This window comes from Elephas maximus, chromosome 3 (assembly GCF_024166365.1).
Source record: "Elephas maximus indicus isolate mEleMax1 chromosome 3, mEleMax1 primary haplotype, whole genome shotgun sequence".
In the NCBI taxonomy this organism is placed as follows: Eukaryota; Metazoa; Chordata; class Mammalia; order Proboscidea; family Elephantidae; genus Elephas; species Elephas maximus.
In genome coordinates this window covers 139,477,587-139,531,422 of record NC_064821.1, presented here as the reverse complement: position 1 = coordinate 139,531,422, position 53,836 = coordinate 139,477,587, and the positions used below count along the sequence as shown (strand labels likewise).

Below are 53,836 nucleotides of genomic sequence, written 5' to 3'. Positions count from 1 at the left end.
CACATTTGATTCTGTGAATTTATTTATTCTGTCCTTAGTTTCTTCTATTACCCAGTCATTTTTGAGCAAGGTGTTGTTCAGTTTCCATGTGTTTGATTTTTTTTCCTTGCTTTTTCTGTAATTGATCTCTACTTTTATGGCTTTATGGTCAGAGAAGATGCTTTGTAATGGTTCAGTGATTTGAATTCTGTTAAGCCTGGCTTTATGGCCTAATATGTGGTCTATTCTGGAGAATGTTCCATGTTCTTTGGAAAAGAAAGTATACTTGGCTGCTGTTGGGTTGAGTGTTCTGTATATGTCTTTGAGGTCAAGTTGGTTGATTGTGGCATTTAGATCTTCCGTGTCTTTATTGAGCTTCTTTTGGACGTTCTGTCCTTCACCGACATGGTGTCTATTATTGTAGAGATGTCTATCTCTCTTTTCAGTGTTGTTAAAGTTTGTTTCATGCATTTGGAAGCCCTGTCATTGGGTGCATAAATATTTATTATGGTTATGGCTTCCTGGTGTATTGACCTTTCAATCATTATATAGTGTCTTTCCTTATCCTTTGTGGTGGATTTTACTGTAAAGTCTATTTTATCAGAAATTAATATTACCACTCCTGTCCTTTTTTGATTGTTGTTTGCTTGATACATTTTTTTCCATCCTTTGAGTTTTAGTTTCTTTGTGGCTATTTCAGGAGAATAGGCCCTTGCTGGTAGACTGCTATTGTTTAAGCTGTGCAGTGCAGAGGTAGGTGTTTGATATCTGACATGGCTTTGCATATTAAACAGCACCTCACCTACGAACATCAGGGGCCCAAGGACTGGTGGCTCCACTCAGGTCACTCAGCCACCCATGACAGGGATCCAAGGATAACTGGTACCTTCCAGTCCTTACAACCAAAAGCATTGGGTGCCCATGGTCCAACTGCAGAACCCACACACCTGTACGCTCCAGGGAAGAGGGATGTGCTTTCCTCAGAGACACTCAGGGAACGGTTCTCAACCCCCTGCCTTTTTCAGAACGTGACCCCCTGCTGCAACCAGATACTGGTACCTATATCAAACATCTCAACCCCTCTAAGACTGTAGGACAGAGTCTGTACCACACTACCTGGACAGCTGAGCTGAATCCACACAGGAAAAGAGAATGGACTCATAAGCTCATATACCTGATAACAGCTCTAGTCTTCTGGTGACAGGACATCAGAGCCCAAAAGGTGAAAATAATCAAGCTAGCTCACTCAAGCAACCCATCTGGGAATATCAAAACAAAACAAAGCAAGAAACTAGGATACAGTAAGCAAACAGAAAATAAACTAATACAATAACTTATAGATGTCTCAGAGACAATAGTCAATATCAAACCACATAAAGAAATAGATTATGATCGCTTCAACAATCTCTTAAAACAGAGAATCAAAGGATCTTCTGGATGAAGGTGCCTTCCTGGAACTACCAGGTGCAGAATTCAGAAGATTAATATACAGAATTCTTCAAGACATAAGGAAGGAGATCAGGCAATACGTAGAACAAGCCAAGGAACACACAGATAAAACAATTGAAGAAATTAAAAAGGTTCTTCAAGAACATAATAAAAAATTTAATAAGCTGCAAGAATACCTAGAGAGACAGCAATCAGAAATTCAGAAGATTAGTAATAAAATTACAGAAGTAGACAACTCAATAGAAAGTAAGAGGAGCAGAATTGAGCAAGTGGAAGGCAGAATTGGTGATACTGAGGATAAAGCACATGGCACTAATATATTTGAAGAAAAATCAGCTAAAAGAATTTAAAAAAATGAAGAAACCCTAAGAACGATGTGGGACTCTATCAAGAGAAACAACCTACAAGTGATTGAACAGGGAGGGGTAACAGAAAACACAGAGAGAATTGTTGAAGACTTGTTGGCAGAAAAATTCTCTGATATCATGAAAGATGAGAAGATATCAATCCAAGATGCTCATCGAACTCCACGTAAGGTAGATCTTAAAAGAAAATCACCAAGACATATTATAATCAAACTTTCCAAAACCAAAGATAAACAGAGAATTTTAAGAGCTGCTAGGGATAAAAGAAAAGTCACCTACAAAGGAGAGTGAATAAGAACAAGCTCGGACTACTTTGCTGAAACCATGCAGGCAAGAAGACAATGGGATGACTTATATAAAGCAATGAAGAAAAAAATTGCCAACCGAGAATCATATATCCAGCAAAACTGTCTCTCAAATTTGAAGGTGAAATTAGGACATTTCAAGACAAACAGAGTTTAGGAAATTTGTAAAAATCAAACTAAAACTACAAGAAATACTAAAGGGAGTTCTTTGGTTAGAAAATTAATACCAGATATCAACCCAAGACTAGACTCCTGGACAGAACAATCAGATGTCAACCCAGTTAGCAAAATCACAACAATAAATCAAGATAAAAGTGCTCAAAACAGGGAAACAGCAATGTCATTATGTAAAAGAAGACAACATTAAAACACTAAAGAGGGATTCAGAAATGTAGTTCACAGATCTTTCATATGGAGAGGAAGATAAGGCAATACAAAGAAATAAAAAGTTTAAATTTAGAAAAATAGGGTAAATATTAAGGTAACCACAAAGGAGACTAACAATTCTACTCATCAAAATAAAATACAAGAAAGAAATAGAGACTCAGCAGAAACAAAATCAATGACAATGTGTAAGAGGAAAAGACAACATATGAAGATAAACTACTCAGTGCAAAAAATTAAGTGGAATAAAGAAACTACCAATAACACACAAAAAAGACATCCAAATGACAGCACTATCTATCCATAATTACGCTGAATGTAAATGGACTAAATGCACCAATAAAGAGGCAGAAAGTGGCAGAGTGGATAAGAAAACATGATCCATCTATATGCTGCATAAAAGAGACACATCTTAGACTTAGAGACACAAACAAACTAAAACTCAAAGGATGGAAAAAAATATATCAAGCAAACAACAATCAAAAAAGAGCAGGAGTGGCAATATTAATTTCTGACAAAATAGATTTTAAAGCTAAATCCACCACAAAGGATAAGGAAGGACACTATATAATGATTAAAGGGACAATATATCAGGAGGCTATCACTGTATTAAATATTTATGCACCCAATGGCAGGGCTGCAAGATACATAAAACAAACTCTAACAGCATTGAAAAGTGAGACAGACAGCTCCACAATTACAGTAGGAGACTTCACACCACTTTCGGTGAAGGAAAGAACATCCAAAAAGAAGCTCAATAAGGACACGGAAGATCTAAACGCCACAATCAACCAACTTGACCTCATATATATATACAGAATACGCCCCCCAACAGCAGCCAAGTATACTTCCTTTTCCAGTGCACATGAAACATTCTCTAGAATAGACCACATATTAGGTCATAAAGCAAGCATTAGCAGAATCCAAAACATCGAAATATTACAAAACATATTCGCTGACGATAAGTCCACAAAGGTAGATAGCAATAGCGGAAAAAGCAGGGAAAAGAAACCAACACTTGGAAATGGAACAATACCCTGTTCAAAAACAACTGGGTTACAGAAAACATGAAGGATGGAATAAAGAAATCCATAGAATCCGATGAGAATGAAAACACTACCTATCAGAACCTTTGGGACACAGCGAATGCAGTGCTCAGAGGTCAATTTATATTAATAAACGCACACATTCAAAAAAAAGAAAGGGCCAAATCAAAAAATTATCCCTACAACTTGAACAAATAGAGCAACTAAAGAAACCCTCAGACACCAGAAGAAAGCAAATAATAAAAATTAAAGCAGAATTAAATGAAATAGAAGACAGAAAAACAACTCAAAGAATTAAGAAGACCAAAACCTGGTTCTTTGAAAAAATCAAAAAAATTGATAAACCATTGGCCAAACTGACAAAATAAAAACAGGAAAGGAAGGAAATAACCCAAATAAGAAATGAGATGGGTGATATTACAACAGACCCAACTGAAATTAAAAGAATCATTTCAGATTACTACAAAAAATTGTACTCTAACAAATTTGAAAACCTAGAAGAAATGGCTGAATTCCTAGAAACACACTACCTACCTAAACTAACACAAACAGAGGTAGAACAACTAAACAAACCCATAAGAAAAGAAGACATTGAAAAGGTAACCAAAAAACTCTCAACAAAAAAAAGCCCTGGCCTGGATGGCTTCACTGCAGAGTTGTACCAGACTTTCACAGGCGAGTTAATGCCACTACTACTAAAGGTATTTCAGAGCATAGAAAAGGACGGAATACTCTCAAACTCATTCTATGAATCCAGCATATCCCTGATACCAAAACCAGATAAAGACACCACAAAAAAAGAAAATCATAGACATATATCCCCCATGAACTTAGATGCAAAAATCCTCAACAAAATTCTAGCCAATAGAATTCAAGAACATAACAAAAAGAAAAAAAAAAACTCACCATGATCAAGTGGAATTCATACCAGGTATGCAGGGATGGTTCAACATTAGGAAAACAATTAATACATAATCCATCATATAAATAAAACAAAAGAGAAGAACCAGATGAGTTGTGGAATGACATCAAGGACATCATCCATGAAGAAAGCAAGAGGTCACTGAAAAGACAGAAAAGAAAAAAAGACCAAGATGGATGTCAGAGGAGACTCTAAAACTTGCTCTTGAGTGTCGAGCAGCTAAAGCAAAAGGAAGAATTGATGAAGTAAAAGAACTGAACAGAAGATTTCAAAGGGCCTCTTGAGAAGACAAAGTAAAGTATTATAATGACATGTGCAAAGAGCTGGAGATGGAAAACCAAAAGGGAAGAACACACCTGGCATTTCTCAAGCTGAGAAAACTAAAGAAAAAATTCAAGCCTCGAGTTGCAATAGTGAAGGATTCCATGGGGAAAATATTAAATGATGCAGAGAGCATCAAAAGAAGATGGAAGGAATACACAGAGTCATTATACCAAAAAGAATTAGTCGATGTTCAACCATTTCGAGAGGCGGCATATGATCACGAACCGATGGTACTGAAGGAAGAAATCCAAGTTGCTCTGAAGGCACTGGCGAAAAACAAGGCTCCAGGAATTGATGGAATCTCAACTGAGATGTTTCAACAAACAGATCCACCGCTGGAGGTGCTCACTTGTCTATGCCAAGAAATATGGGAGACAGCTTCCTGGCCAACTGACTGGAAGAGATCCATATTTATGCCTATTCCCAAGAAAGGTGATGCAACTGAATGTGGAAATTATAGAACAATATCATTAATATCATATGCAACCAAAATTTTGCTGAAGATCATTCAAAAACAGCTACAGCAGTATAACGACAGGGAACTGCCAGAAATTCAGGCTGGATTCAGAAGAGGACGTGGAACCAGGGATATCATTGCTGACGTCAGATGGATCCTGGCTGAAAGCAGAGAATACCAGAAAGATGTTTACCTGTGTTTTACTGACTATGCAAAGGCATTCGACTGTGTGGATCATAACAAACTATGGATAACAATGCGAAGAATGGGAATTCCCGAACACTTAATTGTGCTGATGAGGAACCTTTACATAGATCAAGAGGCAGTTGCTTGGACAGAACAAGGGGATACTGATTGGTTTAGAGTCGGAAAAGGTGTGTGCCAGGGTTGTATTCTTTCACCATACCTATTCAATCTATCTGCTGAGCAAATAATCCGAGAAGCTGGACTATATGAAGAAGAACAGGGCATCAGGATTGGAGGAAGACTCATTAACAACCTGCATTATGCAGGAGACGCAACCTTGTTTGCTGAAAGTGAAGAGGACCTGAAGCACTTACTAATGAAGATCAAAGACCACAGCCTTCAGTATGGACTGCACCTCAACATAAAGAAAACAAAAATCCTCACAACTGGACCAATGAGCAACATCGTGATAAACGGAGAAAAGATTGAAGTTGTCAAGGAGTTCATTTTACTTGGATCCACAATCAACAGCCATGGAATCAGCAGTCAAGAAATCAAAAGACGCATTGCATTGGGTAAATCTGTTGCAAAGGACCTCTTTAAAGTGTTGAAGAGCAAAGATGTCACCCTGAAGACTAAGGTGCATCTGACCCAAGCCATGGTATTTTCGATCACATCATATGCATGTGAAAGCTGGACAATGAATAAGGAAGACCAAAGAAGAGTTGACGCCTTTGAATTGTGGTGTTAGCAAAGAATATTGAATATACCATGGACTGCCAAAAGAAAGAACAAATCTGTCTTGGAAGAAGTGTGGCCAGAATGCTCCTTAGAGGCAAAGATGGCGAGATAGCGTCTTACATACTTTGGACATGTTGTCAGGAGGGATGAGTCCCTGGAGAAGGACATCCTGCTTGGCAGAGTACAGGGTCAGTGGAAAAGAGGAAGACCCTCAACGAGGTGGATTGACACAGTGGCTGCAACAATGAGCTCAAGCATAACAATGATTGTAAGGATGACACAGGACTGGGCAGTGTTAAGTTCTATTGTGCATAGGGTCGCTAGGAGTCGGAACTGACTCGATGGCACCTAACAACGCGAACAACAGCATTGTCTCTAATTTTTGTTCCATGATCTTTATCGTTTTAGACTTTATATTTAGGTCTTTGACCCATTTTGAGTTAGTTTTAGTGCAAGGTGTGAGGTATGGGTCTTGTTTCATTTTTTTGCAGATGGATATCTAGTTATGCCAGCACCATTTCTTAAAAAGACTATCTTTTCCCCATTTAACTGAGATTGGGCCTTTGTAAAATACCAGCTTCCTGTATGTGCAGGATTCATGTCTGGATTCTCAATTCCGTTCCATTGTTCTATGTATCTGTTGTTGTACCAGTACCAGGTTGTTCTGACTAGTGTGGCTGTATAATAGCTTCTAAAATCAGGTAGAGTGAGGCCTCCCACTTTGTTCTTCTTTTTGAGTAATGCTTTTCTTCTCCGAGGCCTCTTTCCCTTCCATATGAAGTTGGTGATTTTTTTCTCCAATTCATTAAAAAATGTAGTTGGAATTTGAATTGGAATTGCATTGTGTGTATATATGGCTTTTGGTAGAATAGACACTTTTATAACGTTATGTCTTCCTATCCATGAGCAAGGCATGTTTTTCCACTTATCTAGGTCTCTTTTGGTGTCTTGCAGTAGTGCCTTGTGGTTTACTTTGTATGGGTCTTTTACATCTCTGGTTAGATTTATTCCTAAGTATTTTATCTTCTTGGGGGCTCCTGTAAATGGTATTGATTTGGTGATTTCCTCTTCGATGTTCTTTTTGTTGGTATAGAGGAATCCAACTGATTTTTGTATGTTTATCTTATATCAATACTCTGCTGAATATTCGTTTCAGTAGTTTTCTTGAGGATTCTTTAGGGTTTTCTGTGTATAAGATCATGTCATCTGCAAATAGAGATACTTTTACTTCTTCCTTACCTATCTGGATGCCCTTTATTTCTTTATCTCGCCTAATTGCTCTGGCTAGAACTTCCAGCACAATGTTGAATAAGAGTGGTGATAAGGGGCATCCTTGTCTGGGTCCCATTCTCAAGAGGAATGCTTTCAGAATGTCCCCATTTAGGATGATGTTGGCTGTTGGTTTGTATAAATGCCCTGTATTATGTTCAGGAATTTTCCTTCTATTCATATTTTGCGGAGAATTTTTACCATGAATGGGTGTTGTACTTTGTCAAATGCCTTTTCAGCATCAATTGATAATATCATGTGGCTCTTGTCTTTTGTTTTATTTATATGGTGGATTACATTAATTGTTTTTCTAATGTTGAACCATCCCTGCATTCCTGGTATAAATCCCACTTGGTCTTGGTGAATTGTTTTTTTGATATGTTGTTGAATTCTATTGGCTAGAATTTTGTTGAGGATTTTTGCATCTAAGTTCATGAGGACATAGGTCTGTAATTTTCTTTTTTTTGTGGTGTCTTTACCTGTTTTTGGTATCAGGGATATGCTGCCTTCATAGAATGAGTTTGGGAGTATTCCATCTTTTTCTATGCTTTGAAATACCTTTTAGTAGTGGTGTTTAACTCTTCTCTGAAAGTTTGGTAGAACTCTGCAGTGAAGCCATCAGGGCCTGGGCTTTTTTTTTTTGCTGGAAGTTTTTTGATTACCTTTTCAATCTCTATTTTTGTTATGTGCCTATTTAGTTTTTCTACTTCTATTTGTGTTAGTTTAGGTAGGTAGTGTGTTTCTAGGAATTCATCCATTTCTTCCAGGTTTTGAAATCTGTTAGAGTACAGTTTTTCGCAGTAATCTGAAATGATTCTTTTAATTTCTTTTGGGTCTGTTGTGATATGGGCCATCTCATTTCTTATTTGGGTTGTTTCCTGTATTTCTTTAGTCAGTCTGGCAAATGGTTTATCAATTTTGTTATTTTTTTCAAAGTACCAGCTTTTGGCCTTGTTAATTCTTTCAATTGTTTTTCTGTTCTCTAATTCATTTAGTTCAGCTCTAATTTTTTTTTTTCTTCTGGTGCCTGACAGTTTCTTTTGTTGCTCTTTGTTTGTTCAAGTTGAAAGGACAGTTCTTTGATTTTGGCCCTTTCTTCTTTTAGAATGTGTGCATTTTTTTTACATAAATTGACCTCTGAGCACTGCTTTCGCTGTGTCCCAAAGGTTCTGATAGGAAGTGTTTTCATTCTCACTGGATTCTCTGAATTTCTTTAATCCCTCCTTAATGTCTTCTATAACCCAGTCTTTTTTGAGGAGGGTATTGTTCAGTTTCCAAGTATTTGATTTCTTTTCCACGGTTTTTCTGTTATTGATTTGCACTTTTATGGCCTTATGGCCTGAGAAGATACCTTGTAATAGTTCGATGTTCTGGATTCTGCAAAGGCTTGCTTTATGACCTAATATGTGGTCTATTCTAGTGAATGTTCCATGTGCACTAGAAAAGAAAGCATACTTTGCAGCTGTTGGGTGGAGTGTTCTGTATATGTCTATGAGGTCAAGTTCATTGATTGTGACAATTAGATCTTCCATGACTTTATTGAGCTTCTTACTGCATGTCCTGTCCTTCACCGAGAGTGGTGTGTTGAAGTCTCCTACTATAATTGTGGAGGTGTCTATCTGACTTTTCAATGCTGTTAGACTTTGTTTTTTGTATCTTGCAGCCCTGTCATTGGGTGCATAAATATTTAATATGGTTATATCTTCCTGGTAAATTGTCTCTTTAATAATTATATACTGTCCTTCCTTATCCTTTGTAGTGGAATTGACTTTAAAGTCTATTTTGTTGGAAATTAACATTGCCACTCCTCCTCTTTTTTGATTGTTGTTTGTTTGATGTATTTTTTCATTCCTTTGAATTTTAATTTGTTTATATCTCTAATTCTATGGTGTGTTTCTTGTAGGCAGCATATAGCTGTATTACATTTTTTTATCCAATCTGCCATTCTGTGTCTCTTTATTGGTGCATTTGGTCCATTTATAGTCAGTGTAATTATAGATAGGTATGAGTTTAGTGCCATCATTTTGATGTCTTTTTTTGTGTGTTGTTGACAATTTCATTTTTCCAATTACTTTTTTGTGCTGAGGTTTTTTTTTTTTTTTGTAATTTGTGTGTTCCGCTTTTTCATTGCAGTTGAATTTATTTTTGTTGAGTCCTTGTGTTTATCTTGGTTTTTATTTTGAAGTATGGAGTTGCTTTTCCTCATTGTGGTTACCTTAGTATTTACCCCTAATTTTCTAATTAAAATCTTCACTTGTATCTCCCTATATTGCCTTGATTTCCTCTCCATATGGAAGATCTATGCCTCCTTTAGTTAGTCCCTCTTTATTGATTATCGTCATCTTTTACATAATGATGTCAATGATTCCTTGTCCTGAGCTCTTTTTTTTTTTTTATTTCGTTTTTGTGATTTCCCTATTTGAGTTGATATCAGGATGTTCTGTTCTGTTTCCTTGTGCTGTGTTGATATCTGATATTGTTGATTTTCTGACCAAATAATTTCCTTTAGTAATTCTTGTAGCTTTGGTTTGGTTTTTGCAAATTCTCTAAGCTTGCGTTTATCTGTAAATGACTTAATTTCACCTTCATATTTGAGAGTTTTGCTGGATATATGAGTCTTGGCTGGCAATTTTTCTTCTTCAGTGCTATATATGTCATCCCACTGCCTTCTTGCCTGCATGGTTTCTTCCGAGTAGTCCTAATTATTCGTATTGATTCTCCCTTGTAGGTGACATTTTGTTTATCCCTGGCTGCTTTTAAAATTTTCTCCTTATCTTTGGCTTTGGCAAGTTTGACGATAATATGTCTTGGTGATTTTCTTTTTGGATCTGCCTTGTATGGGGTTCAATGAGCATCTTGGATAGATATCCTTTCATCTTTCATGATGTCAGGGAAGTTTTCTGCCCACAGATGTTCAACAATTCTCTGTGTATTTTCTGCTATCCCTCCCTGCTCTGGAATTCCAATCACATGCAAGTTCTTCTTCTTGATATAGTCCCACATGATTCTTAGGTTTTCTTCATTTTTTTTAATTCTTTTATCTGATTTTTCTTCAAATATATTGGTGCGAATTGCCTTATCCTCCATCTCCCCAATTCTGCATTCCAATTCCTCAATTCTGCTCCCCCGACTTCCTATTGAGTTGTCTAATTCTGCAATTTTATTGTTAAATCTTTTGAATTTCTGAATGCTGTCTTTCTATGGATTCTTGCAGCTTATTAAATTTTTCACTATGTTCTTGAATAATCTTTTTGGTTTCTTCAACTGTTTTATCTGTGTGTTCCTTGGCTTTTTCTGTATATTTCCTTATTTCATTTCTGATGTCATCCCTGATGTCTTGAAGTGTTCTGAATCTTAGTGTTTCATATTCTACATCTGGCAATTCCAGGAATCTATCTTCATCTTGGGAAAGGTCTTCATCCTCTGATTTGGGGATTTGTAGAAGTAATCATGGTCTGCTTCTTTATGTGATTTGATATCGACTGCTGTCCCTGAGCCATCTATAAGTTATTATAATGATTTATTTTATATTTGCTCAATATGCCTTATCTTCTTGTTTTGTTTTGTTTCAGTACACCAGGATGGACTACTAGAATGCTCTAACTTGATTGTTGGAGCCTTTGAATCACTTATGTCCTGTTATCAGATGTTTAGAGGTGTTAGCAGGTATATGAACCTAAGAGTCCACTCAGTATTATTGAATAGAATCAGCTCAGGAGTCCTGATAGTGGGTCACCTAGAGTGTTGTCTAGGCTCTCATCTACTATCTTAGAGGAGTAGTGGTGATGTTTGTATGCGCCAGTTTCTAGTAGCCTCAGGGGGTCACACTCTGAGGAGGGCAGAGTGCTGACAGCCTTCCCCCAAGTGCCAGTGAGGAAGTAGCATCTCTGTTCTCTAGAGCACTCTGGTGGGTGGGCTCTGCAGCTGAACCTTAGGCACCTAATGCTTGTATCTCTGAAGACTGGTAGACATCACTATCCTCGGACCCCTTTAGGAGGTGGCTGGGTGGTGTGGATGGAGCCTCAGCCCTCAGTTCCTGCTGTGGGTCAGTGGGGGCTCTATTTAATAGGCAGAGAAGTATCAGACCTCCAAAACCTGCCTCTCCAATGCTCTGCTGAAACAAATACAGTCAGACCTCTAACAGAATTGCCTTTGCATTATAATAGCCACCTGGTTCCATGTAGAGGTGAAAGCCAAAGACTGTGGATCTCTCATGCCTGGATGGAGCTGCTTCTGTTCCGATCTTCCAGTTTAGGGAAGTCAGGAAAGGATTTTTCCTCCGATTGTTAATTGCTGCTTTTCCCAGGCCAGGAGAATGGGTTAGGAAAAAACCCCTCTGTCTAGCCCAAGGAATTTGGATGTTAATGAAGCCGACTGGGGCAGGGAGGGGAGGGATCAGATAGGAGAGAGGAGAGAGTAGCATGGTAGAATAGACAAAATCACTTATCTTGTATGGTGAGGGATGTTTTATCTGAGATTCCAGAGGGGTGTGTAGCCTGTGTGTGCTGGTTGGGGTCTCGTGAGATTGCTCCGGGGTTAGGGCTGTGTCCTGTGCTTGCCTTTCAGGAATCCACCATCAGCCCCGCTGCACTTGCTCCAAAGCCCAGCACCAAGGGATTAGGGCTGGGGCACTGTTTCTGTGTGGCCTGTCATCCCCCTGTCACTCAGATTTGTTTGTAGCTTCTGTGCCCTGGCTGGGTCCCCATGGCGATTTCCCCTGGGGGTTAGAGCTGCGTCCCGTGCTTACTTTGTCTCAGGAAGCCACCATCAGCCCTGCTGCACTCGCTCCAAAGCCCAGCACCAAGGGATCTGAGCTGGGGTGCTGCATACGCCAGGCTCCAGAACTAGTCGCCACTTCTGCCTGGTCTCTCGTTCCCCTGTGAGTCAGGTTGGTGTGTAGCCTGTGTGTGCTGTCTGGGTCCCTGCTGAGGTTGTCCCAGGCAGTTAGGGCTGCATCCCATGCTTGCCTTGTCTCAGGAAGCCACCATTGGCCCCGTTGCACTATCACCAATGTGCCGCACCAAGGGCTCAGGACTGGGGCGCAGTGCGCCAGGCTCCGGAACTCGTCACTGCTTCAGCATGGTCTCTCAATCCCCTGTCACTCAGGTTGATTCCTTAGTTCTGTGTTTGATGGTCAGGGTTTGTAGATTGTCATGTATGTAATCCATTCACTTGTTTTTTCAAGTCTTTATTGCAAGAGCGTTCAGCGTAAGCTTCTGCCTAGTCAGCCATCTTGGTCCTGCCACCTATTACTGCTTTTTATTATCAGTATCTTTATAAATCATGTCTTTGTCTTTGGGGGCTGGAAGTATTACATATAAACTTATGGATATATTTAATACATACATACATGAAAATACACAAATAAAAATTTACTCCAATGATGAAGAAGAACTGGACGGCATTGGCATTTTGTCAGTTGTGGTAATAACTTCTCTTGTAGAAGGTTCTGGATCATCTGGATTATGCCTGGGAATGGAGACAGTGTTTCTATTCAGAAAATTAGTTAGAGTTGTCTATATGGTCCTTTTCTTTTTTTCTTCATATGTTTCATGGTAACATTTCACTGCTTCCTGAATCTGCCTGTCAGTGTTAGCTAAGGGATCAGCATTTGGGTCCATGTTTTCAAGGAGCTGAAGTCCCTGATTTAAAAAAAAAAGAGAGAAAGAAGTCCCTGATTTAGTTTAGAAAAAAACTCCAGCTAATCATTTCACTATAAATTTTTTTTAAATAATTTTTATTTTGCTTTAAGTGAAAGTTTACAAATCAAGTCAGTCTCTCACATATAAACTTATATACACCTTACTACATACTCTCATTTACTCTCTCCATAATGAGTCAGCCCACTCTCTCCTTCCAGTCTCTCCTTTTGTGACCGTTTTGCCAGTTTCTAACCCTCTCTACCCTTCCATCTCCCCTCCAGACAGGAGATGCCAACACAGTCTCAAGTGTCCACCTAATACAAGTAGCTCACTCTTCATCAGTATCTCTCTCCAACCCATTGTCCAGTCCCTTCCGTGTCTGATGAGTTGTCTTCGGGAATGGTTCCTGTCCTGGGCCAACAGAAGGTTTGGGGACCATGACCGCCGGGATTCTTCTAGTCTCAGTCAGACCATTAAGTCTGATCTTTTTATGAGAGTTTGGGGTCTGCATCCCACTGTTCTCCTGCTCCCTCAGGAGTTCTCTGTTGTGCTCCCTGTCAGGGCAGTCATCGGTTGTGGCCGGGCACCATCTAGTTCTTCTGGTCTCAGGATGGTGTAAGTCTCTACTTCATGTGGCCCTTTCTGTCTCTTGGGCTCATAGTTATCATGTGACCTTGGTGTTCTTCATTCTCCTTTGATCCAGGTGAGTTGAGACCAATTGATGCATCTTAGATGGCCCCTGTTGGCGTTTAAGACCCCAGACGCCACACTTCAAAGTGGGATGCAGAATGTTTTCTTAATAGAATTTATTTTGCCAATTGACCTATAAGTCCCCTTAAGCCATAGTCCCCAAACCCCCACCCTTGCTCCGCTGACCTTCAAAGCATTCAGTTTATCCCGGAAACTTCTTTGCTTTTGGTCCACTCCAGTTGAGCTGACCTTCCCTGTATTGAGTATTGTCCTTCCCTTTACCTAAAGTAGTTCTTATCTACTAACTAATCAGTAAATAACCCTCTCCCACCCTCCCTCCCTCCCCCCCCCATAACCACAAAAGAACGTGTTCTTCTCGGTTTATACTACTATAAAACAAGACTCTTGGTAAGCCTGAGGCCTATGCCAGTTGTGCAGGTTCCAGACTGCGAACCATTGCCCTGCTTAACTTCACTGCCCAGAGGATTTCACATACGGCCTGAATTCAAGGCCAGGCACAGAACCTCAGCACCTTCACCTTGGAGTGTATGTTGCTTCAGAGGAGAGACCTCCATAGGTTACAAACAAGTTGTATGACTATTTTGTACCTGCTTGTTGTTAAATGTCTGTAAGAATTGAATCCACAGCTTTTTTTTTTTTTTTTCATGTAACTAAAAACCTGTTATCAAGTTTTTTGAGATTGGAGACTCTCTCCTCAGCATTTCTCACATTTAGAAGCTGGTCCACCTCCTAGTTACTATGCCACTTGGAAGCCAGAGTCTCACTTCCCACAGGGGCCCTCCTGCCAGCCAGGTTCATCAGAGGAGAGCCATGCCCAGGTCAGCCCCGACATCTACTATTGGCTTATCTGCTGTTGCACCCCAGCGGTCAGGTTTGGTGGCCCAGATGGCAACCCCTACTGCCCGTGTCATCGTGGGCTCTTCTGTCACTGGGCCATGCCATCACTGGAGGCTTCAGTGGAGTAAATAATGCTGAGCCCTCAAGGCCTGACATCACTTGCCAGGAGCCTCAGAGAGCCTAACCAGCATACCAGCAACAGCAGTTTGGCCCTTGCCGCTATGAGATGAAACAGTTTTTGGAGAGTGCCCAGAACCAGAGTGACCTCAAGCTTTGTGAGGGTTTCAGTGAGGTGTTGAAGCAGTGCAGATTTGCAAATGGATTAGTGTAATCAAGTTCAAATAGAAGAAATGGAAAATCTGCTTTCATGACCAGGTTAATGTGGCATAAAACTGTAGTTTTTAGAAAATAGGAACGAGAATCTAGTTGCCTAGCAGCATTGTGTTGGTGAGGAAACCTGCACGTGTATTTGGGGGAGAGGCAGGAAGTTTTCCTAGTCAGGTTTTACCACAATAATGCTATATAACAGAATTCCCCAAAATGTGAATGGTTTATGAAAACAAATATTAATATCTTCCTCACGTAACTCAAATTGGCCACTGAAGTTACTTCCAGCCTACTAGTTACCTTCAAGTCTATTTCACATGTCCTTTTCATTTGTGATTGACCTTAAGAAGCAAGTCCTGCCTGGGGCCTGCTGTCCTCATGTGGAGTGCAGGTGGGGCACAACGGAGCTACCAGGAACCTGTAATGTCTTTTTAAAACTCTGCTTAGAAACGACACACTAAATAAAGTGGGGAAATATAACGTTCCCACAAGAGCAAGGCAGGAATAGTGAATATATGTTGAATAATAAAATCTTCCATAGGGGGGACTAGACCTAGCCAGCATATCAAACAGTTAGTGCCATTCTAATACAGTTAATGATAACCCATTACATATTGTAGCTGATTATGTATCCTATTAGCTGGTGAGCCTGGGTGTAACCTTGCTTATATCATAAGCGTAGTATTATCTCTAGACTAAAGTATATTGCTCTTCTTTTGTTAGCATCATTTAAGATAAACACGAAAATGTTAGAAGGCTAGAGCAAAGGGATGGAGGTCAACCTATGCTGGCTTAAGAGTATGGATACCTACTAGCTATGATTGAGTTGAGGGGATAACAGAATCATGGAACATGTGCAGTTTAGGAATGGATATGCCAATAACAGTGTTTCTAATGACATTTAACATTGGGTTATTACACTAATGCTCTCCATAGGGCACACTGAGAACTGACCCAAGAGCAGGTCTCTGCCTTTTTAAAAATCGCAGCCTCATTCCTTGAAGAAGAACAAACAGTGGCTACTCTAAAAGTCAGAACCTGGCACAGAGGCAAAACCCTTCCCTACTGACTGGGAAAGTTGCCCTCATCACTAAGACATATACATTGAAGAGTTAATTTTTGTTACTATTGAGAACTGAAGCTTTACAGGAAGCTCTACTGCCAACATGTAGTAGGCAGCATTTTAGAACCATGGCCAGGATAGCTTTAGCTAAAATATCAGAGTCTAAGAAAAACAAGATATTTATGCAAATCCAGATTTTAAATATTAAAAAAAATTAGTACACACAAATTCCCAGTCTCCTGAGGCAGAATGATGAGAACTTGTACCAAACAGCATTGAACATGAATTCCATTTTGCAGAAAGAGAAATTGCAACTACTTTTCCATTATTTAAATGAGCTTAGTTCTTGAAGCCCTGTTTCCTGTTTCCTCCGGGGGTAGAAAACTTCTTTCCAATACAAGTCCTTTTTTTTTTTTTTTTTGGTGTAAACTCATTCTGTATTTGGTATGTGATCAAGGAAGAAGAATCACACTCCAGGCTCTTCCCCGAGAATTGAGAAGAAGCATACCTTGGGAGAGAGGTGTCTGTGTCATGCCATGGTCCTATCAGCCAGTGCAGAAAAGGAGTTACCCAAATAGCTAAGAGCTGTATCACCAGGTTCACACATTTTGCTTCAAGATTGGCTGCCCTAGCAAGTTGAGCTTTCCCTTAAACTCATCTCACTGTTACTGAAGAGCATAGGCTGAGGGAACAGAATAGGGAGAAAAAATCAGCTGATTATATTGAAGAGCTGGTAGCGTCAGGGGGGGAAAAAAGAGTTAAAAACAGGCTAAAAGGTCCAGAACCCGCAGATTCATCTTTTTCTGTCTAAACAGAATAGGTACATGTCAGGCTATGGCTGCAGTTTCCATTTCCCTCACACTCTACTAAATATAGGAACAAAGACAAACGAGGATGGGGTTTAGTTGGCAGGCATCTGAGTCACTTCCCATTGCAGGGACTAAGTGTTCTACTCTATTCCCACATTTGTAATGTGGTTTTTAGACTCCAGTGTCCTAAAAGGGTAGTAGAGGTGAGTGAGAAGGTAACCACTGGTGAGGTAGTTATCTAGATACAAGAGGCTTCAAGGAACCCACAGCACAGAAGGAAACTTATACTAATTTTTTTTTTTTTTTTTTACTGTGTCAGCCCTTTACAAGGATCAGTATACAGGCACGTGGATGCTCATATTGTGTGTTAGATCCTGCTTTCTCTTCTGGTGTAGTGTTTATGGACAAACTCCCAACCTTGGCCCCAACTCTTAAAGTCTTTTGACTTTGGATTTTGTGAATGTTCTGACAGCCAAGAAACATCAAGCCAGTAACTACTTTTTTTCCTTTTAAATGGGAACAGAAGAGGGCTCAGAGTGAGCACTGTCTGATTAACAAAGAGATCTCACACCCAAGTCACAAATTTTAAAATTTCTCAACTTCAAATGGCCCATCCCTGAGAACTATTGAAAATTTGTAAAGGGGATACTTTTTGTCTCTCATTACACCAGACCAGATGCTATGGCTATGAAGAGGGTCAAAGCACCTGACTCTTATGGTAATTTCCAGATCAGCTCTCCTGAAGAAGGGTGAGATGATTTTTTCCACTGGGCTCATTTGTAACCTATTCCTCAGGGACGTCAGAGCAGCCTGAGTCGATGAAGGGCCTTCCTGAAGGAAGAATGGCTAGGAGTCAGGGCTGTAGCCCAGAGAGTGCCTATCAGTAATACGGCACAAGGCTAAGTCTTACCTCATTTAAGGGTGGATGAGTGGAGGTAGGCACCATGGGCTGAACTTTTGTGAAGAGGGACACAGAGGACCAAACAGGGTCTCTCAGAGAATGGCATGAGAGACACTTTTGTAACCTCATAAATATGTAATACTAGCATTCCAGTGTCCAGGTCTTACTGGAGGTGCTTTTTTCTTTTAAATAGCTATCCTACAAATTAAAAGCCCCTGTAATTTCAGTTTTCCCCATATGCCCCATGTTCCAAATAAACTATCACTGAATTGAGGCTGAAATTTTCCTATAGTGATGTAACCTTCTCTCCAGCTTGAGGGTTCTTGTTGCTGTCAAGTCAGCTCCGACTCATGGCAACCAGATGTAGGTAATGTGATTATTATACTAACACACCAAGCAAGGTTTTTTTTACATTATAGGAGTCCCAGGGCGGCCGAAATAGTTAAGTGCTCTACTACTAGCCTAAGGGTTGGTGGCTGGAACCTACCCACGTCTGGCAATCTGGTTCTGAATCAACTCAATGGCAAGTAACAACAACAGCAACATTGCCTTCTGTTTTGTGTAGTCTTGAATCCTTATTCTTAAACCTGTATTTTCTATATCCAGTAATACCCAAGGTGTTTTTAATTTTGCTGTTATTTTTACTGTTTTCTCATGGTGGCAACTCTTTCTCATTCTAGAATTTCCCTAAAGAACCATTATCCCTTCGTACCCACATTTTTCTTAGCTGAAAAATTTCACTCAATGGATTTATGAACTGAAAATAAGTTTGTGCTTCCCTGGAAGGACTGTTATATCCTTAGCCTTGTGGTCTCTCACCACAGCTTGTGAAACAGGATGTTAAAATGACACTTTTCCTGCTTGAGACTTTACACTAGGCACCAAAGCTGAGAACACTAGGTGCCAAATAAGCATACTTTCTAAAACAAGATGCTAGACCATCTTTTCTAGGGTTGACATAATAAAAAAAAATGAAAAGAAAAAAAAAGAGAAACTTCATTTCAGGTAATGAGAATAAGCCTCATTAACTTATCAGTTTATGAAATCGTTTTAACAATTCTTTTACCACTATTGTTTGCTTGTGACTTAGACTTATAGAACCTAATTTTAAAAAAGATACTTTTCCTTGAATCAATTACAAGAAGAAAGCTGATGCTGGAAGAAAGACTCAAAATCGTTTTCTTCCATTTCTAAGTGATATTAAAAATATTGCTTTAGAGCCCAAAAGAAATAACTAGTCTTAGATTCTTCATCACTAGACTCTCTCACACCTTTACAGCTTCATCAACAAAAGCAAACACAAAAACAAATGAGAGAGAGAAACTTCTTGGATCCAGTAAGCTAAGAATGATGTTGTTTATTCAGGCTTGGGTGGTGTGCCCACCATTCCTCCAACATCAATCTCTGTGGCTCAGGAAGTACAGGACCGCTATACTTACCCCAGCTTGGGTTTAACTCTTGAAATTGCCAAGTTTAATTCTAGGACTTGGAAAAATCTGGCATATACTTTTTGATTTACAATAGAACTTTCAGCTCTAAATGTTTTAGAGGTGACCTATTGGCAACCCAGTTGGAGATCATATTTTTAGCTAGGTGTGGCCGTGTGATTAAGTTTGCACATGGAATATGAACAGAAGGGTATATATCCCACTTGTGGGTCTTGGCCAGATAAATCTGAGCCTGCTCTCCATTGGTCCCTCTTTTCCTTCCCATTGTTTGGATCCTGGATGTGGCAGCAGCTTTGACCTTGCAGATGAGTACAATGCATTAGTGGGTACAGAACATCAACTGGAAAAGAGCCCGAATCTCTTAATGGCCCAGGGCAGGAATGCTTCCACACAAGCCTAGAGTGGTAGGACTGTAACATATCTTCTAAGCCATAGTAACAGCCTCTTACATGATCTTTGTCTCCAGTATCCTCACTTTATTCTCCTTCTCCTGCTGCCATAGGATGGATGGAACCCAAGCACAGCTCTGAGCGTGCCTAATGATCTTTAAAGTCTCTACATGATTGTGGAGTAGAGTCCATGACCCAGATCCCAACTGATCTTTCAATCTCCTCTTCAGTGAGCATGCTACACTGGCAGATTCTTGGTATTCACGTTCCACTATTCCCCCATTATATCTGTGGACTATAATATTGGGCATTTTATATTTTACACTAGGTCCCTGGGTGATACAAATGGTTTGTACTCAACTACTCACCTAAAGGTTGGCAGTTCAAACTCACCCAGCTGCTCAGTGGAAGAAAGACCTGGAGATCTTCTGCAAAGATTATATATAGCACAGTTCTTTTCTGTAACACATGAGCTCGCCTTGTGTTGGAATCAATTTCACAGCAATGGTAGTTTTTTTTTTTTTAATATCACACACACACATGTATTTTTATGGTTAATGAAAAATATACTTTGGAAAGAGAAGAGAAAAATGAGGACGTAAAAAGCTAAAAAAAAAAAAAAAATCCTCTTCCCTGACAAATTACTCCTAAGACACAGGTTTTTGAAATATTCTCATCCTCCTGTTACTTTGTTAACATTCACACCCTGGTGCCCTGTATTTACTGTGGGGACCAAGGACACCTAAGCCAACTGTGAAAGAGGAAGGAGCCTGGGTTTCTGAAGCTGGGTGTGGAGCAACGCGGACTTTACACCAGCCACACCCGGGTGTCTAGCCCCTTGACTCAGTAATAACTGTTAGCTGCACAAAAAGGGCATGTATTTTCGGTTTCCATTCTGAGTCTTAAAGTGATAGCTGTAATATCCAGCTTGCTTTTCAGCTTCTAAAAGGAGCAATCCCCTTAAAGTGATAGCTGTAATATCCAGCTTGCTTTCAGCTTCTAAAAGGAGCAATCCCGTTTCCGAAGGAGTCACTCGCAGGAGGAGAGCGCAAGAGGTGAGCAAGGGCAGCTGAAATATCGCTCTCTGGCTCACAGCGACCGCGCCAGGTAAGTTCTTTCCAAAAACAGAGTCTTCCATGTACATTTCTGTTAACTACTAAAAACAGCAATAGCAACACACATTCCGAAATGCCCTGGCAGCGGGAGGAGGCGCGGTGGCTGGATGATGTCTGTCCCAAAGGAGCTTTGCTACCGGCAACTCAACTTCTCAGTTTGGACCAGAGGCCGCTATTTGGCGACAGCTCGGGCACCATGTACCCAGGATGCGCTGCTCCCCCTCCGACATCCTGCCAGGGCTCCTAGATGGCAGATGGAGGAGTGCATCCTACCCTCATCTTTGGAAAGGGGGACTGACGTCCTTTCTCAGATGAGGAAGGAAATTCCAGCCCCCTCGCAGAGACTCTGCGGTGGCATGGCTTCCTCCTGTTTCTCTCCTCCCTCCCTCGGATTTTGGCTGAGTGCCCTCTCTCCTGCACTGGAGAAACAAAGAAAAAAGAGGGTCCTTATCTTACAGACACTTTAAATCTCAGAAGATTGTTTCTTGCTTATTTTGGTATTGAGCACACTTAATGTTCCAATGCTTCTGCAACGCTGTATTTTTATGGGATAATTCATCCTCACTCCCTCGCACCAACTATTAAAAATAGCTATGAGGTCTAAGCCTGTTAATCAGGCACTGTTTCTAAAAGCTTCTAGTCCGTTCCTTCATGGCATCAGATAACCTGTGATCCTTACTGAAAATACGGCTCTTGGGCATTTTTAACTATTACTGCATATGATTCTTACGAACAGTAACTTGGAAACCATTAATAGTCTACCCAGTCTCATTGAACTATCTCATTCTATTTGTTTAATTTGGAATTAAAAGCTTCTGGGCTTGGATATCTGTGTTTTGCATAAAAATAAAAAAAGTACTTTGTAAACTCAAGTAATCTTCCCCCAGAATTTTAAAATATTAAATCTAAGGAATAAACTATACATTTCTCCTGCTTATAACAACCCTGGTAGCATAGTGGTTATGGCTGTTAACCAAAAGATCAGCAGTTTGAATCCACCAGGCGTTCCCTGGAAACCCTATGGGGCAGTTCTACTCTGTCCTATGGGGTCACTGTGAGTCCAAATCGACTGGACAGCAACGACTAGTAGTAGTAGCAGCAGTATAACACAACAGTAAAAGGCTCAAGTTTTACTCGACCAACTCTGTTCCCCACCATTTATAGAAAAAAGAAAAGACATCATATGGTGGAAGTCTGTTAAGAACGAAATTGTTGATGTTTCTGATGAAAATGATCTGGTTACCTTAGTATTTCTTGGTAATTTGCAAATTACATAACATATTGATACATTTTACTGCAAGGCTTAACTTCCTCATTGTATAAACAGTACTTTAATCCTGAAAAGTGAAAAATAGTTTGAGAGCCTATATGCTGTTAGCTTGGATAGCAATGAATCAGGCAGGAATTATTGTTTTATCCGTAATGCTGATAAGCGAGGCTTACCAAAAAACCCAAACCAAACTCAGTGCCATCCAGTTGATTCCGACTCAATAGAGACCTATAGGGCAGAGTAGAACTGCCCCATAGGGTTTCCAAGGAGCGTCTGGTGGATTCAAACTGCTGACCTTTTGGTTCGTAGCTGAACTCAACTACTATGCCACCAGGGATTTTGGAGAGGTAAGTTCCTCTCTAAAGGTCTCACAGGCAATAATTTGGGTAGGATCTGAACCCAGGCAGCCTGACTCCAGAATCTCTGCTCTAGCCCTTAGGACTTCTTTGGGTTCTTCTTGCCTGACTCTTCCTCCAAGGTGCTCTCCCTGTCAGCCCTCCCACTGTGTCCACTCTGGCCTGCTTATTCTCTTCAGGGGACACATCCTCTGCTGGCTTGCATGGGAAAGAACTGCTACTGCTTCTGTCCATACCCAATCCTCACCTTCATAGACACTTAAATCTTATCTTCTTAGACACTCAAAATGTTTAAGCAATTTTTATATAGCACTTACTATGTACCAGGCAAGATTTTAAGTGCATTATAAATAATATGAGGTATTTGGAATCTGCTTCTAGGAGATAGTTAATATTAGTCTCTCCATTTTATAAGAGAAGAAACCAAGACACAGAAAATTAAGTATCTTTCTATGGGCACACAGTTACTAAAGTGTAGGAACATGGGAATGTTAGCTACTGATGTCTTAGATAAGAGAATAAAGGGACAGCAAAAGCTCCTTGGTCTCAGTCTCTTGGAGTCAGAAACTCTCCACTGCTTTCTGGGCAGATTCTCAAATACCCTGGCTACTGGCCCTCTTCTCTGTCAGCCTATAAACAAGAAATATCCTTTTCTTTCTGTTACATAAACTAATTCCTGGACCAGTATCTTTGTCTACACACTGTAAAGAGCTTTCCTTTTCATTTTCAGAGACAGGTACATTCTTTTTCTCTCCTTCCTTCTCTCAAGGTCATTCCTCCCTCCAATCTGCCTCTTGCTTCCCTCAGTTCACTAAACCTATCCTCATCAAGGTCAGTGATCATCTCCATTTGTCTCTTTCTCAGGGAGGCCTTGCCTGATCACCCCACATATAAATACAACCCCAACACTCCCTATCCCTATCCCCTGGTTGTATTTCTCCAAAGCATTTACATGCATATATATTTTTGTGCAATTTTTTAAATTTATTATCTGTCTTCTCCACTAGAATAGAGCTCACTTGAGGCAGGAATTTGTATCCACCTTGTTCACAGCTGAATCCTGAGCATATAGAACAGTGCCCCACACACGGTCGGTAGTCAATATATAGGGAGCTCCTAGAACCTTTTCTGACCCCTCCTTCTCCTCTCCATTATGTCCCACTCTGCCTCTACTTACCCACCAATTATTAATGTTCTCAGGGACTCATCTGTCCTTTCCTTTCCTTTTCTATTCATTTTATGCATCACACAGGAAAGGTTCTTTTGGAGCTCTTGCAGGGATCAATAAGGTAATGTATATAAGGCATCTACATAAGACTTTGAAATGGAAGGTGTCTTGGTTGTCTAGTGCTGCTATAACAGAAATATCTCAAGTGGATGGCTTTAACAAAGAGAAATTTATTCTGTCACAAGCTAGTAGGCTACAAGTCCAAATTCAGGACATCAGCTCCAGGGGAAAGCTTTCTCTCTCTGTCAGCTCTGGAGGACGGTCCTTGTCATCTATCTTCCCCTGGACTAGGAGCTTCTCAGTGCAGGGACCCCAGGTCCAAAGGACACACTCTTCTCCTGGGATAACTTTCTTTTTGACATGAGGTCCCCAAGTCTCTCTGCTTGCTTCTTTCTTTCTTTTTTTTTTATTAACTTTTATTGAGCTTCAAGTGAACGTTTACAAATCAAGTCAGACTGTCACTTATAAGTTTACATACACCTTACTCCGTTCTCCCACTTGCTCTCCCCCTAATGAATGAGTCAGCCCTTCCAGTCTCTCCTTTCGTGACAATTTTGCCAGCTTCCAACTCTCTCTATCCTCCCATCTTCCCTCCAGACAGGAGATGCCAACACACTCTCAAGTGTCCACCTGATATCATTAGCTCACTCTTCTTCATCAGCATCTCTCTCCTACCCACTGTCCAGTCCCTTTCATGTCTGATGAGTTGTCTTCGGGAATGGTTCCTGTCCTGGGCCAACAGAAGGTCTGGGGACCATGACTGCTGGGATTCCTCTAGTCTCAGTCAGACCATTAAGTATTGTCTTTTTGTGAGAATTTGGGGTCTGCATCCCACTGATCTCCTGCTCCCTCAGGGGTTCCCTGTTGTGTTCCCTGTCAGGGCAGTCATCGGTTATAACCGGGCACAATCTAGTTCTTCTCGTCTCAGGATGATGTAAGTCTCTAGTTCATGTGGCCCTTTCTGTCTCTTGGGCTCTTAGTTATCGTGTGACCTTGGTGTTCTTCATTCTCCTCTGATCCAGGTGGGTTGAGACCAATTGATGCATCTTAGATGGCCGCTTGTTAGCATTTAAGACCCCAGACGCCACATTTCAAAGTGGGATGCAGAATGATTTCATAATAGAATTATTTTGTCAATTGACTTAGAAGTCCCCTTAAGCCATAGTCCCCAAACCTCGCCCTTGCTCTGCTGACCTTTGAAGTATTCAGTTTATCCCGGAAACTTCTTTGCTTTTGGTCCAGTCCAGTCCAGTTGAGCTGACCTTCCCTGTATTGAGTATTGTCCTTCCCTTCACCTAAAGCAGTTCTTCTCTACTAATTAATCAGTAAAAAACCCTCTCCCACCCTCCCTCCCTCCCCGCCTCGTAACCACAAAAGTATGTGTTCTTATCAGTTTATACTATTTCTCAAGATCTTATAATAGTGGTCTTATACAATATTTGTCCTTTTGCCTCTGACTAATTTCACTCAGCATAATGCCTTCCAGCTTCCTCCATGTTATGAAATGTTTCAGAGATTCATCACTGTTCTTTATCGATGCGTAGTATTCCATTGTGTGAATATACCACAATTTATTTAAGCATTCATCCATTGATGGACACCTTGATTGCTTCCAGCTTTTTACTATTGTAAACAGAGCTGCAATAAACATGGGTGTGCATATATCTGTTTGTGTGAAGGCTCTTATTTCTCTAGGGTATATTACGAGGAGTGGGATTTCTGGGTTGTATGGTAGTTCTATTTCTGACTGTTTAAGATAACGCCAGATGGATTTCCAAAGTGGTTGTACCATTTTACATTCCCACCAGCAGTGTATAAGAGTTCCAATCTCTCCGCAGCCTCTCCAACATTTATTATTTTGTGTTTTTTGGATTAATGCCAGCCTTGTTGGAGTGAGATGGAATCTCATTGTAGTTTTAATTTGCATTTCTCTAATGGCTAACGATCGAGGGCATTTTCTCATGTATCTGTTAGCTGCCTGAATATCTTCTTTAGTGAAGTGTGTGTTCATATCCTTTGCCCACTTCTTGATTGGGTTGTTTGTCTTTTTGTCTTTGAGTTTTGACAGAATCATATAGATTTTAGAGATCAGGCGCTGGTCGGAGATGTCGTAGCTGAAAATTCTTTCCCAGTCTGTAGGTGGTCTTTTTACTCTTTTGGTGAAGTCTTTCTTTTTTTTTAAGATGAGCATAGGTGTTTGATTTTTAGGAGCTCCCAGTTATCTGGTTTCTCTTTGTCATTTTTGGTAGTGTTTTGTATTCTGTTTAGGCCTTGTATTAGGGCTCCTAAGGTTGTCCCTATTTTTTCTTCCATGATCTTTATCGTTTTAGTCTTCATGTTTAGGTCTTTGATCCACTTAGAGTTAGTTTTTGTGCATGGTGTGAGGTATGGGTCCTGTTTCATTTTTTTGCAAGTGGATATCCAGTTATGCCAGCACCATTTGTTAAAAAGACTATCTTTTCCCCAATTAACTGACACTGGGCCTTTGTCAAATATCAACTGCTCATATGTGGATGGATTTATATCTGGGTTCTCAATTCTGTTCCACTGGTTTATGTGTCTGTTGTTGTAGCAGTACCAGGCTGTTTTGACTACTGTGGCTGTATAATATGTTCTAAAATCAGGTAGAGTGAGGCCTCCCACTTTCTTCTTCTTTTTCAGTAATGCTTTGCTTATCTGAGGTTTCTTTCCCTTCCATATGAAGTTGGTGATTTGTTTCTCTAACACATTAAAAAATGACATTGGAATTTGCGTTGTATGTATAGATGGCTTTTGATAGAATAGACATTTTTACTATGTTAAGTCTTCCTATCCATGAGCAAGGTATGTTTTTCCACTTAAGTATGCCCTTTTGAATTTCTTATAGTAGTGCTTTGTAGTTTTCTTTGTATAGGTCTTTTACATCTTTGGTAAGATTTATCCCTAAGTATTTTATCTTCTTGGGGGCTACTGTGAATGGTGTTGATTAGGTGATTTCCTCTTCGATGTTCTTTTTGTTGATGTAGAGGAATCCAAGTGATTTTTGTATGTTTATCGTATAACCTGAGACTCTTCCAAACTCTTCTATTAGTTTCAGTAGTTTTCTGGAGGATTCCTTAGGGTTTTCTGTGTATAAGATCATGTCATCTGCAAATAGTGATAATTTTACTTCCTCCTTGCCAATCCGGATGCTCTTTATTTCTTTGTCTAGCCTAATTGCTCTGGCTAGGACTTCTAGCACAATGTTGAATAAGAGTGGTGATAAAGGGCATCCTTGTCTGGTTCCCGTTCTCAAGGGAAATGCCTTCAGGCTCTTTCCATTTAGAGTGATGTTGGCTGTTGGCTTTGTATAGATGCCCTTTATTATGTTGAGGAATTTTCCTTCAATTTTGTTTTTGGTGAGAGTTTTTATCATGAATGGGTGTTGGACTTTGTCAAATGCCTTTTCTGCATCAATTGATAAGATCATGTGGTTTTTGTCTTTTGTTTTATTTATATGGTGGATTACATTAATGGTTTTTCTAATATTAAACCAGCCTTGCATACCTGGTATAAATCCCACTTTATCGTGGGGAATTATTTTTTTGATATGTTGTTGAATTCTATTGGCTAGAATTTTGTTGAGGATTTTTGCATCAATGTTCATGAGGGATATAGGTCTGTAATTTTCTTTTTTTGTGATGTCTTTACCTGGTTTTGGTATCAGGGAAATGGTGGCTTCATAGAATGAGTTAGGTAGTATTCCATCATTTTCTATGCTTTGAAGTACCTTTAGTAGTAGTGGTGTTAACTCTTCTCTGAAAGTTTGGTAGAACTCTGCAGTATAGCCATCCGGGCCAGGGCTTTTTTTTGTTGGGAGTTTTTTGATTACCGTTTCAATCTCTGTTTTTGTTATGGGTCTATTTAGTTGTTCTACTTCTGATTGTGTTAGTTTAGGTAGGTAGTGTTTTTCCAGGAATTCATCCATTTCTTCTAGGTTTGCAAATTTGTAAGAATACAATTTTTCATAATAATCTGATATGATTCTTTTAATTTCAGTTGGGTCTGTTGTGATGTGGCCCTTCTCGTTTCTTATTCGGGTTATTTGTTTCCTTTCCTGTATTTCTTTAGTCAGTCTAGCCAATGGTTTATCAATTTTGTTAATTTTTTCAAAGAACCAGCTTTTGGCTTTGTTAATTCTTTCAATTGTTTTTCTGTTCTCTAATTCATTTAGTTCAGCTCTAATTTTTATTATTTGTTTTTTTTTCAGGTGCCTGATGGGTTCTTTTGTTGCTCACTTTCTATTTGTTCAAGTTGTAGGGACAGTTCTCTGATTTTGGCTCTTTCTTCTTTTTGTATGTGTGCATTTATCAATATAAATGGGCCTCTGAGCACTGCTTTTGCTGTGTCCCAGAGGTTTTGATAGGAAGTATTTTCATTCTCGTTGCATTCTATGAATTTCCTTATTCCCTCCTTAATGTCTTGTATAACCCAGTCTTTTTTCAGGAGGGTATTGTTCAGTTTCCAAGTATTTGATTTCTTTTCCCTAATTTTTCTGTTATTGATTTCCACTTTTATGGCCTTGTGGTCTGAGAAGATGCTTTGTAATATTTCGATGTTTTGGATTCTGCAAAGGTTTGTTTTATGACCTAATATGTGGTCTATTCTAGAGAATGTTCCATGTGCGCTAGAAAAAAAAATATATACTTTGAAGCAGTTGGGTGGAGAGTTCTGTATAAGTCAATGAGGTCAAGTTGGTTGATTGTTGTAATTACGTCTTCCGTGTCTCTATTGAGCTTCTTACTGGATGTCCTGTCCTTCTCCGAAAGTGGTGTGTTGAAGTCTTCTACTATGATGGTGGAGGTGTCTATCTCGATCATCAGTTCTGTTAAAGTTTGATTTATGTATCTTGCAGCCCTGTCATTGGGTGCATAAATATTTAATATGGTTATATCTTCCTGGTCAATTGTCCCTTTTATCATTATATAGTGTCCTTCTTTATCCTTTGTGGTGGATTTAAGTTTAAAGTCTATTTTGTCAGAAATTAATATTGCTACTCCTCTTCTTTTTTGCTTATTGTTGCTTGATATATTTTTTTCCATCCTTTGAGTTTTAGTTTGTTTGTGTCTCTAAGTCTAAGGTGTGTCTCTTGTAGGCAGCATATAGACGGATTGTGTTTCTTTATCCAGTCTGTGACTCTCTGTCTCTTTATTGGTGCATTTAGTCCATTTACATTCAGGGTAATTATAGATAAATAAGTGTTTAGTGTTGTCATTTTGATGCCTTTTTATGTGTGTTGTTGACAATTTCATTTTTCCACTTACTGTTTTGTGCTGAGATGTTTTTCTTTGTAAATTGTGAGATCCTCATTTTCATAATATTTGACTTTATGTTTGCTGAGTCGTTACGTTTTTCTTGGTTTTTATTTTGAGTTATGGAGTTGTTATACCTCTTTGTGGTTACCTTAATATTTACCCCTATTTTTCTAAGTAAAAACCTAACTTGTGTTGTCCTATATCGCCTTTCATCCCTCTCCATATGGCAGTTCTATGCCACCTGTACTTAGTCCCTCTTTTTGATTATTGTGATCTTTTACATATTGACTTCAATGATTCCTATTTTGAGCTTTTTTTTTTTTAATTAATCTTAATTTGTTTTTGTGATTTCCCTATCTGAGTTGATATCAGGATGTTCTGTTCTGTGACCTTGTGTTGTGCTAGTATCTGATATTATTGGTTTTCTGACCAAACAATTTCCTTTAGTATTTCTTGTAGCTTTGGTTTGGTTTTTGCAAATTCTCTAAGCTTGTGTTTATCTGTAAATATCTTAATTTCGCCTTCATATTTCAGAGAGAGTTTTGCTGGATATATGATCCTTGGCTGGCACTTTTTCTCCTTCAGTGTTCTGTATATTTCATCCCATTCCCTTCTTGCCTGCATGGTTTCTGCTGAGTAGTCTGAACTTATTCTTATTGATTCTCCCTTGAAGGAAACCTTTCTTTTCTCCCTGGCTGCTTTTAAAATTTTCTGTTTGTCTTCGGTTTTGGCAAGTTTGATGATAATATGTCTTGGTGTTTTTCTTTTTGGATCAATCTTAAATGGGGTTCGATGAGCATCTTGGATAGATATCCTTTCGTCTTTCATGATGTCAGGGAAGTTTTCTGTCAGCAGATCTTCAACTATTCTCTCTGTGTTTTCTGTCCTCCCTCCCTGTTCTGGGACTCCAATCACACACAAGTTATTCTTCTTGATAGAGTCCCACATGATTCTTAGGGTTTCTTCATTTTTTTTAATTCTTTTATCTGATTTTTTTTCAGCTATGTAGGTGTTAATTCCCCGGTCCTCCAGATTTCCCAGTCTGCATTCTAATTGCTCGAGTCTGCTCCTCTGACTTCCTACTGCGTTGTCTAATTCTGTAATTTTATTGTTAATCTTTTGGATTTCTGCATGCTCTCTCTCTATGGATTCTTGCAACTTATTAATTTTTCCACTATGTTCTTGAATAATCTTTTTGAGTTCTTCAACTGTTTTATCAGTGTGTTCCTTGGCTTTTTCTGCAGTTTGCCTTATTTCATTTCTGAGGTCATCCCTGATGTCTTGAAGCATTCTGTAAATTGGTTTTTTACACTCTGTATCTGATAATTCCAGGATTGTATCTTCATTTGGGAAAGATTTTGATTCTTTTGTTTGGGGGGTTGTAGAAGCTGTCATGGTCTGCTTCTTTATGTGGTTTGATATCGACTGCGGTCTCCGAGCCACCACTAAGATATTGTAGTGATTTATTCTATATTTGCTCACTGAGTCTTATCTTGTTTTGTTTTCTTTCAATATACGTGGATGGGCTACTAGATTGTGCTGTCTTGTTTGTTGTAGCCCTTGACTTACTTATGACCTATTACCAGCTGGTTTGGGCTGTTGCCAGATATATATGCCTGAGTCTATTCACTATTCTTGAGTACAATCTGATTTTGGGTCATCAAGTGTGTCCTGCACCCTAACACCTATCCACCTTGAGAAGTAGTGCTGATAGTTGTGTGCACCAGATTCTATTAGCAGCTAGGGTTCACACTCCAGGGGGCGCAGGATGCTGACAGGCTTCCCCCAAGTGTCAGTGAGGTAGGTGTGTCTCTATTCCTAAAGCACCTTGGTGGGAGGGCTCTGCAGCTGTACCTTAGGCCCCCAATGCAAGTACCTTTACAGATTGGTAGGTGTCACCCTCCTTAGACCCCTAAGGCAGGAGGCTAGGTGGTCTGGGGGGAGCTTCATCCCTCAGTTCCCTGTTGTGGGTCAGTTAGGGCTCTGTTGAATAAGCAGAGATATCAGACCTGGGAAACTTGTTTTTCCAGTAAATCCGCTAAAAAAAAAAAAGAATGCAGTCAGATCCCTATCGGAAATGCCTTTGCATTATAATAGCCACCTTGTTCCATGTAGGGATGAAAGCCCGAGATATGGATCATATATGCTTGGCTGGAGCTGGTTCTGTGTTTTTAGTCCAATTAGGGAAGGATTTTTGGTCCCTGGGTTTTTTGTGGTTGCTTCTCTCAGGCCGGAAGAATGGGTTAGGAAAAGACCAAAAAAAAAAAAAAAAAAGGGGAAAAGCAAAGCCGCGGAGCCGGAGCTGTTCTCCCTTTGGCTCAGGAAATTCCAATGTTAATGAAGCCGCCTGGGAAGGGGAGGGCAGCGTTCAGGAAACCAGGAGAGAGTAGCACCCCAGGATATAGCCAAAGTTGCTTATCTTGCTTGGGATGACTATTTTATCTGAGATTCCCGAGGGGTGTGTCGCCTATGTGTGCTGGCTGGGTAGAGATTGCCCCCGAGGGTCTGGCCTGCAGAAGCCACGTCAGTTCCTCCGCTGCCAGTCCAAAGCCCAGCGTCAAGGTTCCCTGGCTGGTATGCTGCACTCCCGGTGTTTTTAGTCCAGTTAGGGAAGGACTTTTGGTCTCTGGGTTATTTTGTGGTTGCTTCTCTCAGACCGGAAGAATGGGTTAGGAAAAGACCAAAAAAAAAAAAAGGAGGCAGAGCCAAGATGGCGGACTAGGCAGACGCTACCTCGGATCCCTCTTACAACAAAGACATGGAAAAACAAGTGAATCGATCACATACATAACAATCTACGAACCCTGAACAACAAACACAGATTTAGAGACAGAGAACGAACTAATACGGGGAAGCAGCGATTGTTTCCAGAGCCTGGAGCCAGAGTACCAGTCAGGTACGGCACAAGCACAGAGAGCTGCTCCACCCCCCTGAACTAACCCCGGGAGGGGGACCCGCCGGTTCCGTGGGTGGCGTGGGATGCAGCCGGTAGGAGAAGTCCCTGGGAGGCAGTGACTGGTCTTGGAACGGGGAGAGCAGCGTCCGAGCCGGGGAACCGTCCCGCCGGGATTTGGACTGGATGCAGGTACGGCATAAACACGGAGAACTGCTCCACCCCCCTGAACTAACCCCGGGAGGGGGCCCAGCTGGTTCGCGCACGGCGTGGGACGCAGCCGTTAGAAGTCCCCGGGAGGCAGCGACTGGTATTGGAGCGGGGAGAACAGCGTCCCAGCCGGGACACTCGGTCACGGCACAAGCACGGGGAGCTGCTCCACCCATCTGAACTAACCCCGGGAGGGGGCCCAACCGGTTCACGGGGGCGGTAGGGCAACGCGGGTGGAGGGACGAGAAGTCCCCAGGAGGCAGCGACTGATTTTGGAGTCGAGAGTGCACCGTCCCAGCAGGGGAGCCTTGACGCTGGGCGTGGGGCTGGAAGCAGAGGATCTGACCATGACTCCAGTGGGCCAGACCCCTCGGGGGCAATCTCCACACAGCCAGCACACATAGGCGATGCACCCCGCGGAAATCCCAGATATAATAGTCATTCCAAGCAAGACAAGCAACTCTGGCTATATTCTGAGGTGCTACTCTCCTATCTCTCTGTTCCCTCCCCCACCCTCCCCAGGCGGCTTCATTAACATCTGAATAGCCTGAGCCAGAGGGAGAACTCTGATAGGGATCTGACTGCATTTTTTTTAAGCGGATTTTCTGGAAAAACTAGTTTCCCAGTGATGGCTCGGAGACAACAATCCATATCAAACCACTTAAAGAAGCAGACCATGACAGCTTCTCCAACCCCCCAAACAAAAGAATCAAAATCTTTCCCAAATGAAGATACAATCCTGGAATTATCAGATACAGAATATAAAAAACTAATTTACAGAATGCTTCAAGACATCACAAATGAAATAAGGCAAACTGCAGAAAAAGCCAAGGAACACACTGATAAAACAGTTGAAGAACTCAAAAAGATTATTCAAGAACATAGTGGAAAAATTAATGTTGCAAGAATCCATAGAGAGACAACATGTAGAAATCCAAAAGATTAACAATAAAATTACAGAATTAGACAATGCAATAGGAAGTCAGAGGAGCAGACTCGAGCAATTAGAATGTAGACTGGGACATCTGGAGGACCAGGGAATCAACACCAACATAGCTGAAAAAAAGGGAAAAGCAAAGCCGCGGAGCCGGAGCCGTTCTCCCTCTGGCTCAGGAAATTCCAATGTTAATGAAGCCACCTGGGAAGGGGAGGGAAGGGTTCAGAAAAACAGGAGAGAGTACACCCTGGGATATAGACAAAGTTGTTTGTCTTGCTTGGGATGACTGTTTTATCTGAGATTCCCAAGGGGCGTGTTGCCTATGTGTGCTGGCTGGGTAGAGATTGCCCCTGAGGGTCTGGCCCGCAGAAGCCATGGTCAGTTCCTCCGCAGCCAATCCAAAGCCCAGCATCAAGGTTCCCCGGCTGGGACGCTGCACTCCCTGCTCCAAAACCAGTCACTGCCTCCCGGCGACTTCTCCTCCCGGCAGCCCCATCGCCGCGCTGCCCACGCGGACCAGCTGGGCCCCCTCCCAGGGTCAGTTCAGGGGGGTAGGGCTGCGCCCCGTGTTTCTGCTGTCACAAGATGTCGTGTTCAGCTCCTCTGGGCCCAGTCCTAAGCCCGGCGCCAAGGTTACCTGACTGGGACGCTGGCTCCAGGCTCCAAAAACAGTCGCTGCTTCCCCGTAGTTGTTCGTTCTCTGTCTCTGTCGCTCAGGTCAATTCTTTAAATCTGTGTTTGTTTTTCAGGGTTTGTAGATTGTCGTGTATGTGATCGATTCACTTGTCTTTCTGAGTCTTTGTTGCAAGAGGGATCCGAGGTAGCATCTACCTAGTCAGCCATCTTGGCCCCCTCTCTCGTCTTTGTTTTATATCTCAAAAGAGATTGACTTAAATCATAATCTAATCTTGTAGATTGAATCCTACCTCATTAACGTAATTGTTGTTAATCCCACTTCATCAACATCATAGAGACAGGATTTACAACACGCAGGAAAATCATATCAGATGATGAAATTGTGGAAAGTGATGGCACAACCAAGTTGACACACATTTTTGAGGGACACAATTCAATCCATAACAGAAGGCTACATACTTTGCTTACAAAACATAGGAAGCTGATATATACATTCCACAAACAGAAAGCTGATATACACGTACCTTGAATAACCATTAGATATGACATTAGGTCCTTGCATTCTACTGAGTGTCTCTTCTGGATTGCAGGTTACCAGGGCTTCCAGACCCATCATGACGGTCCCCATTTGTTTGGTGGAAAACCAGAAAGAGCAGCTGACGGTGAATCCAAAAGCATTAAAGATTCTTAACGAAATTTCTCAGCCTGTGGTGGTAGTGGCCATTGTAGGGCTGTATCGTACAGGAAAATCCTACCTGATGAACCGCCTGGCAGGACAGAACCATGGTGAGTGTTGTCCTGGGGGAAGGGCTGTTAGTTTGGAACCAGTGATAACACAGTCTCCTCTAGGTCATATTAAGGAAGAGCTGGCTTCTTCCCACTAGAAAAAACAAAACAGAACAAAAAAAAATTCTGATGCTCATCACCAAATCTATAACTTCAAACTTATGTATCCACAAAATCTGTAGCAAAGAAGAGCTCTTTTCTCCATTAATAAAGAAGAGCTCTTTCAACCCTATGCAAAGATCCACCCCACATGTTCTCTGGATCCCTCCACCTCTGGCAATGATTCTCTTTCTTTCTCCTACATCATTTGTGCATGTGATACAGGATAAAGAGAAGCAGAATCTCTGTATATCTAATATCTCAACAGAGATACCATCTGATTTTTTTTCTCCAGTTATAGCAACTTTGATAAATTGTACCCTCTTTCTCTATTTAGTCTTTTCTAAAATGTAAAATATAACACATACATAAAAGTGCAGCATGCATAAATGCACAATAAAACTAATAGACATGAATGAACACCTGTGTAACCAATGCTCAGTTCAAGAAATAAAATATTCCCAATATGCAAAAGCCCAAATCTTATACCCTTGTCACACCCTCACACGTAATCACCGATATTTTAGTTTTCCTGGCGCTTCTCTTGATTTTTAAAGATAGTTTTACAACCTATGCATACATTTCCAAAAAAGCAATTTAGTTTGACTTGCTTGTAAACTTTATTTAAATGGATTTATATGGTATGCATTCTTTTGTGCCTTGCATTTTGGCTCATCAAGAAATTTATAAGACTTATTTAGTTTATTATACGTATCTGTTATTTATCTATTTGTACTGAATTATAGTATGCTGTTGTATGAAGATACCAGAATTTCTTTATCCATTTATTGTGGATCAACATTTGTATTATATTCAGCTTTTATCTTTCATGAACAAGGTTGTCATGGATTTTTTTCTACTTATAACTGTTGCTCATGTACACCAACCTCTTGTGTACAAATTCCTGGAACTGGATTTGCTGGATCACAGGATATGTGTGTCTTCAGTTGTTACAGATAATATCAAACACATTCTCAAAGTTTAGGGCAATTTACGTGCTTATTAGCAGTAATCGAGAATTTTCCACAACACTACAAAAATTTGCTGATCTAGTTACTATATAAAACCAAAAACTAAAGCAGTTGCCCTCCGGGAAGTACCAACTCACGGCAATGAGTTGTGTGCCAGAGTACAATTGTGCTCCACTGGGTTTTCAATGGCTGACCTATTGGAAGTAAGTTGCCAATTTGTTCTTTCAGGGTGCCTCTGGGTGGGAGTCAAACCACCAATGTTTTGGTTAGCAGCCTAGCACTTAACTGTTTGCGCCAGTTTGCCTCATTATAAGGGAGGTTGAACACCCTTTCAAATACGTATTTCCCACTATTTCCTTTTTGTGAAATCTTTTTTTCCTACTGGATTGTTTTCTTTGGTTGTTATTGATTTTCAGGGAATTGCCCATAGTCTGTCAGTAAAGACCTTGTAGCCATTTTTTTCCCCTCACTTCCTCTTAGCACCGCTAAGGAATCCAATTTAGTCCACTAAACTCTCAGGGCCACCGTGCTTGTCTCACTGTCTCTGTCTTTGTCTCTGTTTCTGTCTTCGTCTCTGTTTCTGTCTTCGTCCCTCCCTCCTTCCCTTTCTCCTTATCACTCTTTTTTCCTCTCATTTACTCTGTCTCCTTTCCTTTCTCCATTTCCCCTTCTTGTTTCCCAATTCCCCCCTTGGCTTCTAAGCAAGCATTTTGTCTTTATTTTTATTTTAGGGGAGTTCTTGATCATCAAGAAGGAAGGGGGGACATTTTTCCTTGCCTGGTCCAAATAAATTCATAAGGATATTTTTTGATGGATTATGGTTCAGAACCTGAGGAGACAGATTTCAACACTGTCCTTTATTTTCTACTCAAGATAAGATCAAGTAATAACCAGGCGATTTCCCAGCACTCTGCTGAGGAAGTCCCTGACCTCAAGATGTTTTAAAATTTCTGACTTGTGTCTCTACCACCCCACCTGTATCACAGGAAGAACAGAAAGAAAAAGATTCACTTCCAGTCATGGTCCATGAGCAAGACCAGGTCGCTATTTCCGTTGCTTTGTTTTTTTTATACCTCTGATGACTAAGATTTATGACCTTCAATTACACCTTGCCCTTCCACATTGGGGCCCTGAAGTTAGGCTTGCTCTAGATTATTTAGCAAACATCAAAAATTATCATGATGTAGAAGAGTACAAAGGAGCCCTGGTGGTGCAGTGGTTAAGAACTCTGCTGCTAACTGAAAAGTGGGTGCTTTGTACCCACCAGCCATTCCATAGGAGAAAGATGTGGCAATCAACTTCTGTAAAGATTTATGGGGCAGTTCTACTCTTTCATATAGGGTTGTTTTGAGTAGGAATTCACTCAAGAATGGGCAACGGGTTTAGAAGAGTGCAGACCAACCCCTGCTTTTATATTCACTCCTTGGAGAAAACATAGGCTGGGGGGTAAAACGAATGGCCTGAGCCATGCTGAACCACGTTCCCCTAGAAGTTTCCTTACCACCTCTAGTCTCAGTTGAGGAAAGCACTGCACATAGCAGATGCTCAAAATCTTGGAAACTCTTTAACAGGCTATATTATCCACAGATTGCTGGACATAGCCATCAGATCTTATCTCACTGTGGGTTTAGGCCATTGGAAAGAAAATCCAGTAAGCTTCAAGGGTCTTTACTGCTTTCTCCTCTATTGTATCCCCCTCTTGAAGCAATGAACATTTTTCTGGAAGAGGACAGAGAAAAAAAAAAAAAACAGGAAGAATGGGGAGAAGCAAATCCAACAGATAACCCACTCGAGGGGTAATGAAAGTATTTAATGGAGAGACCATTTACAAGGATAAAGACAGGGCAATGTGAACCAACGAGAGATGGTGAAGCACCTAGACAGTGGTAATAACAGTAGCAGTGTAGCCATTATCATCTCTAGGCCTGAAGAGGCAAGCAAAGAGTAAATAGCAGAATGTGGCAGGTTTAGAGTTATTGGGTGAGGCTGAGTGAAAGGAATTGTGACCTGATATAGAGGAACAGAGGCACTGAATATTGTGGCCTAGCAGGGTGGAGGTGAGGGAGTGTGTGTCTTCTTTCTGCTCTCCTGGGTATCTCCCACTGGTTGAATTCTACCAGAAGCCAGAGGCCAAGGGAGCCTTCGTGATAGAGGACATAAAGGTCTATGTCCTTGGGCACAGGTCAGGGTGCAGAGCAGGAAGAGTTAATCTGATGGGAAAAGGGAGGTGGACAAAGACAACTAGTATATCAGAATTTTATCTGCCAAGCTAAAAATTATAAAGACTTCCTTACCAAGTTATGAAACCTTGGCATGCTTTGACTCCCCCCACTTCACTTCCTGTCCCATCCTTTTCTTCTCTAAAAAAAAGTTTATCAAATCCTTTTATTCATTTTTCTACTACTTTCACACTAGTTGGCCCCATCATTATATCAGACTGTTGATCTTTGTACAGGGTCAGTGTAGCCCACGGGGAAACAGGCTGGGAGTCAGGGGGCCTGTGTTAAGTTTAAGCTATATGTCTAAGTAGCTGTGCCAACCAGTGACAGTTTCTGGGTTTCAGTCTCATCATTCACAAAATGAGCGAGTTGGACAAAATGATCACTTCACTTTTCCCCAGCTCTAAAATTCTTGAAACCTCCTAATGGTTCCAGGATCTAAATTCCTACTTACTTAGGCATTTTAATACCACACTGATTTTCCTAAATTCTTCTTGATTTTTTTGTCATCCATCTCAAAAAATTAATTAATGTCCATTGTCTAACCAGTCATATCTCCTTAATTGTGCATTCAGACCCCCAAATCACCTATTCCTCAACTACATTTCAGGCTCAATTCTCACTACTCTGTACTGGAAGCCTGTTTCAGCAGAACTGGACTCTAGAAACTGTTCACTCCTTTCTCTTCCCATGTCAAGGTCTCCTCCAGTTAGGTGGTTTTCTCTTAACATGAGACCAAATAAGGAAAAGGAAGCTCTGCATAATGGTAATCCAAAAACAGAGCTGTCTTCTCAGCTCTCTTTCTAATCCCACTATACATTTCATGCATTTTCTTTCCTCTTGCACATCAGATAAAAATAGAAACAAAGCAAACCCTTTGCTGCAAGTTGATTCCGACTCATAGCAACCCTACAGAACAGAGGAGAACTACCCCATAGGGGTCGCAAGGCTGTAATCTTTAGGAAAGCCAACTGCCACATCTTTCTCCTGTGGAGTAGCTGGTGGGTTCAAACCTTCAACCTAGCAGTCAACAGCTAGTGCTTAACAACTGCACTACCAGAGCTCCTCAGAGTTTGCTAAAAAACCAAACCCAACCCACTGCTGTCGAGTCGATGCCGACTCATAGTGACCCTACAGGACAGAGTAGAACTGCCCGATAGAGTTTCCAAGGAGTGCCTCGTGGATTCGAACTGCCAGCCTCTTGGTTAGCAGCCATAGCACTTAACCACTACACCAGCAGGGTTTCTACGGTTTAATAAAGTTTCCATTAATTCTGTAACATGATATAGTTTGAGTCTTTAAAGGAATAAGGTGAGCAGGAGATACAAAGTGTTTCTTGAGAAGGAACTTAATATATATAACGGTTTGATCGGCTTTTCTTGCTTAAATGGAAGAAACTCCTCTCCATGCTAGGCACTTGCCATACTACAATTTTAATTAACCTTTGCAGCTCCTGAGCAGCCTGGACTATCTGCTATCACTGATGTTGCTTTATTTTCTTCCCTATAGGCTTCCGTCTGGGCTCCACGGTGAGGTCTGAAACCAAGGGCATCTGGATGTGGTGTGTACCTCACCCCTCCAAACCCAAGCACACCCTGGTCCTTCTGGACACCGAGGGCCTGGGCGATGTGGAAAAGGTAAGACAGAGAGTCATGGAGAAGTCATCTTTGCTCTTGACTCTCTATTTACCTTTTAATTTGCCACGTTAATCCAACTTTTGTGACATGTTGTTATGATAAAATTAGGGATAATTAGGTTAAATTTTATTTCCTTGAACTTATTTCCTTTGTATGCTCAAATATTATTGGTATATTAGGGATAGATCTTCTTTTGTTTAACACTAGGATGAATAAAAATATTAATAAATGCTTTCTGAGCTGTTGAATTTCAGGGCTCTGTGCTAAGTGTTGTAGGTAAAGAGTGAATAAGGCAAAGGCCCAGAGCCTAGTTGAAGACTCAACATGTACAAAGTGTGATCAACATCAGTCGTCATGAATGCAAGAAAGTGAACACCTAACCCAGACCTATGGGTTAGAGGGAACTATGATTCATGGGATCAATGGGAGCTACCAGTTAAAGAATGTGGAGCCGATGGGGTTGGAGGTAGAAACCATGAGATTAGGGTTTCAGTGAAGTAATCTATCTAAATAACCTTCAGAAAAGCTTCATCTACATGAGGAATATTCATAAAGATTTTGGTTCAAGACTCTGGGCTTTGGAGATTAACTCTCCACTAGCTTCTCTATAAAACCATGAGCTTGACCCACGAAAAACATTGTAAATGGGACAATTTTAGGTATTTTGTCTTTATAATATTAAATGCAATGAATCATTTCTCCTTATTTAATTTCTCCTTTTTCCTTATTGAGTCTAAGTTCAAAGTAGCAGCAGTAGATATTTGGTGTTCATTACTGCCATAAATAAATAAATAAATAATAACAACAAAAAATTTGGGGAGATTTTACCCTGAATCTCTTTTCCAGGCTCAGCTTCTGCTCCTTCACACCTACCCCATGCTTCACTTAAATGGAATAACTCTAGAATACTTCTAAATGACCCATACTCTCTAACATTTCTGACGTGATTTGTGTTGATTTGGACACCTGTATGATCCCTTTTCCTATACAAGTTCATATTCTATCAATTCCTAAAAGACTAGCTATTTTCAGTCTCCTGACATCCTATACCAGTCAGATGTACATCTTCTCCTCACTTATTGACTAACTCATTTTCAGACATTTCGTATTTACTACAATAGTAAAAAATCGACTATGTGACTGTTTTGTGCATTAATGATGTACCTCTGGCAGTAATGAATGCCGAGGTGCAAGGTGAGAGTGACGCTGACTGTGATGGTTAAGGTTATGTGTCGACTTGGCTGGGCCATGATTCTCAGTGGCTTGGCACTTATGTAATGACGTAGTCATCGTCCATTTTGTGATCTGATGTGGCCATCTTCCATTACTGCGTAATGCCAATTTTGCCTAAAGACCTGCTCTTTGGAACCTAACCATGTCAGTAAGTGAGAAGAGGGTGTAGTCACTTCTTGCTCTGAATCCGCAGCGTACTTATTGCTATTTATTGGCCTTACCCCTTTTTCTTTTACATTGTAACTATTGGGCCACTCCTGGCAGAGATTATAGTCTTGGTTGCAATTATATGTTCACATGTTTATCTACCTTTCTGGAAAGTCATCTTCTTGAGATTAGGAACAACCATATAGAACTTTGTACTCATACAACCAAAGTGTCCAGAGTTTATGGATGCCCAATGAACAGTTGTTTAATTTAATGAAATAATATTTCATCCTTAATATAGTCCTCAGTCAAGAAAAAAAAATTGCCGAAGTTATTGTCCACCTTTTACTGAGTACCTACTGTGATCTAAACTATGTATTAAACATTTTACACACATTGACAGTGTCATTCACTTAGTTAAAAAAACTAAAGAACCTGAAACCCTGAGAGTGATCAATGTAAGTAAAAATATAAGGTTTGAATTTAACATTGTTTTCAAAAGGTATGCTATCTTCCCTATTCAGCTATAGAACAGCTGAAGTAGTAAATGCACAAATCAAATGAATGAATGAACAAATGAAGAGCAGACTCCCATGTCTCTTGCTCTAATGTGCTTTCTAGGGTGACCCTAAAAATGACTCGTGGATCTTTGCACTGGCTGTGCTCCTGAGCAGTACCTTTGTCTACAACAGCTTGTCCACCATCAACCACCAGGCTCTGGAGCAGCTACAGTATCCTTCCAGGAACCCAACCACCATGTTTGTGGAGCTTATGGGAATGGAAACTGAGACTATTTCTTTTTTCTTGTGATTCAGTTTTCATGAATGAGGAAAAGGGAACATGGGGCAAATTAGAATGTTTATAAAATTTATTTCCAAGTGAGATCTGGGAATTGTGGTGTTGAATACTACTCCTTCCTTAGCTAACCTCCCAGCTATGTGACTGAACTAACAGAGCTAATCAGGGCAAAATCCTCCTCCAGATCTGATGAGGTAGAGGATTCCACCGAGTTTGTGAGTTTCTTTCCAGACTTTGTTTGGGCTGTTCGTGATTTCAGCCTGGAGCTGAAGTTAGGTGAACGCCCTATCACCGAAGATGAGTACCTGGAGAATGCCTTGAAGTTGATTCCAGGTATCAGTGCATGTTCTGGGTGGTGGAAGGTTCAGTAGAGGGTGATATATATCAAGTGAGCCTTGTCATTCAGCATTTGAAGTCAACATGTATTTGAGACTGGATAGAGGCCCAGGAAAATGGTGATTGAGGGGAAGGCATGATTTTAGTGGGTTATTATTACCTGAAAATATCCAGTGGTTGGAGTTTAAGCTCACTGAGGAAATTTAAGGCCCAATGTTGAACCAAATGATTTCAGAGCCATTGGTACCATGAAAAAAATTTTTTCAAATTACAATCACTCCTATAACTTCTTAAGGTCCACATACCTGTGTCCCTTATTAAGTGCGCCTCCTGGTTTGAGAAAAAGAGTTCAAGAATTTGGAAGTTGTTAAACACAGAATCACAGCGAAATCAAATGGCATAGTTTTCAAAATATATTTCAGGAGGCATATTTTAGTAAATGATCCCTGGTGGCTCAGGGGGCAGTTCTACTCTGTCACGTGGGATCAGTATGAGCCTAAATCAACTCAATGGCACACAACAACATATTTTACTAGCTTTGAGAGTTACATCTGTGAGAGTCAAACCTGTGAGAGCCGGAACATGGCAGGACTGCCTTGTTTTTGCAAGTCTTATGAGTTTTCTGCCTTTGACAGGGTGCAGTCTTACTACTTCGCTATCACTCACTTTAGTGGAAAATATTTGAGTTTTACTTTTCTCACAGGTTTGCACCTTATAAAGGTTCTGGCTTTTGCAGGCTTTGCTGCATACTAAAGTCAGAAAAAAATTGCGATATCCTTTCAGAAAGACTGTCAAATCCTGTTATTGTTCTGTTAACATCACATACATCATTCTACATCCTTACGTAATAAGTTATCATTTTAATATTATGAACTTATTACATGGATTACATTTAGGAGGGTGTCTAACTGATAGCATTAGAAAGAATATCCATTTTCATTTATTCATTTCTTCAACAAACACTTATTAAACGGCTGATATCTGCCACGGTATCTCTCTGCAAGACACGGTCAAGTCCTGTATAATGTGACGTAGGGAAGTTGTGAGGTCTCCAAATTACATTCGGGCTAACCCTACTCATTGAAGGCTTTTACTGAAAGAATCTCTAAAAGTATTTATGATGTGTGTATTTTGGGGCTCTGATTTTAAATTTTTCTTTATTGACCTGAGTATCACCTCTCCTCATAATATTTTTCCAGCAACATCTTATCCTTATATCAAGCATTACTTTGTTTTTGAAACCACATTTTATTTCTGACACAAGGGCGGTAAGATCAGAAAAGTACTTCTGATCAGTTCTTTTTATGTGTCAGTCATTCAGTAAACATTTATTAAATGATTACTCTACTGAACTCCATACACAGATTAAGGAAACCAAATGTAAGTTTGTTTACTTGGGATAGATGCTACCATTTCCTCTCCAGAACTGCCTCCTTGACTCTTTGTTCTGTCCACAAATGGATTTTTTAATTTTTTTTTTGCTTTGGGTAGATTGGCTCAAGGCTGATTTGCACAATTGGATAAAAGGAGATTTAAAGACGAGAGTACACTGATGCACAGGTCCCTGGAAATAAAAGTCAACAGATTCCTTTCCTGAAGGCTTCCCCTTCAATGATTGCTCTTTTTCTAATTTGGCAGGTAGGAATCCCAAAATCCAAAATTCCAACCTGCCTAGAGAGTGTATCAGGCATTTCTTCCCAAAACGGAAGTGCTTTGTCTTTGACCGGCCAACAAATGAAAAAACTCTCTTAGCCCATATTGAAGAGCTGCCAGAAGAGCAGCTGAATTGTCATTTCCAGATGCAAGCAAAAAACTTCTGTTCCTATATCTTCACCCACTCAAAGACCAAGACTCTGAGACAAGGAATCATTGTCACCGGGGACCGTGAGTCACCTTTGCCCCAAGCATGTCTCTCTGTGGATCAGTGTGTGGTGAAGCTGTGATTGTTCTGTGGGTTTCTCTGTAATTCTGTTTGCATTTGTATATGAATGTCCAGAAGCAGACGTTCATGCCGCACATAGTAATGCATTTTTCTTAAGTATTTTCTCTCTACCTGAGGGTTTATTGAGGCCAAATGTATCTTAAGAAAATAATCCACTAATCATATAGACACAAACTGCTGTTAAGGAGAGAAGATCTGTGTTGTGTAGAGAAGTCCTATGAGATACAAGTGCCTCTCAGGGTAGAATAGATAGTTCGTAAAATTACACAAATCAGAAAATACATAGTAGGCCATGAGTCCCTGCAAGCCCATTGAGATTTTGAAAAAGGAAGTTAAGCATAATCTACATACAGGGCCATATTCATAAGCATATGACCTGTGCAGTTGTATGGTGTCTGTGCTGAAATGGGTCCATACTTGGTTTAATGTTCTATGTTGTCATCTTGAAATTGTTTTTCTTTCTTTTTCCACAAAGAACCTATATTTCTTTTGGAACTGACTCTGTAAGTTATGTAATTACTTTGACTATCTAGTAAACATTTTTTATTTTATTTAAATAGAAATGTATTTTTCCAGGAATCACTGGAAAAGATATTGGTTGTGATCAATAATTCAATTTTATATAGTAATGAAATGGAGGATCACAAAAGAAAGAATAAATAGGGGAAAAAGTGATGTTACTTTAAGGAAATGGATTCATCAAAAAAGAAAAGAAGGGAAAGAAGTTCATGTTAAATTTAGAATGCTGATCACTAAAAGTTTTTAAAACAGTAAGCGAGAACTTGATATTTATCCCTAAATTTGTTCATTTGCTGGCTCATTCAGGGCTGGGGACTCTGGTGGAGACCTATGTGGGTGCCATCAACAGTGGAGTGGTACCTTGTTTAGAGAACGCAGTAACAACTCTGGCCCAACGTGAGAACTCAGCAGCTGTGCAGAAGGCAGCTGACCACTACAGCGAGCAGATGGCCCAGCATGTGAGGCTCCCGACAGACACACTCCAGGAGCTGCTGGACGTGCACGCGGCCTGTGAGAGGGAAGCCATTGCACTCTTCATGGAGCACTCCTTCAAGGACGACAAGAGGGAGTTCCACAAACAGCTCGTGGTACTTGTCTTAGCACTTATCATTCCTGATTCCTGTCCATCTTTTTGACTCCATGCTTTATGTCTTTCATGTAGTAGAAGGAGCTTGGATTGTAGGGAGTGACAGGGATCTACAGGGTTGCCATTCACGTTTTTTCTAAAAGATGTGCACTTCATTTTTTATTTCTGTACAACAGATTATTATGAACTTAGCATTCACACACTTATCAGCTCATGGTTTTTTATTTCAGAAGTTCAGCACAGCGTGTATGGGTTCTCTGCTCAGGGTATCACAAATTAAAATTGAGGTGTCTTCTGGGCTTTATTCTCAACTGGAGGCTCTGGGGAACACCACTTTATCTTCATGCCAACAATGGATTCATCAAATCCTTCTCTTTAATCTCTCTGACTTCCTCTTCTGCCAACAGCTGGGAATCACTACTTTTAAAAATCAAGAACCATTGCCATCGAATCGATTATGACACATAAGGACCCTGTAGGACAGAGTAGAACTGGTGGAAAGGGTTTCTAAGGAGCAGCTAGTGGATTTGAACTGCTGACTTTTTGGTTAGCAGCCAAACTCTTACTCACACTCAAATCCTATTTGAGAGAATTCATGAAGGGTTCCAAAGTCTTCTCAGAGTGCATTTAAGTCACTACTGTGTTGGTTGCTTTTTCATGTTTACATTTTCATCCATAGCAACCCAGGTTCTCTGAGGAAACTCTCCTTCCAGCCAAATTCACTTTTCTATTACTTGTTGCGATTGTTGGATCACTGTTAATTATGCTGTACAGCTAAGGAAACCATAGAGTTCATGTCGTCCACCCCTACCACTTATATATTATATATGTCATTGTACTTGACCAGTGTTTAACACAAGTCTTCTGACTCCAGTCCGAGGCTATCAGCCAGCTTCTTCCAAGAGGACCATGGTAGTACCATCCTTTCTAAAAGCTTCTCTCTATTGTATTTCTCGACATTTCCCTGCAGTGCACCATAGAGAAAAAGAAGGAAGACTTTATGCTGCAGAATGAAGAGGAATCTGTGAAATACTGCCAGACTGAGCTTAACCAACTTTCAAAGCCCCTGATGGAAAGTATTTCAAGAGGAACTTTCTCTGTTCCTGGAGGACACAGTCTCTACTTAGAAGCAAAGAAAAAAGTTGAACAGGGCTATGAGCAAGTGCCCAGGAAAGGAGTTAAGGTGAGGAATAAGGGAAGAGGAGGGAAGGTCAGCAGAGTAGAGGCAGGGAGCCTTTGTCCTACTGAAAATCTAAGACGACAGCACCAGTAGTGGGGAAAAAAGTATAGCATGCTGAGTTCTCAACATTTTTAGTTTTATATCCACGGTTAGTTAGAAACTCTTGAAGAAATCACAAATATTTATTTCAAAGAAAGGAATTAGAATCAGAAATCCATATGACAAAAAACATTTCTTTCATTTTTCAAACAATGTGATCATTTTGTGCTAATGCCAAAAGCCAAACTAGCTGCCATCAAGTCAACTCCAGCTCATAGTGATCCCATGTGTGTCAGAGGAGAACTGCTCCATAGGATTTTCAATGGCTGCGATCTTTCAGAATTAGATCACCAGGCCTTTCTCCTGAGGCACCTCTGGGTGGGTTCAAACCACCAACCTTTTGGTTAGTAGTTGAGCACTTAATGTTTACACCATGCAGGGACTCCATGCTAAGTACAGGAAATACAATATTAAAGAAATAATCTTTGTTCTTAGGAAGGTCATGATCATTTTGAGACAGAGAAATAGTCAGTTGGATATGGTGTGATAAGGGTCATCATAATGTTATGCACAGATAGTAATGAGGATGATGATTATGATAATTATAGTGGCTAGCACATATTGAGCACTTATTTCTTATACCAGGCATGGTCTTAAGACTTTTGTTGGATTATAACTTAATCCTCAGAATAATATTATTCTCATTTTATATATATAAAGATTTGGTGATCTGCTTCCATAAAGATTACAGCCTAGAAAACATTATGGTGGGGCAGTTCTACTCTGTCACATGGGCTCACTATGAGTCAGAATCAATTCAATGACACTTAACAACAACAACAACAATGCTATTATAGCATTACTACTGTTATCCACATTATAGAGTTGAGAAATATGATACACAGAGAAGTTTATAAGTTGCTAAGTGTCACACAGAAAGCAAGTGGTAGAGCTAGTAGGGCAGCTCAGAGTACTTAGCATCTATTCCAAACCAGGAATGCATTCAAGGAAAGCTTCCTGCAAGAGATGATAGGCAATAAAAGTTGAAGTATTGATCGAAGTTATCCTAGTTAAGAAAGTATAGAACAACATTCAGGTAGAAAAAAAAAAAGAATGTGCAAATATGTGAAACAACATATGTGTTTGGTTGGCTGTTACCAAAGGAAACAGCTGTGATGGAAGGTTTTCATGTCCCCCAAAGGGGCTTGGAATTTATGCTGTAGTCACAGAAGAAAGGAAGCTCTGGGGGAATCCTAAGCAGGTTTTAAATTATTCAGGGTCAGATTTGGGGTTTTATGAAACAGTAATTCTCCAGTAAGAGACTAGATCTCTGCTGCCTGCCATGTCTTTGATCCTTCTTGTTTCCTCAGGCAACTGAGGTCCTCAAGAGCTTCCTGCAGTCACAGGTGGCAATAGAGAAATCCATCCTGCAGTCAGACAAAGCACTCACAGACGGAGAGAAGGCCATAGCAGGTACAGGGGCAGGGCTCAGCCCACAGTGGGGTAGAGAGGCTCCTGCAAAGCCCTCTGAGGACCTAAGATGAAGATCTTCTGAAATAATGAGCTTCCTGTCTTCTATGGAACACACACTCTGCTGAGTCTGAAAAGAACCAGAGGGAGTTGTGGTTGTATGTCCAACTAGATAATTAGGGCCTATCCCATCGCATTCTGAAGAGTATCTTCGAAGGTGTCGATACAAGGATAATTCAGAGAGTTGCACTCTCCCTTTTTTAAAGTCATTTTAATCTCTGAGCACAAGAGGATACAGCTCAGGCTTGACCTGTTGTTTTCTTCCCTCTCTACAACCTTTGTGGGACAGCGGAGCGGGCCAAGATGGAGGCAGCTGAGAAGGAAAAGGAGCTGCTGAAACAGAAACAGGAGGAGCAGCAACAAAAGATGGAGGCTCAAGAGAGGAGCTTCAAGAAAAACATTGAGCAATTAAAAGAGAAGATGGACAGAGAAAGAGAAAACCTTCTGAGAGAGCAGAAAATGATGTTGGAGCATAAACTGAAGGTAAGTGTGTCCTGGGAGTCCTCAGTGTCTGAGGGAGAATGCCATGGTACCTAAAGAAGGGAAGGGTCAAAATTTGAAACAAAAACATGGTCTTGGCGGGAAACACATGAAACATTTGGTTTACTAAAATCTGAAATCCATCTGAATCCTGCTGAAGTCCTAAAATCTCCAAGACTCCAGTACCTTCTTTAGTGTTAGGCTCTGGACAGGACAAATAAGTTCCCCCAGAGCATGGGCTGCCATTTGTTGTGATTATACAGTAGTATCATTATGCCCTTGTTTAATATGACCTTAGACCTATAGTCTTAGGCTTCCTGGTACAACATCGAAGAGACCTGAAATAGATCCATCGGGCCTTGAAAGATTAGATTTGGCCTGATATGAAATAAAGGGTGCAAAATCTCTGATACTCACTGCATTTGTTTCCAAATCTGCTGGAGTCAGCCTATGCATCCTGGAGTGAAATGCATTCATTGTCCTGCCCTGGATCTTGATAAGCAGTTTCCTATACAGGGTCAGCAGCTCCCATTACTTCTTAGATGTGTGTGGCCATGCTCCCTCAGTTGGAACTGAGAATTAATTTGCATCAAATGTACATTCCCTCCAAAGGGCATCCTTTCAGCTGGAAAGCATTGTGACCTAGCCACAGTGCTGCTCCCCACTCTCAGTGAGATGGTGGTGATGGAATTTTAGGAATGTTGCAACCATGGAAACATGTGAAGACACTGGAAAAACTCATCCAAGAGCTCTGTAAGGTGGTAGAGAAATATACATGCTTACAGCTGGAGAAATTGTTAAATGCAAAACCGTGATTCTTGATAATTGTCTTTTTTAAAAGATACCCTCTTTTGCCTTTATAGGTCCAAGAAGAACTGCTTAGAGAAGGATTTGAAAAGAAATCTGAGAAATTAAGTGAAGAGATAAATCGGCTAAAAAAAGAGATTGAAGAGACTAAAAAGAAAGGCTCAGGATTTTCACAGCTCCTTCACGACGCTGGCAATGTGTTATTGGTAGCACTACCTGGTGTTAGTAAACTACTTGGGGCAGGGGTGAAGCTTCTCAGCTCACATATTAAATAGGTTGGAATTCATGTTAGACAAATTATAAAATGAGGCTTCTTTTGTTTTAATAGCTTAATACCAGTGGCTCATTTTTAAAAAATATGTCATCCTAGTTTTATTCAAGAAAAGTTTAAAAGTAAAGATTACTGTCATGGATTGAATTGTGTCCCCCCAAAATGTGTGTATTAACTTGGTTAGGCCACGATTCCCACTATTCTGTGGTTGTCCTCCATTTTGTGATTATAATTTTATGTTAAAGAAGATTAGGGTGGGATTGTAACACCCTTAGCAGGTCACATCCCTGATCCAATGTAAAGGGAGTTTCCCTGGAGTGTGGCCTGTACCACCTTTTATCTCTCCAGAGATAAAAGGAAGGGAAGCAAGTAGAGAGCTGGGGACCTCATACCACCAATAAAGCTGTGCCAGGAGCAGAGCACACCCCTTGGACCTGAGGTTCCTGCGGCGGGGAGATGCTCCCAGACCAAGGAAAGACTGATGCATCACAATGACTTTCTTCCAGAGAGGACAAAGAGAGAAAGCCTTCCCCTGGAGCTGATGTCCTGAATTTGGATTTGTTGCCATCTCAACTGTGAGAGAATAAACTTTTCCTTGTTAAAACCATCCACTTGGGGTATTTCTGTTATAGCAGCACTAGATGACTAAGACAATTACCAAAGGTTGTGTTCCTCAAACTAAATTTTGATTTAATTAATTAAGAAATGGGAAACAAGTTGAAGATAATGAAATTGTTCATAGAAAAGATACAGGCAAAGCAAAACCACAAGTGGAAAGATGAAGAAAATGTAGTTTATATCACATACATGGAGATAATTTCTTTAGACTGTTAGGAGCTGCCAAAAATCAGTGATAATAAGAACAGCAGAAAAACCAAAAAACCAAACCCATTGCTGTCAAGTTGGTTCCGATTCATAGTGACCCTATAGGACAGAGTAGAACTGCCCCATGGAGCTTCCAAGAAGCAGCTGGTGAGTTTAAACTGCCAACCATTTGGTTAGCAGCTGTAGCTCTTAACCACTGTGCCACCAGGGCTCCAAAAGGAACAACAATTGCATTTTAAAAACAGGCAAACATATTGAAACAAAATGAAAATGTTTAATTTTGTGCATAATAACGATGTGCAAAGTGAAACTATGAGGTACCTCTAGGAATGGCAAGGAAGACCACTTTTGATGGGATGTGGAGTTGGCAAGTATTTCAGGAAATGAGCAATCTCTCATATTTGCCTGCGAGAGTGTAAGGCAGTGCGATTACATATCAAAATGTTAAATGCACACGTGCCTTTGATTCAGCAAGTCTATATCTAGGAATTTATGTTATAAATGTATTTACCCAGTAGAAAATGGCCTGTGTTCTAGGACATCTGTTGCAGTATTGTTGTAGTGCCAGAAGACTGAATCAACTCTAAAGTCCCTCTGTAGGTACTAGTAATATAAATCACGGGACATACTTACGAAGGAAGACTCTACAGACACCAAAGTGAAAAGGGGAAGCTCTATTTGAACTAATATAGAAAAACAGCTGAGATTTATCATAACATGAAAAATATAAAGATGCAGAAAGTGTGTATAGTTGCTTCCACTGAATTCAGAAAATAATGAAGGTGTGCATATGTTATTATCTATCTCAGGAAAAATACACAATGAACTAGTGAAATGGGAAAATACTGCTTGAACATTCAGATGGTAGAATGGTTTATGGGAACTGATGAAACCCCTGTGAGCTATAGCATGCCTTGAGGTTCTTTTCTCTCTGATTGTTCCCTCATAACGTTGTAAAGGTTTAAGATTAATCTGTTTTCCCTCTAAAGATGAAAAACAAGTGATAGGATCTGGGAACTGAGGAGTCAGGAGATGGCGATATCTGGAGACCAAATTTCAATGATGCCAGAAGGGACCCTAAGAATACCTTGAAAAGCTCATCATGACTGGCAGGCAGTTTGCAAGACCACCTCAAAGGAAAATTAAAAATTCTCCAGATTCCTCAGCCTTAGCCTTTCTTTCCCTATAAAACCCTCCGGCTGGTCTTTTTGGGGCAGACGGAATTTGGGAGGAACCTATCCCCTCTGTCTCTTGCATACCGGTGTTCAATAAAGCCCTCTTGCTGCTTACCTCCCTCCTGTCTCAGTATTGGCTTTGCGGCAGGCGGCTAGAACCTGCGATTTGGGGTAACACTAGTAGCTGGGATTACCACTGGGGATGGACCTGGGTAGTTGATCTGAGTGGGAGGATAACTAATTTTACATTGTGCATTTTACATTTTATACAGTATTAATTTATTACTCTAAAAATAAACAGCTGCTAAAATTAAAACTGAAATCATAATACACAGAATGGGAACGTTTCTGTGACAGAATGAAGGTGTTTAATGCCACCACAAATAGCGTAAGTCAGCTCAACTAGAAGACTCTGCTCATGACAACAAGGATCTGGAAAGCAGGACGCGTGCGTCCTAACTTTGTCTTCATTATGGCCTTTCAGTAAGGCCTTGACACCCTAGTGCCTAATTACTTTTCAGATATAAAGTCTGAGATTTTTCTGGAATAGCCTCTAAATTCAATCCCCAAAATTACAACATTGGCAAATTAAAAGCAGAATTTTTCTTTAGGGTCTACTTAACTTTTTAGGAATTTCTATAGAGTGCTTTAGACCCTGCTGTGGCTAAAAGGAACTCCTTGTAATTCCACAAGCTGGACATGTTACTGTTACTGCAAATCGTGGATTTGAGCCACCTGCCGCAAAGCCAATACTGAGACAGAAGGGAGGTAAGCAGCAAGGTTTTATTGAACACTGGTATGCAAGAGACAGAGGCGATAGGTTCCTCCCAAACTCTGACTCAAAAGGGCCGGCTGGAGGGTTTTAAAGGGAAAGAAAGGCTAAGTCCGAGGAATCTGGAGAATTTTTAATTCCCCTTTGAGGTGGTCTTGCAAACTGCCTGCCAGTCATGATGAGCTTTTCTAGGTATTCTTAGGGTCCCTTCTGGCATCACTGAAGTTTGGTCTTCTGACATCACCTTCTCCTGACTCTTCGGTTCCCAGATTCTATCCCTGTTTTTCATCTTTAGAGAGAAAACATAGATTAATCTTAAACCTTTACAACATCATGAGAGAACAATCAGAGAGAAAAGAATTGCAAGGCATGTTATAGCTCACAGGGGTTTCATCAGTTCCCATAAACATTATCTATTCTACCATCTGAATGTTCAAGCAGTATTTTCCCATTTCAGTACCTCTTGACTCTGGGTCTTTTCACACAGTATACAGGTATCTTAAAACAACCTTGCTTCTTCACTCTGTATCCTTTGCTAATTTCCATTCCTCCTTGCCCAAAACCAAACCTGCTGCCCACAAGTTGATTCATATCAACCCTATAGAACAGAATAGAACTGCACCATAGAGTTTCCAAGGAGCACCTGGTGGATTCAAACTGCTGACCTTTTGGTTAACAGCTGTAGCACTTAACCACTGCACCACTAGCGTTCCTCTCTGTTCCTTCATTAAAAAAAAAAAAAAGCCCATTGCCATCCAGTGGATTCTGATTCATAGCAACCCTATAGGACAGAGTAGAGCTGCCCCATAGAGTTTCCAAGGAGCACCTAGTGGTTCAAACTGCTGACTTTTGGTTAGCAACCATAGCGCTTAACCACTATGCCACCAGGGTTTCCTCCATAAGGGGTCCTATTTCCTGACTTCCTAAGACTGGATGCGGTGTCCCTCTGTGCTGCCATTATGCTATGATGTCACTTCTACCATAGCAATTTTTATGTAATTACAAATATTGATATTACCTATTAAAAAAAAAAAAAAAAACCAGTGCTGTTGAGTCGATTCCGACTGGAATCCGATGGTGGAAGTAAAGATAGCTCCTTGTTCTTCTTCTTCCTCGTATCTTTAGCTGTTAGCACAGAACCTATTACATAAAAATCAGGTGTTAAAAAAAAAAATTGGTTGAATAAACTCATGAGATACCATCCAGTAGCACCCCAATTTAAAATTTGCTCATTACATTAGCTACTCTCTAGGTTTTGAAACATAAAGGACACAGTTTGGGGAATTATGCAGAAGGGACTCAGTGAAGCGGAAAGCACAGGCACACTCCTCTGAACCTGACACCCTATTCCTTCTGGGGTACCAGACACAGCGTGTGCTCTGTGCACCTCACCCTTCTCATCCACAAAAACCACCAGGAGTGAAGTCACTGCCTTTGCTCACAGGCAATTATGAAGGTTAAAATAATAAAGGATGCGAAATAATCATGTGCCTTTCATTTTCAGCACAGTTCTATCAGCTTGGGGTGCTTCTGCCGAAATGAAGGCTTGCTTTGCTGTGAGGATCAATTTCTTACTGAAAATGATATCCTCAGATTTGCAGAGTTGTGGAATCTGCACAATGGCCAAAGAGTCATCAGACAGCATCGGTGTGGTCAGTCTCCATTTCTCCCATCTCTCTCAATCTTAGAGGCACAACTCTGCATTTCTGAGGGTTGTGAGACAATGCTTAATCATCTCCCAGTTTCCTTCCCCTGCCAAAAAAAAAAAAAAAAGGAACGAGAAGTCCTGCAGCTGAGCCAGGATCACCCAGAGGAATGTGTCTCATATTGTACCTCGGGATGGTATGGTGAAGGAGATGATAGACTGGAATAAGGTCTACTTCCCATTCAAATCTCGCTACACACATCACCAGCAATAAGAATATGAAACAATCAAGAAGGGAATGTTGAGGTGAAATTATACATGTTTAGAGATCAAGAAAGGAGCCGTGGTGGTGCAACAGTTGAGCGCT

General features: G+C 40.5%; 1 protein-coding gene and 1 pseudogene across 1 annotated transcript; both read left to right on the top strand.

Annotated features, from left to right (window-relative positions):
- Positions 1 to 14,518: 14,518 nt before the first annotated feature.
- On the top strand, positions 14,519 to 14,948 carry LOC126071569 (coiled-coil-helix-coiled-coil-helix domain-containing protein 2-like; annotated as a pseudogene).
- Positions 14,949 to 20,417: 5,469 nt separating this feature from the next.
- Positions 20,418 to 49,659, top strand: LOC126071556 (guanylate-binding protein 4-like). The gene is made up of 11 exons (XM_049875739.1): positions 20,418 to 20,661; positions 34,063 to 34,258; positions 39,057 to 39,184; positions 41,186 to 41,295; positions 41,499 to 41,695; positions 43,337 to 43,582; positions 44,466 to 44,746; positions 45,716 to 45,928; positions 47,335 to 47,437; positions 47,784 to 47,977; positions 48,838 to 49,659. Exons 2-11 carry the CDS (start codon positions 34,087 to 34,089, stop codon positions 49,054 to 49,056), a joined length of 1,863 nt encoding a protein of 620 aa, XP_049731696.1. The 5' UTR covers positions 20,418 to 20,661; positions 34,063 to 34,086; the 3' UTR covers positions 49,057 to 49,659.
- Positions 49,660 to 53,836: the final 4,177 nt, after the last annotated feature.

Excerpts from the sequence above, each read along its gene's own strand:
- LOC126071556 (XM_049875739.1), top strand. The coding sequence starts at position 34,087 with ATGACGGTCCCCATTTGTTTGGTGGAAAACCAGAAAGAGCAGCTGACG. Across the intron at positions 43,583-44,465 it reads AATCATTGTCACCGGGGACC|GGCTGGGGACTCTGGTGGAG; the intron begins GTGAGTCACCTT and ends TGGCTCATTCAG. Across the intron at positions 47,978-48,837 it reads TGTTGGAGCATAAACTGAAG|GTCCAAGAAGAACTGCTTAG; the intron begins GTAAGTGTGTCC and ends TTGCCTTTATAG.